Below are 72,089 nucleotides of genomic sequence, written 5' to 3' on the forward strand. Positions count from 1 at the left end.
CAGAACACATGGCAAAATATTTTTACTTGGGTAAGTTTTTCTGAATTTTTAGATTGTTTGGTTTTGCTTTGAATTTTACTTTACAGTCCTCAAGATGGTAGATTGGGAATCATTATTTTCTAACAGGATTATTTAGTATTACCCACCATGGGAAGTTTTCTATGTAATTTATCAGTTGTTTTTATAAATGTGCACTGTAGTGCCTGAATGAACAATGTTTTTATTTTCACTTTTATTTTGCCATTTTCTAATCTGGGATACTGGAATTACTTTGACTGAAACAGGAAAAACTCTTGAAGACGGAAGTTTGTTCCTTGCATATCTTCTCCTTTGTGGAAGGGGTGACTGTGCAGGTGGACAGACAGTGGGATGGCTTATCAGCTGTGTGGACTCATGGCTTTGTTCTGGGCAATTCTGCAGCTGCGTACACCTTGGTACATGTTCAAACATCCCCCCAAAGCGCCTCTCTGCAGTAAGTACTGCTTTATTGCTTATAAGACCAAAACTGCCAGAGTATCCAGAAGGTTTAAGGCTTTCTACCCCAAAATGCAGTCTCTCAATAAAGTCTATTGCAATGATTACAAATGGATGATTGTAAGTAGTCTAAAGTATTTGATTATAAATGTTAATATATATGGCTTGATTGTCTAATTGTTTACCTTAGTTTTAAACATTTATGCTGGTAATTTCAATAGAAAGGGTCCTCATTTGCACCAATCTGAGAAGACAGAAGGGCCTGCAAATACTTGACATGCTTTGAGAATAATATGAAAGGATCTTTAGAGATGTGTATTTTAAAATTACATCTTTGGTGTATGACAAAGACTTTTTTTTCTCTATTGTAAGATTAGCTCTTGCCCTTTGTCTAAATATATGGTAGCAATAAGAACTGTTCAGGTTCCCACAGTAACAATACTGTTGGGGATAACAGAACCCAAGGCCAGGAACAAAAGGGTGTCATAAAATACCTGATAGTCACCCGCTTCCCAAAATATCCTGGGACAGGTTCTCTCTTGGTGTAAAATAGACCAGCTCCTGAGGATGTGGCCAGGTATCTCTGTAGAGTGGGTAGTCCCTACTGGAGAGGTCAGTACATGCATCAGCCAGGTGATGTATAGATCAGATCTTTGCACGGCAGGCTCTTAGGAGATGTTTCCAGTTAACTTTCAGAGCAGCTGCTCCTCGGGACAATGTGGTGTTATATTTAGAAGTGCAGATTGGTCACCTGATAATGTCCTGATTTAAGAACGATCAGGTCTGTGCTCACCATTCATCTCTTTGAAATGAAAAGGGGAAGAGCTGAAGAGTTGGCTTGGCTCTGACACCACCAAAAAAATTCTTGTTTTGGTATAAACCACTCTTAATGAGATTGCATTTTCCTCTACCATGTCTAACTTCAGTCTGAGAAGGAAGATAACACAAAGAATAGAACAGTTCAGAGTGCACTGCGGTCACAACTGATTTAGAAGCTTACACGCGATTTTTTTTTTTTCTTCTATCTATGTTGATAAAATCGGAGAGCCGGTGGCTAGTACTGATTTAGATTTCCAGCCTGGATTTGTTCCTGTTTTTCTCCTTACTCCAGTACTCCTTGTGCAGTGCTGCGTGGCGCTGGCAGCCTGAGAGAGAGGGAGCTCCAGTCACACGCATAGACTCAGACCGCGGAGAGGAGATTAACATCAAGGAGCCCACATTTGCAATAGCGGGTGGTGCTGGGGGGAGAGACGAGGGGAAAATAAAATAAAAGCAACAATCGGGTAAATGCTCGTCTCTTCTCGCCACCAGCACCTTGCACAGGTCTGAAATCGCTTGTTTTGCTTTGCTGTATTGCGCTTGCCTGGGCTGTGGAGAGGGGAGGGGGAGGGGAAGAAGGGGGAGGTTTAACTTTTACTTGACATTACCGGGTTATTGTCACTTCCCCCGTGTTAAACCTCGGTGGTTTCCCCTCGCCCCCACCCCCTCCCCGGGCTGGGCTCTCTCCAGTTAACTTTGTTCAAACGGCTGCAGCCAGGAGGGCTTGTCCGGGCCTGGGACACAGATAGCGTAAAGTAAATAACCACCACAATTAGGCTGGGGCCGGGAGTTGATCTTCGTGGCGAGAGATCTGCTTAGTTACCGTTTGCTTTTTCGGGGCGATTGAAGGCCGCCGTGCCAAGGACACACACACACACACACACACACACACACAGTCACTCTTACACACGCACGCTGGATACAAAAGTCTGGAGGATCTAGGGGAGAATTGCAGCCGCCGGATCGGTGCAGCAGCCGCGGCCAGAGCCATGCGTGTCACGGCCTCCTGAGGGGGGAAAAGGAAGGAAGGAAGGAAGGAGGAAAACAAAAAGAGAGAAAGAAAGAAGGAAAAAAGAAAAGAGGGAGAAAGGAAAGCCGAAGAAAGACGCGGGGTGGTGGAAAGTGTTTGCCTGCTTTTGTCTCGCAATACAGTGAACTGGAAGATGGAGATGGATGTTAAGGGAGTTTCTCCGTGCCCGGAGCCCATCCCCCCGGCGGCGGGGTCTGGCGGCTGCCCGCACCAGCGCCCGCACCACCGCGATGGGCAGCCCGCGGAGCCGGCCCCCGCCGCCGACAGCGGCCACCCGGAGCGGAGGCACGGCAGCGAGAAAGAGGACAAAAAGGTAGGTCCGCTCGGCCGCCGGCCGGCCGGCGCCGCGCCCGCCGGAGGGGCCGGCTGCCCGGGGCCGCGCTCGGCGGGGCGGGCGGGGCCGCTCCCGGGGCCGCTCCCGGTCCCGCTCCCGCCGGCCCCGGCCGCGGGCAGCCCCGCGCCGCCCTTTGTCAGCGCGGCGGCGGGAGGCGGGGGGCCGGCGGCGGAGGTTGTCTGAGGACACGGGGGTGGCGGGGCGGGGAGCACGGGACCGCCGCCGCCGGGCCCGGGGCGCCGGGCATTGTTCCGCCCGCCCGCCCGGCGGGAGCGGCCCAGGTGCCGCCGCCAAAGTTTAACCTCACTTCGAGGGGCCGCGGCCGGCGGGGCCGCCGCTCCCCTTCCCTGCCCGCGCCTCGCCTCGACTTCCAGCCGGCGGCGAGGGGCGAGTCACTTGGGGAAGGAGCTCGGGTGCTGTGTCCCTCCAGCCCTGCTGTGTCATTGCGGACCGGGGGACGGCTGCTCGCTGCCGAGTGAGAACCTGCGGGTGACGGAGTTGAGCGAGAAATGGGTCAGATCGCACCCTTTGGTGCGGATGTGTCTGCTGCTGGGAGAATCGGAAAGTAGGGAGGATGGGATGGGAAAAGGTTGCCATTAAGATAATGTCAGCGGAGTGCATTGATCAGTGCTTTTGTCTGTGGGCACTGTCTTCACTTCCATTCATTTTTCTCGGCATGGGTTTGCTAAACTGAAGCCGATGAATTCTGCCGTGTCTGTAGGTCTGTGACAGGCAGAGACCGGTAAATGTGTAAGTTTCATCGTAATTCGGTGATGGTTGCAAGGTGTGATCCATGTGTGCTAGACTGTAAAACACATCCGTTTATATTTTATTGAAATCCTAGTAATTCTCTGAATGCACAGATACCCCCAAACAGATTATAATCCTAGAGTAATGTAAAAAAGAAATGTTGGCATGTACTGGATTTGAGCCTTGTTTCTTCAACTAGTTTTACTATAGTTTGGTTTTGTTACAAATGTGTAAGAGAACAGTAACACAATGAAGGAATGTAAACGAGCAATGCAATAAATCAATGCAACAATGTCACACCACATATTTACATGATTAGAGCTCCAATTATCATGAGAAAGACTAGGTATTTTTTAAAAATTGTGTTTTTAACTGTAGACCCCGAGTTTTCAGCATTTGCCTCCTACACTTTTACGTTTGTTACTGTTCAGTAAAATCTGTGCTATTGTTTTAATTAAAAGAGAGTATCGATGCTGGATCATTTAAACAGGGCCTGTACAGTTTAAGAGGGTGGATACAAGGGCTTTATTTTTAAAATGGTAACTGGTGGTTTACATCTTGTGATAGATGCACACAGAATTTCATCTCCTCTGAGTTTATGAATATTTAATTCTGTCGTGACTGCATGTTACTGTACATAGCTGAATGATTTGTGTGTGTGTGTTTGTTTCTAGGATCCCTTCCCTTGTATTGTGCTACTTACTAAACTTAAAATTATTTTATTTAAAAAAATTAAGGTGTAGAGCCAAGGTTGCCATTTACACATGACTTCGTTGTGCCACTGCCTCGAGCATTTTAAAACCCTGCCATCAGCAGAAATCCATGCTCAATAATTACTTTCTGATGTGCCACACAGTCTGTCTAATGTTTTACCCATCATGGACATGAGGAAGGCAAAGAAGGTGTGACTCAAGGTGAATGAGCACCAAAGAAGGCCTGATTCTCTGTGGTGTGGCTAATTAATGTATTTAGATGACTCAGGATTGCACTATTTTATTCTGTATCTGCCAGCATTTTCTGGACATAGAAACAAAAGTACTACTTTTTTTTTTTTTTTTTTTTGTCCTATCTATAGCCATGCTAAAGTACTGTGTTATATTCCTCTTTTTAAAATCCATTATTAGTTTTTCCAAGCTTGCCATTGCCAAGGTTGTTGCAATGACTAGCTTGTATTTTTGGGATGTGCTGTGATATTTCAAACCTCCCCTAAATGTATGTATCTTTTCTGGATGCTGTCCCAGGACAACCAGTACTTCTTATTAGTGCAGAACTATTTCAGATATCTGGTAAAGTACTGGCACTAGAAATATGGTGAGAAGGGAAAAACCCATTAAAATGATAGTAAAATCCAACACTATTGTGGAAAAAACCCAGGTCAACTACAAAACTAAATTCAAGCATTTCTGGAAACATCACCTAAGAACTTTCTAAATTGATTGAAATAACTGTACCATTGTTTATTTGGCCCTTATACAAACATCAGAGGCACCCTGATGCATCTTAGAAGTGTAAGAGCTCTATGTGGAAATTGTAAAGGACATTAGAACCTGGATTCCTGACATGTGTATAATTATGACTAACTAAATATTAAGATCTTACAATGTCTCATGATTTCACTGTCAGATTTGCTTTTTGGGATCATGCTTCAATTATAAAAAAATCTTATATTTAATCATTGAACTCCATTTCCAGTGGAGATAAAAAGAGTTTTACTTCCATCTAAATGGAGCTGGGTCAAATTTATGTTCTAATAAAGGTATTTTTTGTCACTGCCTCCAAAAGGAACATTGCTGAATTAACCAAAACAAGTATTTTCCTAAGCCTATGGAATTTCAGTAGAAGATGCTACCATAGCCTCACCTATATGGATATTGAAGGGTTTTTTCCTGCTGTATATTAGCTTTTTTATTATTTGTTGTTGAACTTCAATAAAATTTTGAAACATGTGTAGCTTGAAATATATCCCACTGTCTTCAGCTGGGATGCTGACATGATGAAATGTGTGCTTAAGTGCTTTGTTGGAGGAAGACCTAGGTTAGTTCTCATATATCTTTCTGTTGAAACTATCTCTGACTGATGTATGAGAATAGAAATTATGAAGGTTGACTTTATAATTTATTAAATATACAGTGCTTCGTGCTTTAAAGCATAGTTGCCATTTGGGTGGGAGAAAATGAAGCACAAATAGTAGAGTACTTCTCTACTGACTCTATATAGGCTGACTCTATATGGATGCTATGTTTTTCTCTTAAAGCAAAACACATCAGAAAATATTTTTCAACACTCCTACAATGTTTTCTGTTATTTTAGTTAAAAGCATATAGGTCTAACCCTATATACAGAAGCATGTTGACATTCTCCAGTATGGCAAAGTGAGTGACTGGGGGAGAGAACAACCTGCAATTCTGGCTGTTCATTGCTGGCTGGAGGTGCAGCTGATGCCTGTGACAGGTTGTGTGGGTGGATTGTCACACCATCTTGCCACTCCATGACTCAGTGCCAAAGGATGCAGGCCCCTAAATTGTACCAAGTATTCTTTCCAGCTTATCTTGGAATGATTGCATCTTTCCAAGGATCAGCGTAAGGAGCACTGGAGCACTTTGGGAGTAGAAGGCAGCTTTGCAATTCTTTTACAGACCAGTGACTATGGGTGAGGTTTATCACAGTTCACAGCTCAGGATGAGCAGAGTTTTCCCAGAGGTGGTACACTGAACCCTGAGTTAGGACTTGCAAGGCCTCAGCTACAGCCAGTCTATTACAGTGTTTCCATTTTCCAAAGCCCCCAGGTTTTCCCAAAGTTGGTCTGAGGTATAGATTTGGTAATGTCATGTTTTCATACTGAGGAGGACTTCTGTATCTCTGTGGTATGCACAAATCATTTAGCACAAATGACCTAGAAGCACACCCAGAGCTTTCACTTTATACCTACATTCCAGATATAAAACCATCTGTGAAATAGCTCCAAAGTGAAGAACTTTCTGTGTATTTACATGGAAATGAGTACACTGAGGTTATAGCAAAAGCAAGCAAAAGCAAGCTGGGTACATTGTATTCTGGTTCACAACCAATTTGCCAGTGCTTGATGCATGAGTTCTGAGATATTTGGTGGCCTTATTTGTTATTTCCTAGGATGCTCACCTCTGATAGTGCTGTGTGAGAATGGCACCCAAGCATGAGCTTCTAGAGGGGAAAAGCTGAGTGCTTTGGGGAAAGGCACTTGGTATTAACTTGGGAATTCTATTATGCTGTGCATGTGATCTGATCATCAGTCTCTGAAAGCCTTCTGCTAGCGTATTTACAAGAATACTGCTATCAACAAAACAATCAAGTGCTTGCTCACTCATCCTTCACAAGCAGTAGGTCAAGAATAGTGGAAGACACTGCAGGGGAATTATTTTTTAATAGTTTCTCTTAGGTATTTAGTTTAGTTTGATTTGGAAAGCCAAATGTTGCTATGCGTTTACATTTAGTGAGAGAAGGCTCAAGAGATGCAGTTTATGCTTAAAGCAGATGGTGGGGGTTCTTTCAGGGGGTAGATCATTCCAGTCTCAGATCAGATGTGCTTATCTTGTCTTAGGCAATTCCATTGTGAACAGAAGAGGACTTGTCAACCATTGTCTTGTTTCCTGGAGATTTGATTGAGTTTTCTTTTGCCAGATCCTGTGTTGAGCAATTAGAAATTAAGAACCAAAAGCTAAAACTGAAATCAGTAATGGATATGAGGAACCAGTATGGGATGTGTGGGATGAAGAAAGCAGAAATAGATGACACTATTGGTTGCTGATGGTAGCAGCTTCTCCTGATAATAGTGTAAAATGCACCACCTTGTATTAGCTGGAGTTTCCAAGCACTGAAGGCTTTTTGTCAAGTGTATCATGGGCTATGGTTCTGCCAAATGTAATGCAGGCATGAATAGTCAAGGTCAGGCCATTATCTGCATAGGTGGACAAATTCTTCACCACACAGACATGGCAGAAAATTATACATGTGGCTGTTTCTGTTCTGAGGGTTTGATGTCAGGCAGAAATTCCAGTGTATGCTTAAAGTGAGGACAGAGCTGAAGAATAATGTGTCTTTGTCTAAATCATTGCTAAGAAGATTTCAGAAATCATTCCCCAGCCCAGCAACATCAACTCTATATTTTTCAGGTCCACTCTTAAGAACCTGTTCTTCATTCTTAAGTTGTTCCTAACTGTGCTGTGGGCCATCGTGACATTGGTATTGAGCTGCATAGTTCAGTTTCTTCCTGATGAAGTGGCCTGAAAAATAGTCGGCACCCTTTTCTTCCAGAGTTCCCAGAGCCTGGTGGCAGCCTGGGTGGTGAGCCTGACCCAAAGCCACAGACCCAGGACATTCTGAGTCCCTCATCTTGAAGTGTTTGTCCTGCGCATTCCCAGATCCAAGCTCTGGGTGCAGGCTAACTCATGGGAATGTGGGGACACTCCTGGACATGTGTTCCTGGAATGGCTGCCCAAAGCCACAGCATCTGGCAGGTGCCTCTGGAAGGGAGGTTTTAGTCCTTTGTATTGCTGATGTGGGCAGCAAAGCTTTTAACTGTACCATTAACCTGTTTCAATGAGCAAGACCCAAGAGCCATCTGCTTTGAGTAAAAAATTCAGATTAAAAAAAAATCAAAAAGAGGAAATTCACTATGAACTGAAACCCTTGCTTTGCAGACATATCTGCTTCTGCATTTTGATGCATTTCATGTACTCTGCCTCACTTTTCTCTTGCTTTCTGCTGAGAGAATGAATCCTTAGATGAACCTAAGACTGTGCCTCTATTACAAAATTAAGCAGATGCGAAGAATAGAAAAAGAGAAACTGTTAGTATCTGAAGGCAAGAATAACAAACTCATGTTTTATTAGACATCAGAGACTCCAAAAGGAGAAAAGACATTGGGAACCAGACCTCATTATTTTCATATCTCCAAAATTTATTTTTGTCTCATATTGTGGGAATTCCCTTTACTGCATGACCAGGAGGTCAAGGGAGGTGATTCTCCCCCTCTGCTCCACTCTTGTGGACCCCACCTGGAGCACTGCATCCAGCTCTGGGACTCCAACATAAGGAGGACATGGAGCTGCTGGAGTGAGTCCGGAGGATGCCACGAAGATGATCAGAGGGCTGGAGCACCTCTCTGGTGGAGACAGGCTGAGAGAGCTGGGGTTGTTCAGCCTGGAGACGAGAAAGCTCTGGAGACTTTACAGCAGCCTTCCAGTGTGTAAAGGGGGCTTACAAGAAGACTGGAGAGGGACTTTTTACAAGGGCATGGAATGATAGGACAAGGAGAAAGGCTTTAAACTGGAAGAGATAATTCTTAATTATATATTAGGAATAAATTGTTTACCGTGTGAGTGGTGAGGCACCTGGAACAGGTTGCCCAGAGAAGTTGTGGATGCCCCGAGAAGTTGTGGATGCCCCATGCCTGGTTGGATGGGGTTTTAAGTAACCCAGTATAGTAGAAAGAGTCCCTACCCATGGCAAGTGGTTTGAAATGAAATGGGTTTTTTTTAAGGTCCCTTCCAGCACAAACCATTTTAAGATTCTATGATTTGATGATACGGGAAAAAATCTTACCTTAGGTAGATGTCAAGAGTAGGACAACATTATTGTTACACTAAATCCAAAGCACAGCACTGTACCAGCTACTGAGAAGAAAATTAACTGTATCTCAGAATCTGGAATGAGGAGAATATGAGGTTTATGGTAAAGCATAAAGTTGGAGAGTGAGGAGTTGACTTCTGTGCTTTGCCTGTGTCTGTGTTAAAACAACACACTTGATAGTGCATGTGAACTATTCTTTAAAATTTTACCCAATACTGAGATTTCTGCAAGAAGAATATCCTATTTAAAATTGTTGTCCCCTCAAATAAATTGTATGAGAAATGTTTTGGAGGAGATTAACAGTTGTACAGCTGTTTAAATTTTTCATCCAACTGATCAGTAAGTGGATGAAGCTTGTAAGGGTGATCACACCCTGACTGGTTCCTGGGGTAAATATAGAGATATTCATTGTAATAGGGAGATTTCGTGAAAAGTAAGTACTGCTTAGAGTTAATACAAAGTGAAATTAAGTGCATATGTAGTTGATTAGGTAGCAAATCCAGGGACATAAACAATGAACATCATGGGTGGGAGCTGAACAACGCTCTTGAGTCATTGGCAATACAACCACAAGTTTTGTATGCAGAAGACACAGAACTGACTCTCTGGCTAAAGGCAATTTTGTCTTGGCTGCAGAAGGGTTGTGAGGATTCCTACTTGGAGGAAGTTGCAGCACTGAAAAGGGCTTTGTTATCTCCTCTTGAGCAGTTGGGGCATTGCCTTGATTCGGATGTAGTGGTATGCGTTCATGCCTATGTGCCGAGACTGGAAAGCAGTCCTATTCAGAACTGCATATGACAGCTCAGAGCTTGGCCAGTGCATGGCATATCCTTCCCACTTAAGCAGAGCTTGTTCTCAAAAGCCCAGTATTCACAGGAATTCCTGGCCAAGGGTTGAGTGCCAGCTTGTAACAAATCTGAGGCTTCAGACAATGGATAATCAATGAAGCTAGAGATGAACAATACCCATGTTGTTACATGCTATTCCCAGTGTTTTCCTAGATGCTCACAGTGTTTTTAGACCATCTCTATCTGTGGTAAAAACTTACTGTGTTGTGCTGAACCTTATGGCACAGTAAGTTTTACTAGACTGAGGTTTCAGTTTACTTAATTGCCTAAGCTAAGAAAGACGTATAGTTATTGATGTGTGAAGTGGTTCAGTTTTTGTTTGATTCCATATTTGGTTGTTCTCTGCCTGGCTGTAGCCATGCTGCTCATATAGCGACTGGGATTATTTCCCAGCACCCTGTGCTAGGTGGATTTTTGTACTGACTAGCTGCCAGTAGTAATTGTCTGGTAAGGGTATAAAAAGTTGCAGAGTCTCAGTAGAGTTATTGTTTTCTAACATCTTGTCTCTGAAAATACCCAGCTAGTAAAGAAAATGGGACTACAGCTGTAAATGGGAAAAGTGACAACAGGACCACTGATAATAATTTCCATGAAAGTAGGGATCAGATCAGGTTTTAGTGTGATGTTTAAATGTGTAGAAGAAAAAAAAACAGATCTGAAAGGCAATGTAGATGTTATTATTCTACAGTAGTTTCTTTCCTTCCTCACTGTCATTCTTCCTGCATGGCTCTGAAATTCTCCTCTGCCTATAACAAAAATTTGTGTTTTATTTCAATTCTCCACATTGCATTCTGAGATATAGGGGCAATATTAACTGTTCCAGGAACTCTAGTAACCAGTGCATCTTAGCTGGGATAAAACAAGACACAATTTGGCTCATAGTATGGACAAGGACAGTCATGTATAAAATTCATTAGACAGCCATAATTTACTAGAAAAAGAGTGATTCTTCCATGCCTAATGTCTTCTGCCATGTGTTTAAATGCAGCTGTTATTTTCATTGTACATTATATGAAGTGAAGACCAATCTTGTTACAGAAGCAGAAAAGAAACAGTTTCCTTGACTGAAAAGCAAGTGTTGGTTGAATAAAAATTACAGACTCAAGCCACAAAGCTTGGTTAATACACTTACTGTTCCTGGGCTTTGGAGTTCATTCCATTGAACACCTTGTCCTATGGTTACAGAGTTCATTCTCTCCAAAAAGCTATTCTGCACAAGTTGTTCAAAGTGATAATGTGATCAGCAAGTGTGGGGAAAATAAAGGTAATATTTCCCCCTTCCGTTCTAGACCATCTGCAAAGGATTCTTATAATTGATTGGAGAATGAAAATAAAATGCTGTGGAGCTCATGCCTGTTCCGTCAGCACAGAGTCTGTGTTAATTGATTTCAACGAGTGCCTCAAGCACCACTGACACCTCTTTTTCTCTATTACCTAGTGGTGGTTGTCTCACTGAGGTTATTACCTAGTCTGTACTGATTTTTAGGTGGCCATAGCAGAAACTACGGTTTTGGATCCAAACTAACGTACTCAAGGTAAGTGTTTGTGGGAAGGGAGTTAAGGGCTAGTATCTACCAAAGATAATTTTTATGGCTGTTATATTTAGTAGCAATTTTGTGTTCAATATAGTATAGTATAAATAAATGGCTTTGTGCTTTTCTGAGGATTCAAGAAGAGTACATTATTGCCTTGGGGTAGTTACTGTGTGAATCAGACATGACACAGGAAGGGTGACTACAAGTCCTCACAGATGGGCAGGTAAGCATGATGTGTGGGGGTAGGTTGTAGGTAACTTCTGCTCTTCAGGTGAATTAAGAGTGAGAGGGAGTGACATGGAGGGGCAGAGAGGCAGTAGCTGGAAAGCTAATTGAAAGCAGCAACTTTTGAGTAGGGCTAGAAGAGAGAAGTTTGTAAGGTTCACGTTTTGAGGCAAAGGAACTTTATGAAGTGTGCACTGGGTCCATGTGGAGTTAAGGAAGCACACAGCAGAATTCCGCAGTGTTCGCAAAACGCCCACTGAGGCTTCACAGACATTATACAGTGCCCCGGTTAGCCTTGTTAACTTTATTGAGTGTGCTTCGAGGACATGCAGACTTTCAAAGTATCTGAAAACCCTTTTAATAATTAATTGGCTTACTCTCTCCCACCTATTGTTTCATATCTAATAAAAGGCAACAAGTCCTTGCCAAAGAAAACAGATACAATAGTATTTAGGTTAGTTGGGTTTGAGATATGGCAGGGAAAAAGGATATCCCCAAAGATCTTGAAACTTTAAAAATCCCCATTTTTTGTCCTGTCTTATTTCTCCCATGACTATCATAGGATGTGCTCTTAAACTAAATTTTCCCTGATCTAGTAAGTGGTTTTGGGAAGATCAGTCCATTTTTAGAGTGCTCCTATATGAACTAATTTATAACTGGAAGCATGTTTCAACTTTACTGTGTCAGGGACATGCTGAAATTCCCAAATGATAAAATGACTTTTTCCTGAAGCAGAGCAGCCATCATCCACATTATCATCTACATCCCTGCACACATGGTGTGGCACAGGAAATGATGCACCATTATCAGATGGCTGTTAAGATGGATGCAGGGAAATGGCGAGGTTGCTGGCGTGGCCTCAAAGACAGACACCCACAGATGTTCTGTAGTCACTTCAGTGCATGTAGTTGAAGTATGCCTGTTGTGCGCTTGGGGAAATTTTTGCTTTAACAGAGAACACTTAAGTTTGGAGGAGGTCATGAATATGTTTCCAGAGGGAGAAGGAAGGAGCAGCAAGCTCAGAGGGAAGGAAAGCCATGCAGGTTTTCAAGAGACCAAGAGGAGCAAGGCAGCAACAAAGAGTCAGACTTCATTTGCGTCCTGCAGTAGGGAGGTGGCTAATACAGTGTCACCCACAATTGTAGTCTTACGCAAAGCATAGCCTTATTAGACCTTAAAATGGGATCCAAGGGTGCCACTTCTTGAACTTGTCAAGAGGACACACCCTGTGCAGAAGATAAATAATTGATGAATCAATTCAGAGAGAGGCCATGTGGACGTTAGAGCATCAGAAGTGATCAAGGTCAATGTGGTTCAGGGAATCTTTACAAGAAGTGTTAAACCACAGGACTGTCATGAGATAATCAGCCAGATCAACATCAAAACTGGAATCATCCTGTGCTGGGAAGTGCTGCTCAGGGCAGGAAGAAGGCTCTGGGCTCTCTGGTCTGCTCTCTGCTGTGCATGCTCTGCCTGTTGGTAAGACTTGAACACTTTCTCGCTTTAGGCAGTGTTTCACGGTCATGGTTTTGCATGCTGCTGCACACAGAACAGTCAGTGAGGTCTTCCTAACTGATCAGGTGATGCAGTCACACTTGTACTTAACTGCTGTTGTTTTAGACCTAGACTTAGCTCCTCACAGCAGGTTATCTGTTTGGTCACACTATCCTATTGACTGTGGCATTATGCCCGATAGCCAGAACTATCCATACTGCCCATGTTTGTCTGCAGGTTCAAGCAAAGCCTATGGAAAGGTGTCATTCTGCAATGTCAGTCTGTATGTTGCAAGTGACTGCGCACGTTACCTATGATCATATCATGACACCCTTAGTCATACATCCACATCTGATGGTAGTAACTGGAAGAGACTAGAGACAGTAAAATCAGAAAACCATAGATAACAAGTGCTTATGTATTATGTACTGTGTGTTGTTACTGTTAAGAACTAGGAGCAGGAAGACACAGTGACACAACAGTTAACAGGGGCCTAAAGCATAACTCTCTTATTTGCTGATAGAGGTGACTTGTTTCTCACCTACACAAAGGAAAATTATAGATGAATCTGTCATAGGTAGAACTTTTGCCATTTTTAAGACGCAGGTCAGAGCAGTTGCACCTGTTGACACACAGTTCTGTGGTATCAATAGTCTCAGCATGCAGTGTGGTCCTTGTTTTGTTGTACATCTGTGGCAGAGACTGTCACAGCTACCCAGAACACTGTGAGCAGTACAGAAGTTCAGCAGCCGGGGTTAGGACCTCTGAAAGGTGGTGTGGACATCACTGCAGAGAATTTAAAAGGTGAGCTACCAAATGATAAGTACAGTAATGTTCTGTGCACGAAGCTACTCCGTGCACAAACAGAAGTGTATGTGTTGTGCAGAGTGAAGGCAGAAAATGTTGTGTTCTTCCAGCCAACACCTGTTGTGTTATAGTGGTGCATAAAATAATGAGGGAAAAGCATATGTACAGAAGTGAGGCAAAAATAATAAAATCCATATTTAAAAGCCAAACCAATGTAAAATGCATAAATACAATGATGGGATCTAGTGATAAATTTTAAATGCTGAGTTACAGAAAAGAAGAATAAGGCAGTTCATCCTTTTCCCTCAGTTAGCAATAATAAGGGAGTGGGACCTGCTTGTATGGCAGGCCACTGCTTGATCTGTAGTATGTGGAGGCACATTCACCACAGGTAAAATACTATTTCAATACTCCATCTGTCCAGCTGGTACTGGATGCCAATGCAATACTGGCCAGAGAGAGCGACAAAGTCTTACCTCACATCTGTAGTCTGTTACTATCCTCTTTTCTGACCTTCCAAACCAGTGCCAGGGTGTGCTGGTAGTGCTCCTGTGGACTTGGCAATAGAGAACAGAGACCACACCCTTGCCATGAGTATTACTGTACTTCTCTGACAGCAGCTTTAACACTTTAGCATCAGCCCAGATCTGTAAGGATCAAAAGATTAGTAAATTAATAAATTTTAAAAGCACAGAGTTTGGAAAAGTGCATCTAACATGCTAACACCATCGTTAAAGCTGACTTAGTTAAGTATTTGACTTCATAGTAGGCTAAAGACAAATTTTGTGTCCTACTAGAAAAAAAGGAATTTCATCACGTTTTTCACAGGCATGTCATATTTTACTGACTTAAAATGATTTATGACCAAGTAAAACTTGTTACGAGTAGAAACTATGCAGGAGGGAGTGGAGAGGTACAGATTGTTAAAAAATAATCCAGAGGAAGGTGTATTAATAGGTTCAGATGAGGTCACATGTGCATTGTCAGTGCTCTAACAGCTTACAGAATTCTTACATTTACACACCTAGGAGAATGACATTCTGTAGTATCAATGGGAAATTGAAACTCACTTGTGTTCTTCAGAGCTGTAAGAGAACAGTTCTGAGCAGTATAATTTTTGGAGTAATTTTCACATTTGGGGAAAAAGGAAGGAACATGGACAGGTCTTGTTTTGAAATAAATCTAAAGGTTTAAAGTTTACTAAAATAACAATTTTACTGAACATGCATAGTCCAAATCTTACTCTATTTCACACAAAACCGTCTAGAAAGTCCCTTGATGAGATTTTGTTTGGGATTAGGAATTATCCTTCCTTGGAGCAGGAGAATGCTGTAAATCTTCCACTTCGTTCTTGTATGATTCTGTGCTGGAAAATGCTTTGATGCTTTTTAAAATGAAATGGCATCTACAGAGAGTTTTCAGATGCACTCAAACTCCAAAAGTTGATATGCATTAGCTGACAATTGTATAAAATGAATGTAACTATAAATAAAATTACTCACTACAGTCTCGCATGTTTGCAGATCAGATCTTGGAATTCTGAGGTTTTGAGTGAGAAGTACCATCTTCCTTTTTGTAATTAAACATTGCTGCTACAATGAAACCTGTACACTTACATGTTCATGTAGCACTAAGGATAATATTTCAACAGTATAAGATTGCATACCCTGCTGTATCAAAAACAGTCTTTGAGCTCCGGAACACCAGTGTGCTGGGGATGTGATGCCTAATCTGAATCTATTTTTGGTAGTAGATAGTTGATATAAAGTGTTAGTGTAACAACTGAACAGTGGTTTGAAGCACCTTAAAAAGGAAATATATTTTGAAGTTGAAACTGTTGGCTAACTTGCATTTTCCAAGGTTGATATATTTAAAGAGGTATTTCATTATAATGCAGTATTTCAAATTCTAAGTAGTCTTTTTTAGAAGGGATGTGTAACCATGTCAAATGTTGCAGTTGATAGTGTAGCCTTAGCCTGCACAACAGATTTATAAGAGCAGAATTCTTTGTCCTCTTGCTCTTGCTGGAGCGTCAGTTTGAAAAGTAACACATCTGTAATAGAGTCAGGTTGCTTTTTTATCAGCAGCTGATGGTGACACTCTTAAGAAAGGGCCGAATTCATACCTACAAATACATTTGTCAACAAAATATGAGCATGCAAGACAACAGTTCAGTCACATTTCACTTTCATTTTTTCTCTTTTGTGGTAGGGAGTAACTTTCAAGTGTCAGCTCTTTCAGCGGAGTGTCAGCTTTTTTATAATTTGCTGCAGCATGTCAACCCCCTTAGAATTACCATATGTTAGCTGTTTACCATGTCAACTGAAAGCATGCGCATTGAGCTGCTCCCCTTTGCCCTACCTGTGTTGCTCCTGGTGACAGCCAGGTGATTATTTTAGCTGACAATTCAGCCACTGTCAGGAATGCCCCAGGTGTATTTGCTGTGGCTGTGCAGAGTCTGGGAAGGTCAGTCAGTCACAGAGCCAGGCAGCAGGAGGAATGAGGCTGGGTGGTGGATGTGCCTGGCAGGCTGGCCAGTGAGCAGGAAGATTTACAGGCCTAATCCCTTCCTTCCTTGTCTGAATATTTAGGCAACCAGGAGACAGTTACACTGTAGGTTGTTTGATCTCCGTGGGAATTTGCTTCTGAGAAGTCCTGGCTATGGAAGCAGGAGAATCTGTTTATCCTAATGTCTGCCTGAGTTTTTGACTAATGGTACCGCTCTAGGATGTTATCACCCAGCAGATATTTGAAATACTGCAATAACCCTAATTTTCCCTGTTCTCACTTCAAAAAGAAGAATGACAAAGGGCTTTACTCATGACAGACCTTGTGTTAATAATGGTAATGTGCCAATGTGTATCTGGTTTTGGACTGTATCCTGTGGTTGGTTCCTGACTGTGAACCGGAGCTTTTGCTGGCATTTTCCTGTGTCTGACGTTCAATTTGGACCTGTACTGCAGAGGGAAACAGTAGTAAGCTAGTAATGGAGTGCCAGATAGTAATAGGATGACAAGTCTTTTCCAGTCTTGAATGAATGCTATTGAATGAGCAGTCAGTGTGCTAGGGGCCAGTGAGCCAACAAATATGTTCAGCGTTCCCAGAAAATAGTCTTCAGAATAGTAGGAGGTGTGATTATGCAGGGGAAGCATTTGAAAGCTATAGATAGTGGAGTTAGGCAGGAGAAGTGAGCTGGAAGGAAGGCGTTTTGGAACGAAGTGGGGCTCTGTGAAAGCCTTTCCCATAGCAGCTCTGCCCTTCCAGCCTGCACATCGCACTAGTGTGGAGCCGATGGGGGCAGGAGACTGCCAGCACATTTCCCTGTGGGAGAAGAGGAATAAAGGTTATAGGGAAGTGTCAAGGACACACACACATGTCATGGACGCAAAGAAGTCTGAGCAGGGGACATCTCTGCCAGAACTGCAGCTGTAGCAGCGACCAGGACAGAATGTGTGTATTTCAGCTGCTTTTACCAATTTTCTGCATACAGTGAAAGTGAGTTCTCTAAAGCTGAATTGTCTGACAATCTCTCCTTTTATACTTAGCTGTATTATTTACCCATTTTGAAAATGATTCAGTAGGGGATAACTCGTGTTCTGAGATCATGATGGGTCTAGTCAGCTTTCCAGAGTACAGCAATTACTGTGTGAATAGAGGTGAACATGACAGACAGGCTGGGTGGCTGCTCCCTCTAACCTGAGCATGAGTTTTCTCATGTTTATGTGCACACTTCTTCTCTGTGATTAGCCTCAATGGAAATGCCCTCACCAGGGTCCTGCTGGCAACAGCAACTTAATAGGCAAAATGGAGGGGGTTAGGTGTTCTTCCGTCTTTTTCATTTTTCATTAAATAAGGCAAAATACACAATAAGTGAAGTCTGATTTGCATGGAAATATGTATGCATGTATAACAGATCTGAATGTTAATGTGGGAAATTACTTTCTTTCAACTCAGTGGCCTGTATGTTTGATTTTTAGAATTATTGGCTTCTTTGTAATTTTCAGAAAGTTTCTATTGCAAAATAGTGCATCTAAATTCCTTGAGAAATACTCAAGCACTTGTGGCCTAGTAGATAAGGATGTTGTTGCCTTCTATTGGGAAGTATTTTTTATTAAAAAATCCATTGGCAGCTTTTCGATAAATTCCTCTTTTCTTCCTCTGTCAAATGTATTATTACAGGGATAACAATGAATGCTGTCATTAAGAAATACCATGCATTTAATAGCCATAATTTAAAACTTTTATTCCATAGGCAAATGTCTCTGTGTGTCTGTATATGTAAAAGCCAGTTTTCATTGGATTTTGAATGCAGCTAAGTCTTGGAACGAACTAGCAAATATCCTTTGTTTAAACTTAACAATGATTGTATTTGATATTTTCAGAATTAATTTTTATAGCAGTTTTCATTATATCTCTGTTGTGTTCTGGGTACAATGGGCAGCTTACTTGCAGCTGAATTAAAATCTGTGGTTTAATAGCAGTTTGACTTGCCTAGGAAATAAACTATCTCCCACAAATGGAGGTACTATCAAGGTAAAACATGTTAAGTTAATTCCATAACAAGTCCCTGTGTTGCTGATGGAAAATATTTCAGAAGAACTACTCCCTGCTATGCGTGGAGGCTTCATGAATTTCAGGATAATGGACATAACTCTCTCTAAGGGGTCTGCTGAAATAGACTCTTTCCTGAAGCACTGTCTGAATTCTTCTTGGATGTATTTGTGGATCAGAAACTGGCTATGGCCTAACTACACTTTCATTTGCTCGGCTTTAACAAAAGGTATAATTTTAAATTGACTTCAGGAATTTGGTAAAAAATCCTGTGTGGATACACTTAATTCAGTTAAAGCTAGCTAATATAATTTTAATATGCATGGCTAATTTATAGATACAAGCTAAGCTAACAGAGTAAGTTTTTAACTGTTTACATAAATCAGTTTTTAAATAGACAAGGAAAAACTTTCATGTAGTACAAGATTGAGAAGATTGGGACTGTTTACCTTGGAGAGGAAATTAATCAGAAGTGAGATGATAAAAGGTTACAGACAACGAGGGTGTAGGCTTTACAAAGCAAGAAGTGCTGTTTTACCATCAGGGAAGAACAAGGAGCATTCAGTGAAGGTTAAAAGTGTCAAAGTCAAAAGGAAGTCAGAAGAAATTCTCTGCCGTGCCAGGAACTTGTTGCTGATGGAAGTTGAAGTCACTGGATAACTCTGAGGGCAAGAATTTTACAGTGTAGGCTTAGGGACATGGTTTAAGGGTCGATTTGGCAGTGTTAACTGTTGGACTCCATGATCTTAGATGTTTTTTCCAACCTAAATGATTCTATGATTCTATCCAATTCGAATGGTAGGGATTAAAAAAATAAAAAGAATGGTGGAAAAGGTAAATGCCTGTTTGTTTGAAGCAGCTCTGTTATTGACGAAGTCAGTTTTTCCCCATATGTAGCTGCTTGTGGAATCTCTTGGTTGCAGTATTGTGTCTGGGTAGATCTCCAGTAGCAATTTCTTGTTACTATACAGATTACCACAATTGTGCCCATTTCCTTCTATAATCTCATCATGTCTGCTTATTCCTTAAAAGCCACAGCAGACGCTTTTGTGGTCTCATTAGGAATTTGAATCACTACATTTCAGTGTTTCTAAGGAGCAAATGCCACAAATTTGTCTCTAAAGGTGACTGTCTCTCCCCCACATGTGGATAATAGCAAGTACCTTTATCTGGTTACCAGAGTATGACATAGGACAGACCTGGAAAACTTACAGTGTTGCGTAATGCTTGGTTCTTGGGAATGGAAATACATCATAAGACAAGGTGGTTTTGCTCATGGTTGTAGCTGCTAATCAAATGAACTGGGATGACAGAGCTCTCCTGAGAACTGGCTAGTATCACAGTCTAATGGAAGGGCCCCTGTAAATTGCCACAGATAAGCAACACAGAAGGAGCAGGAAAATGAAGATGACCTGTTCTCACCTGCTGCCACACCCTGGTGACTCTGGTCTCTTAGACAGATCATGGCACCTCTTGAACACACTTCCTAAAGGGAACTGTATTTTGCTGAGCAAACAGAAGAGCCTAGAATCAGGCTTTTGGGTTGGATTTGTGGAGATCATGCAGTGCAGAGTTAACCAGCATTTCTGGACTGGTCCCTGTTCAGCCTGGTGAGCTGTGTGCTACATGCATGAGAGGTCTTGAAAGTGACATCTTTTTCACATGGGTTTCCAGTCTTTTTGTTGCTTACTGCTCTGCAGCAGACACTGAGAGTGTTTTGCTGCCTCTTGGCTCTCCTTAATCAGCAGCTGCTGCTTTTTATCTTTGGAAGCAGCTTAATCATTTCCCCTGATAGTTAGCAAGGTTGTTCTGGGACCCAGATGCTACCTGAGTCTTCTGGTCGCTGGTGCAGACTGAACATCATGGCAGCCCAAGAACGAGTGCGCTGTGCTACTTCTTTTGTCTCACGTGCTCAGCTAACCCTGCCAGGTTTTTTGATCCGCACACGAGTTCTCTCACTTTTTGCTGTTTATGATAGAATGAGGTCACAAGTTAGGTCTGAGGCCATTTAATCATTCACTTTGTCTCTATCACTTACCCTCATATCCCGCCATCCTTAGTCATGTCTACAGTATCAGTAGACTAATTCTACTATGGTGGAAAGACCTGACATGCAAATCTGCCATTGCTCATTATTGTGGCCTGCTTTGTGCACCAAGTCTTCTGACTGTCTCTCAAACTATGTACTCTACAGAGTCACAGGCAGATGACAATGACCCAGTTATACTCAAAGTCTGAGAAGTTCCCTCTGCTTTTCTAAAATCCTGCCCTTTTTTTTTTCTTGGTTTCGTTTGGGAATTTTGTTATTATTCTACTTTTCTTCATTAATGTAAGTGAGGGCTAGACACTGGGCAAGAGAGACCCAATATTAACTTTTTGCCTACTACTTTCTTCTCCTCCTCTCCATTTCTTCTAGTCCCTCTTTGTGGATCTCTGAGGATGCAGCTTCATCAGATCCAGCAGACTGGAGGGAGAGTTAATGGGTCAGTGGGGGAGGTGAGCTGGTTAAAAGAATTTTTCAAAAATATTTAATTGGAAGAATTTCAGATTTGATCTTATTTCAGTAACTTGGAGACGGGTTCTCACAGTCAGATATGGATTCATGGCAAGCTGAACAGGAGGCTTTTACATGAAGATATTCCTTGCAGGAATGTTTGATACCCTTGCTCTTTGGCACTTGGTGTGGAGCCAAGACTTTCAGAACTGTGTAAGTCCTAGCAGTAAATGGTGCTTACCTCTTAGGTCCTCAGGAAAAAGCCTAGAGATTTCAAAAGGTCAGATAGCTCTGGAGAGGTAACAGAACCAAAGGTGTGAAAGCTCTGGTTTCACAGTCCATGGCAGCGTGGCTGCCAGGAGGGTACTCAGTCCTCCTGGAGCACTGGCCCTGGGAGGCGTGACAGCTGCTTGGAGTAAATGACACGCTCCTCAGGCTCATGGCTACTGCTGACATCAATACCAGTTTCCCTCAGGCTCCGAGAAGTGGTGGGGATCACCTCCCTCCCAAAGCAGAAGCCTGCATACTGTCCCAGTCATATGGCAGTGGCAGCTTTAAATATTTTAATCCATTCGCAAAAATACTGCTTCAATCTAAAGGAAGATGAAAGCAAATAGAAAGTAATTCCTGGTGAACATGAACTGCTGTCTTCTGGCTGGCACCAAAGGGGAGCCTGAGAACAGCTTGCCAGCTGCACTGGGGAGCAACTTCTCCCATTAAAGGGATGCAGCAATGCATTTCTCTTCCCAGCTGGCATTCGCTGCAGCTCATGTTTATGGCACTTCCCGGTGGAAGCAGAGCTCTCCAGAGGAGTCCTGGCTAATGACACAGTCTAATAGAAGGGCCCCTGCACTGAGTGATGCTGAGGACGGAAGCATGAGCCTTACAGCTTGTACTGAGAAGTCAGGCCCTGTAAGTAAAAGCTGTAATGATTTGTTTCCTTCGTGGATGGACTGTAGAGAGGCATGTGTAACATACAGTTACAGCTAGGACGATAGTAAAACCAATATAAAACAAAACCCTGCCCGTAAAAGGAACACTAAAAAAATGTCAGTGAAGAAGTAATGCAAAGGTGATACATGACTTACTCTACAACCAGGAGGTGTTTGTCAGTCTTTCTCATGGGAATATCAGGTTGTAATTCTGAGATAAGTAACATTAATACTAAAATAGAGTTTTTTGCCTGTATACAAATACTGGGTTTAGGAGGGTGGTAGTTTTAGAAAAGCTCTTTTCTGGTGCTTACCTATGGCTCTTTTTGAAATATTGTTTGCACACTAAAATATACTGCAAGTATGAGTCTGTGTCTTGTATTTAGATCTAACGCTACAATGACTGTAAAATAACCCATTTAGAATAATATGCAATCGAACTCCATTAATATTGTGTTGTAGCCTAAAATTTCTGCCGTAGTGAGGTTATTTTTATGTAAATAGAGAAGTTTGGATTATAAAGTAAACAATTTGCATTCTGTATTCAGCAACTGAACTATATTTCTTTTTGACACTTTTGCAAAATGTGTTACACGGGATTAGTAAAAAAATCACTCACTGGAGCTTTTCTATTTAATTTCACATGTCTGTGCTAACTGAAAGAGGCACTGCTATGTTAGAAATACAATATTTTCTTTGTTTGGAGAGAGGGATGTTACCTATGATTTGCTTACTTGTAGTTATTGGTTATTACTGGGAATGCCAACATTTTGGAGCTGAAATTAATAAAGTTGAGATACATTAGGCAGAAAAAAATATAAAAAATGTGCATTCCTATGAAAATCCTGTTGTAGGTCATAGTATAGCTATGTGTCATTCTTAAGCTACTGCAATGTAAAGTAGGTAATTGGACAATATTCATAATAATAATCATACTTCTGTTACAAACATTGCATGTCATGGTCTCACCAACTCAGCCTGCTGCTGATGTGATACTGGTACCATCAAATCTGAGGCCATACCAAATGTGGTTAGGTGCTGTCACAGTAAATTTAACCCTCATCCATTAGGGAGACAGTCCAGGTGAAAGGTCACTTCCAGCATCAAAGCGGCCATTTAATACTTTTATTTCCTCTAATTGGAAATGGTAATTAATGAGAATAATTTATAAAACTTGTCCAGAGTAGTGGTTCTCTACTTAAAATGACATCTTCTGCCTAGGGCACTGTAATTGCATTCAGGTTGATGTCATATGATCATAATGGGATTCAGAACTTAATGATGTGTATGGTTAACCTGTTTGTAGTACTTGGCAAACAGACCTAAGCAGGTTTTTTTTCTGATAGGAACTTCACTGCGTTTGACCTTTTGTCATCCAAGGATTTGACTAAAGTGTTCCCTTCTCTGGAATTAGGTGCATGAGTGAAACATTTCATGGGCCTGCGTAACTATTCATCTATGCTACAATAGCAATTAATGTCTGTGTAAGTAAACCTTCTATTTTAAAGGTCATTAATTTTCTTTACATGATACAGCTCAGGGATCGTGCTACTAAAATAATTGGGACCTAGAGATACTGATTGATGAGGGAGGATTAGAAGTACTAAAAATGTAAAGATTAGCTAAGTGATGACTAGGAAAGGTTGTGATACAAGTCTTCCTCTTGGTGGTTTTGTTTATGTTGTATATTTGGCTGAAGACTTTTGGCTTTTGTTTCAAGAAAGTCAAACTAGTTGTTCTAGTCACCCTTTCTCATTTTAAAGTCCATACATCCTATTTGCCTATTTGTTTAAAACCTGACGAGAAACATGGTTTTTCTTTTTGTGGAGAAATATTTTACCCTACAGACAAACCAATGGGGCCAATTGTGCTGTAGACTTGAGGGTGTAAAGAACTTTGGGGTGGTGATGCAGCTCCAGTATGACAGCTGTGCCAGTACATTGTTTTTCCGGGTCAGAGTGGAATCTCTGCCAGGCAGTGCTTGTTCCACACAGAGGCTGCTTTGTGGTGGTGTCATGTCACTGTGTTAAGAGATCACTTTTTGCTCTGATGGAAAATATTCTTAGTCCTGGCTCTCCTTTACATCAGTTCCAAATCACCTATATGGGAGTTACTTTGGGTTTACAGCTGTAATAGGGGTAGGCTGCATTTCATTAACTTTTTGAAGATTATGCTGAGGTGAAAAAAGGTTTGTATGGCAGAAGCTTTTCTCACTGATGAGGTTGATTCAACAGTAATTCCTCATATGGATCTGTTTTGGATTTGGCTGCTTCAGCTGGCAGCACAATTAGTTCTGTAGCATCTGGAAAATGGCCGTGCATCATACATTACCATTATAAGAATACTTATTGCAGTATATTATTTATCTGTAGCAGTGCCCACTCTTTATTGGGACTTTCCAAAATGTAAGAATGTATTTACTCTGAAGTAATCGCAACCTAAATAATCACTAACTTACCAAAATTTAGAAATTACCCGTTATTGCCAACTAGATCCATAGAGAACATTTGATGGCATGGCTTAGAGTACATCAATTAAGAATTGCTGATGAGAATCCGACACAGTAAGTAACAAATTAATGGAAGGGCAAGCAGTGGAGCTTCTTGCAATATTTCAGTGTTATAAAGCTCCATTTCTAAATTAGGAGAGTGCGCATTACCAGACTTTCAACTTGTTACTGATCCAAAACTGAATGTTGCCCATTAAACACTATGGGACAGTGTCATCTTTGTGAGGAAACCATGTGATGAACTGTGCAGGAGAAAGCAATGTTGTCTTTGGCAATTAAAAATAGGTATCTGTTTGAACCTTGTGCAGAAGCTGAAATGCAAGGAAAGCAGGGGGAAACTGGTCAAAAGCAAAGGAGAATAAATGGAGCTGGACCTCAATGCAAATAGGGTGAAGACTTCCATGCCTGGCTTCTATGCCACAGTAGTTAATAATTTTGCATCATGTTTTCCTAAAAACTGATCAGCACTCTGAAGTGTGATAAACAAGTTCATGAAGAAAATGGAGCTGAAGAATTCTGTTAAGCAATATTCTGCAGTATACAGACTGCATTTAGCAAAGAGGAGTTTAAAGCATCACGTGAAGCACATCTCCTGTTGGATTTTAGTTTTCTGTCAGATATTTCTGTGAATGAGTGTAAGTTCTCTTCCCCTTAAGACTTCTGTTGACTTGCAGAAACCATCTGGTTAGATATTTTTATGCCTGTTTAATTGATAATCAAGACTGAATCCTGTTGAGAAAATCTGACTTCCCTGTTAGTAAACTCTATTTTCCCATTAAACTCTGGAGTCTAGAGTACAGAGAGAAACACATTCCTGACCTGTAATAAAACTGACAACCTTTACCTTCTGCTGCTATCTGTAAGTACATCCTCTTTAATCATGGTCTAATTGAGGCTTTGGTATTAGAAGGGAAGAGGAGACTGTAAGAGCCTGAAGGGACAGTTTATCTTAAAATGCCAAGAAAAATTCCAGGGCTTCCTAGCACACAAAGCAAAATGAGTTATGTTCACCTGTTGGGAAGGGAAATTCAGCAGTTAGGGTAGACTTGGCAGTTCAAGTCATGAAACAGGATCCCAGTGATGAGTGTGGCTTAGGACTGATGAATGATTTATGAATGACTTTTGCTTTTTAGCTTCTGGAAGGATCTTCTTTTCAAGACTTTTCTGATGCTCTTCCCACCACCTTCCTGTAAAGGGAAATTTGCAAGCATGACAAAATACCTTGGTTATTAGAACTAAAGGTTTAGGGAAAAAAAACCCCAAACCCTAAATACTGTAAAAGTAGGAGTTTAATCATGGGAGTTAGGAGGAATGTGCCTAAGGCTTTTCTTTTTCCCCCCCTTACATCTGCATATCTCTAAAGGGTGTGTACAATGGAAAACTTGCTGCTCCCTCCTATATGCCTTGTGTTCTTGTCGTCTTCCTAGCCTGCTCCAGGTCTAACTGATGATAGCAGTAGTACTTTCTTCTGGATAAATACCACTCTTCAAATCTTGTTCATAGTATGTTGGGCAGTAATTAAATTCAGAATGAAAAGTAGAGGAAAGACAAGTTTTTATTCTGCAGTGGACATGCTCCAGGAGTTGTAGATTGTGAGGTGTCAGGGATTTGAACACACCAGTGGCTGGTCACAGCTGTCTATTGCTGTGATGCTAGTAAAGCAGTAACTTTTAGTTTGCAGACTCCAACCATATAAAAGGCCATAAAGTTATCAGGGAGCCTGCATCTAACCTGGAAAAGTTGTAGGAATCTGAAAGAGAGGGAAGAATAGGTGGTGCATGGCTGGGCGGTTGAATAAACTTGACCCAGGAAATTGCCAAGTAATTAAAAGAAGGATCTGTGATCAAGGCCACGGTCAGTGCAATTGCCCTGGAAATGCATCTGTACACAGAAGTGTCCATGACGAAATCCTTGCAATTGTAAGCAAAATCCAAATGATTCCCTGTGTTCTTTTGTTTGAGACAAGGAGTTCCTTGTACCTGTATGTGAGCTGTGTGGCAGATTTTCCTCTCCCTGACTGGGAGCTGCAATAAGTAATCACACAGTTTCTGGTTGTTCTGCTGCAATCACCAAGGTTTAGATTGCAGCTAAGCATTATCCTCGCAAGGCTTAATGTTGAAAGACAGGTATTTCCCACAGCTGCAGCATAAGCACCAACATTCCTGTTTGAAATGGATTATGTTTGTGCATGTAAGAATTTTATTTATGGCTGTTGTCTGAAGTGTTGCATCTTCTGCTCTGTCTTCACAAACGTGGCATTTGTGTTTGTTTCAGGGCTGAGAGATATATTTGTAAGGATGAGAATGGCTTCGGTTGGCTTTGGTTGTATGGATGTTTTTGTAAAGCACAGCTAAGGGTTGAATTTAGAGTGTAGTAGCCCTGTGCCAAATGGGTTATCCTGCCCCCAGAGTGACTCTGTAGTTCAGATTAGGTGGAAAACAGGGTCTTAGGTCAGAGTAAAAAAGCCCAGGTGAGAATTAATGTAGAATATCTATAACTTGCTCCTTTCCCAACTAGGCAAACCCTAGAAAAATCTACTCTTTAGCCATCAGGCAAACAGACACTCTCTTTCCTTGGATTCCTCCTTATATTACAAACTTTTTGTAAATATTTCCTTTGGCTTTAAATACAACATTTAATCATCTTAGTATTTTTTTTTTTTAAATGTAAACGGACACTTTCTTGTTGCTTAAATTGAACCAATCATGATGCTGGCTTGTTTCTTGCTTTGTATAGGGAATTTGGTATGAAACTTTTTCCTCATTGTGGTTTCTTTCTTTCCTTAGTATTGGAATTTATTTTATTTTATTTTAAAGTCAGTGAGCATGGAGCAGAATATGTTCTCTTGAAACCCTGCTGGACTTGATGAGCAGTTTTTAGAGTTAATCCTCAAAGCTCTAGTGCCACTTTTTCCCCCGCCTTCATTTTTTCAGTCCCAGTTTGGCCCACTGCATAACAAAAACAAGCTCGAAGGATGTTGTAAATTATATTGGCATGTGTGCTCCCTTGAGAGATAATGTGCTGCTTCATCCAAGTCCCAGGGTACCCTGACACCCATCTGCCAGGGAACTCCTCATCTGCCTAATGTGGGATTAGATGCTGTATGAAGCACTTGCTTTTTTTCCGTTTTAAATACATTTTCTGAATACTAAATATGCCTTTCTACACCCACATAGCTTACCTCTTTCATGTTGTTTTATAATAAGTATCAGTTATTAGCATAATAACTGCTCAAAGTGACATCTTACATTGTATTGTCAAAGATCCATGTATTAATATTTCCATAGTTCTGATGCTGTGATACACTGTAGTACTGTAATTTTACCAGAGATTATTATTTTTATGTCAAAGATCTGCCTATTCCAATTACATACCATACAGTGACACCAAAGCTACTGATAGTGGGCTGTTGTGAAGGTTCTGTAAAGCAATGTGTCAAAAAAAGTATGTAAAAGCATAGCAAACCTCAGAGTTCTTTGATTGCTTCTTGAATTGCTTGAAAAAGGAGAATGAGGAAATTCATTCATGCAACATTCCCCTGTTGTGTATGGATTTGTTTATTTTAAAATTGTTTAGGCCTGTCTTACATTCTTATTTCTAAGCAATGTGTGTTGGCAAAGGCCAGCATGCCACTCTATTTTACTACTTATCAAAAAGCCTTTGTGCAAAGATTAACTGTGTTTGCTCTCTATTTGCTATTATTGCCCCCCCCACTGTTCAGTAAGTACCCCAAGCAGTTTTTGATAAGATGACAGAAAGGTTGTCTGGTTTCATTGTTGCTCCTCTTAGAATCTCTTGTATCCTCTGGCAAAATGTTATCTTGTACTTTGTTACAGTAATAGTCCTCAGTGATTCAAAACAGGTATTCTTTTGTCTCCTGCCCTAACAATGCACTTATGAGAGAGCGTTTGTTCTCTTTCACCAGCTCTGCTGCTGCTAACAAAAGCCACGCAGGATCAGAAGAGCAGCTGTCTTTACACCCAGTATCAATAGATCGCCCTCCTCCTCCTGCATGATGATAAGCGGAGGGGGGGCAGCGAATGAGCAAAATCATTTTGACTCTTTCCTTGCTCTGTAAGCTACAGACTTCTTTTTCCCTCTCTGCTGCAAGGCATGTTTCAGTGAGTGGTTAGAGACAAAAACAGTGGTGCTTGAGCATCTGTGTGCTATTTGTGAGGTGTCCTTCTTGAGCTGCCCCAGTTCTCAGGCAGCATCTATAAAATAATTTTAAAAATACTTGAGATGAGGATTGCCTTTGACAATAGTGTACTTATAAGGTGGGTAGAACTGCTAAATTCATACACTCTGTTTACACATAAAATTTTGGATCTAAGGGAAGTTTTTCACCAAGCTACTCCTTTTTTTACCATTGACAGCTTCTTGAAAATGATCTGAATGTGTTTCAATGTATAATGAATGCTGAATCAGTGGAGAATGCTGTTTTAGCCCTCTGCTTCTTTTGGGATAGCAAGAAAGGGGGTTTGGGAGAGGAGTTTCTTCTGTGTTTTTTTTTTTTATTTTATGGGAAACTTGGAAGAGAGCATTTTACAGATACCATATGTAGGTAACAGATGATCTCATCCCGAAGTAACCCCACTTCATCTTGAGGTTTTCTAAAGCAACTCAAAGGTTTGAAGTTCCAGATGGGAAGGGGAGAGAAAAAAGAAGGAAACAGTGCTTGTTGAGACCCCACCACTGGATATCCCTGAGACTTTATCTGGGTTGTGTTTGGCACTGACTCAGATCTTCACATCAGGCAAAACCATCTCTCGCCCTGCTTTGGGAATGCTCACAAAAGAGCTATAGGTTTTCCTGGGATTCTCTGTTATCCTGAAGCTTTTCTGTCATGAAAACCATAATGCTAATAGTCATAAAGCCAGAAAGATAGTGAGAGTGACTTGGAAGGGTTCTTATTTTGGCTCCTGTGATTGTTCTGTATAAAGTGATACAAACCCAGTTAGAAATGCTGAAGAAAAATCTGCTTCAGAATAGCTTTCAGCTTAATGATTGCGTCTGTCTCCTCAGAAATGAAAGTGCTGGGTTAATGTTACTTCCCTACTTAATATCTTAAAATGAGGACTCTGTTTGTTGTAAGTTTGTTGTAAGTACTAACATCCCATAAACATGTGATTTGCCACTGTAGAAATAACTTGTGAAGGTCTTTTAATACTTGAGTGGGTGTTGGTTGTTTCACTGAGCCATAGTTATTTGCCAAATACTACTTGAATTTCTCATGAGCAATATTAAGATCACAGTGAATACAAAAGGCATGCAGTAAAACCAATGTCCCCATCCTCTAAGCAGACTTTGACCCAGCCCTGATTGCAGTCTTTGCTAAAAGAGAAAAAAATTAGAAATGATATTTTGGTGCCCTGCAGCACCTACACAAGAGTTTGTCTTTTCATCCTCTGATCCACCAGGGATGGCAGGTTCTTATTTTAAGGAGTACACAATTCAAAGAAATGAAACCCTAAGTAAAAGAGAGGTATCAGTACATTCTGTAGTTACTGGAATGTATTTAGAGCTTGTTCAATTAAATTATTTACAGCTTTAGATATTTGGGCATGGTTTCCATCTATATGGTGTTATTCATTTCAAAGGGTCAATGAAAAGTACAATGCTTTCTGTACTTATTTCCATTTGACTAACGAGACTTCTTGTGATATTTAGCTGTGCTAAATATCTACACTACAAGATAGGAAGAGACTGTGTTCATGAAGATGTGGAGGGACTCCCCATACAGGCAGTTTCTCTAATATGCCTATTGGTCCTTTCATTTCTCTGATGAGAACATAATGTGCATTTATGATGAAAATTATAACTTCTGTACATCTGCACTAACTCTAGCAAACTGCCCTGTTGAGAGTGGCTTGTTCCGCAGAATTAAAATGTAAATGAGATCATTTATTTCTAATAGAATAGGTGTTGTGCACCGTAATTCTCACAGTACCTGGCAGAACTCTTTCTTACACAGACACAACTTTTAACTGATTTGTGCAGAAAGCTTGCTGGAACCTCATGGAGGAGGACCATGCGTGGAAGTGTCCTTATCCTTACTTATCTGTTGATGAATACTGACTCACCAATTAATTTCAACGACAAACAACCAAGCACCTTCATATTTTGTTTCCCTGTTCAATATTAAATTCAAAGGGGGAGGCCAGAGCAGTGGTAGGTGGGCCAGGACTGTGATACTGATGCTGGTTGTGCTTATTAAGATGACATTATGGTGTCAATTTATGTTTTGCCTTTAACATTCTAAAGTGGCTAGAAACAGTGGGTTACTGTGTTCTGTTGATGTAAATCTGAGCAGCTTCAGGGAAAACTGCTTCCCTCTTTCTCATCTGTTTGGGTAACCGATTTATTTGTTTGGGATTCTGGACTTGGAATTGATTTTGTTTATGTGCTTTAAGCTCCTGTGAGGCAGTGACAAACACTGCTGATGTCTCAGTAACTCTGCCGGTCTGATTATCTGAAGTAATTGCATTATGTGACCTCTCACTTTCCAAACCTTGAATGTTGTTACCTGTTTTAAGACAGTCTCTAAAAGCAGCTCTGAAAGGAGGCTGAATTGCCCCTAAAGTGAAGCTCTGTAAGAATTTAAGGAGGGGGGAAAATCCTAGTTTTCTTTTCTGCTAAATGTTTTTATCTTCATTATGCTAACTAAAAGGAGAACAAGTTTAAAAGACTCTGCAAACTCTTTCCAGCTAGCTTTGTGAAACGCTGTATTTGGTGTGCTGCTGAAGACTGTACCAGAACATTCTAAAAAGCTGTGGAGATCAGCTAGTCCCAGTTTACTGAAAAATACAGTTTAATGAGAATTTTTGCTTTAATAAAAAATAAGGCTCTTCTCCTTGAGTCACAGACTAATCAAGTGGCATTTCCAATAGTACTGCTCCTTTGGGCTTCTGATGAGTAGGAGCTTCAGTTAATATGAAAGGGTGTGCTGCATCCTCAGATACTAGACTGCTGTGAAGTACAGAAGTGGGATGTCTGGCTTTTGGCAGTGTTAATCTGCCAATCTGTGCTTGAAGGCCATTTGTGCGTGGATTAATGAAGTAAGAGCCAGGGCAGAACTGGATCATGAAAATACTTAGATCTAATAATCTATTTATTAATTCATGCTTTTGTTGACTGTTACAAGACTTGATTACACATGCAGCTAGGATCAGAACCTAAACTTGCTGGGGGACTACATTTGGGGGTACAGAGGAGAGGAACAGTATGGAGGAATGGAGCTAAGTTTTCCTCTTGAGATTGTTGCTTAGAAAAAATGAGTAATGTTGAAAGCTACCTCTAGTGAGTTACTGCTGTCTCCCCTGCTCCTGCCCCCTTGGAAGCATCAGAATTATCACAGCCAGTTCCCAGCTGGCTCTCGGGTGCGACTCTAGAACAACACTGTTAGAGAGCTTTTTGCTAATATTTAACACACTGTTTTTTCAGTAGCTTATTATAGCTAATATTTAATATTTTATTAAAACCAATTTTATTTAAGAAAAAATGCTATGACAGGCTATAAAACCATATCTTTTCAACAGTTCTTCCAGATTTTTTCCTATCTCATTAGCTCCTAACGATTCTTATGCAAAACTTGAAGGGTAAATAACCCCAACTAAGTTAATTTACTACCTTATCCCTTGTAGTTTAGATATATGGGGAGTGGTTTTTTGACTCCTCCTCCCTGCCCCCCCGCTGGTTTTTTACTCGCAATCTGCTCAGAGGATTGTGTCCATGTCCTTCTAGAATTTGGGCTGAAGGAAGCCTGAGCAGGATGGCAGCAACACTTCTGCAAATGCTTGCTCACACCTGAACATGCTCTTTGGGAAAGACTAAGATAAAATGGGAAAGCACTGGCCTCTGTCTGGTAAGTTCCCATGCTGTTCCCTGTGAAGTTGTGAGGACTAAGCCCAAGGCAGTCTAATGCTGTTTGCTTGGGAACGTGGCTGTAATGGTTTTCAACTGTTTCAGATGCTGGCTCATGGCACTAGACAGCTCTTTTCCAGCCAGAATCCAAGCCCCTTTTTCTTCCTATGTACTCCTATATAGTCAGCACATCTTCCATATGTGCCCCACCTTGCAGGTGTTTTCAATTTTGCACAATCCTTTTACTTGACCTGCTCTGTATTCTCAACCTTTTCCCTTCTCTGGTAAATACTAGTTATATTGAATTTGGAGTAAACCGCTTGCTTCAACACTGTCTGTATCTCAGGCTGAAATCCAGAGCTTGCTGCTTTTAAAACAGAGCCTCTAACATGGCTTGCTTAAGGTGAAGGTGATTTTCCAGCTTGGTGTTTACATTTTTCCCCATTTTTCTTTTTTGGCTAGTTTTTTTTGGTTTTTTGTTTATTTGTTTTCTCAGTTCCTTGAGGTGTTGGTAATCTTGAGTAACTTGTAGCTGCATAAAACATGCTGTATTATGATACGGATAATTTGTGGCAGTAAAGTTCAGCAGCTGCCTAATAGATGCGAAAGGGGTGGAAATCTTTGGAGTGGTCTGTGTAGTCTCAAGAGACAGCAGCACAGAATCACTTCCAGCAGTCCTTTGCCAGAGCAGTGCTGTGTGTTTTAGAGGCAGGATATCTTCAGCCCTACGAATCCTCACAGTGTGAGCACTGCTGAGTAACCTGGCGTCATCATGTAAGCAATGCCCCCATCCCCTCAGCCCCGAGCGAGCCAGAAGGTGGGTGTGAATCTTGGTGGTGGCTGCTCGTTGTGTCCTTAGCAGAAAGGAGGAGGAAATGGAAAGGCCTGGGACTGGAAGAGGTAACCCCAGCATGAGGATCACAGCTGACAGTTTAGACAAGGAGCCTGATCTTTGTTGACCTGGACTTTTGTAATGATTCGTGAGAGCCGAGTGAGCCTGTTTTATACCCACACTGCTGTAAAATGGCAGGATAAACGGCACACACCAGAAATTCTCTGTCTTTCCACTGGCAGCATTTTTCTGTCTGTTTTACGGAGGTACATGACTGCAAAGCAGTGGAAAAATTGACTTTACTACACATCATTATAAATGTCTCCTGTCTCTTCCCAGGTTATAGAAGTGGGGAGAAGGAGAGGACTTTAAGTTTGGACTTTTTTGTCCATCAGAACGCCTAAAAGATCAATGTGTTTTACTGTTTATATTTAGCCCAACAAAACTTCTCACACTCTTGTTGGTTATTTTAAAAACCTTTCTGATTTTCAGTACAATCAGTAGAGAACTTACAGCTATTTTTAATAATTGTTTTATTGTAGTTTGTTCCTATGTGGGAACCGAATGCCATGTTTCAAGGTGATTTCTGTCTGAACTTCTGCCTAGCATAAACATGGGTCCGGTGGTTAAACTAGTGTTCAGTATATTGAAGAATTCAGTTTGTACTCCTTTGCACATCCCTTAATTAATACTTACCCAAAATTTTCATATTTTGTTACTCAGTATGTGGAGCTGTCAGACAGTGAATTTCAAGGATGCAACAGTCACTGGATTTGTGTGTTGAAGACCTGATGTCTTGGTGGTTTCTGTGTAGTGATTTGGTAGTATTGAATATTATACTAGAGACATTTTTCTTGTTGGTTCTGAACGTCCATTTCAAAGGTGGGAATCAGCAAGTAATATCTTCTAGTCCTGTCTTCAGTGGAATTTTGCATGCTGAAGGCACTCCCTTAGTTGTTGCTGGGGTTGAGGTGGGATTGCTGGGCCCTCCTGAGAAGCAGGCTGCTCCTCCTTCCTTATTTAAAAAAATACATGGTAGAAGAAAAAGTGTGTAATATGATGACTTTAGGAAAAAATATGTAATATCTCAAATAATCTCACTGCTGTTTATATTCCTCAAACCCTAGGCACGGACTAGCAGTGGGAGGCAGGCACTCCTTGGATCTCCTTCTGCAGAGGGTTAAGTGCTGGCTGGCTGAACCTCTCTACCCTGGCTTTGCAGTAATGCTCCTTGACATCAGTTTCATGCTCCATGTGCGTCAGAAACAATCCAAGGAAAACAGTTTGTCCTTGTGGCAGAAATCATTCTCGAGAGGGTCTTCACTGCATAGGCCCTCACACTTATGTTTTGACAGTATCTCTTCTCACACTGTCATGTTCTCAAGTCTTTCTCGCTTGAAGACTCTTATGTAAGAAGTATGGAACTGAAATAAATGCTGAGGGCCAAACAGGTCCCGGCTTGATCAGTCACAGAAACACATTGTCTTGCTTGTCTGAGAATGGCCTTTTCTGCTTCCCTGGCTGAATAAATGATGCATCTTCCTCCAGCGGGGGTACAAGGTTGAATATGTCCACACCTTTTGTAAGCATACTGTCTGGCAGTGCTGGCTGGCAGCAATAAAAGGCCCTTGGCATATCATCTTTGATGGTGAAGTGTCCTGGAGAAGCAGGAAGAGGGATTATTTTACACAGGTACAAGCTATTCTGCCCCTCTTGGCCCTTTGTGACTTCCCACTGCACTTTCCTTGGAGATGTGGTAAAATGCCATAGTCTAGCCCACATGCTTCTGCTTGGAAATCTGAACCTCCAGGCATGAATAACTTACTGGAATTAATCTTCAGCTGTTGTCATCCAGTATGCATGTGGCTGATCAGAGTGAGGCAGTGCAACCATGGTGGTCTTGCAAAATAGCGCATCTCACAAGTGACATTTCCTAACATGAGTCAATGTTTGTTCTTCTGTAAAAGGCATTCTAACATTTTTATTCAAAGTGCCAGGCTAAATGGCTTGTGCTGGTCCAACCCCTGAGCAAAAACAGTGCATCTGTGCTGAACAGCAGATATCAAGGAGCAGTATTTGAAGGGGGAAGGAGTAGTAATGGAAACACAAGAAGATCCCTTGGAGATGATGAAACTTCTGAGATGCTGCAAGTTCAGCAAGAACTGTTCTTTCCTTTGTCAGCCATGCAACCAGTGTTGCACTGGGAAGGAAATGGCACCAGGATCTGACGGAAGTGGTCCTTCCAGGAAACAAATGACCTGGTAGTTCTCAGAGTGGCGGGTGAGACAGGCCATATGCCAGATTTATTGTGTGCTTTGAACTGGAAAGTTTTGTGTAAGTTCATGAACTATGGCAGTGATCAAGATTTTTTTTTTCAGCCTTTTTACTGATAGGCAAGTGTCACCACGAGCTAAATAATCTTGGATCTGTTTTTTTTTTCGGGTTGCCATAGAGGAGGCTTGTGCTGTAGAAGGTTACATCTTCTCTTCCAGATCACTTCCTGGGTTGCATAGGGAGTTGTGGCAAATGCTCTTCCTTCATGGAGCTCTATTTTTCCCATCTGTAGTGATGCTTACAGATTTTATTTAGCAAAGTTTCTCTGAGTACCTGACAGAAAGGGGCATGCAAAACTTGAAATCACCATGTTTTAAATAAATTAATGAAAAAATCCCAGAATGATACTGTCTGTGCTTGTTCACGAGAAGGAATGCTGTCCTAAGTCAATGAGGCTGCTCAGATCGGATTTTACCGTAGTGTGAAAGTTATCCTCTTGTATGATATTAGGATTAAAACACTCTTTGAGGGGAAGGAGGCTGTACTCTTCAATATGGCCATAACTGTTTCTCAAGTATGGAAAATACCTGTTTTCTCGCCTCCTCCACAATATAAGGTCTTTATACAATGACAAGGTGCACATTTCAAAACACGATTTCCTAACTCTCATTGAGCTTCAAGAGATAAAGGTGTGTACATAAGTACAGGCTGAGGCACCACAGGAATGGGTTCAGCTATAGGTAACAGAATCAAGTATTTAAAAATAAACCTACATGAACAGACCAGGGGATATGAGAGGCACAGGGGAAGAAGTTGGTCCCTGCCAACTCTTTGCAAACCCCAAATTAATGATAGGGTGTGAAATGTGCACCTCTGTGAGTTACTGGACAGACCAGAGCTCTTCCTGTCTCCCACATCAAGCAGGGCCACTAGCGGAATAACTGGTGGCCACCAATCATGTTTCCCACAGGTGCACATGAAGCAGCACCAATCCCCTTCATGATTGACTTCACAGATATTTGACAGAAATCTCAGTTTTTGGCTCAGCCACAACAATTACCCTGATCAAGGATCTTCCTCTGGTCTGTCTCCGTTTGGTATTTTCTGCCATGTTGGTTTGTTCCCACTGAACCTCCTGGACTGAAGGCCTGGACTCCTTTCCAAAGGTACTTCAGACAATTGGTACCTCTTGGACATAGTCTCAACATTTCTTCTGCATCCAAGATCATCAGAGCTGAGACTCACACCCATGTTGCCACACCTCCTTGCCATGCTTTTTTAGCCAGATTTCAGTACCAGACTTGTGAATGATCTCAGTTTCCATGACTTTCAGATCCCATTTCTCATCTGTTCTAATTTCAGCCTCTCCAGGCCAGTCATTAGGGGTTTAGGGAGAGAGATTTCTCTACCAACATACTTTGTCCCCCTCTATTTCTCCCTAATTGTTGCAAGCCTGACTCTTGTCCCTACTGTGTTTGGTTCTGAAAACTTTCTCTTCCATGTTCACTGGAACAAATGGGGTGTTGGCTGGGGAAACACTGGTAGGGGAAGAGGGTATCCATGCTTTTATACAGAACGGCATTCAGCACACTGGAATTGCAGTTTCAGGGAAAGTCCTGCTCAGCCCCAGCCTGGAGCAAACCCGCTGGCTTGGGAGCCTTGAGGGAATGGCTGAAATTGCCTAAGCAGCTTATTGGCTAAAGCAGCTAAAAATTGAATATATATTTATTGACTGTTTTTTAACTGGTGTTTTTCTTTTCCATTCTGTTTGAGGACTTATACTTGTCCAAATTCAGGTCAGTTTTTGTTTAGACACATTCTTGACACAAACAGTAAATTTTTGATGTGTCATACTTATTGTCAGACCCAAAGCAGGGACATAGTAGCAAGTCTTCATTGGAAAAGAGCTTTCCCCATCCACACCTTTCCCTGTAAACTCTTTCTCAAAACTGCCTACAATGTTATGTCTGGAAACCTTTTCCTCCCCCCCAAATCAGGCTGCAGCACATACTTAATGCATTTCAAGCCCAGTTTCCCACTCAAGGGGGTCAAACTTTTGTAGATTTATTGGTGATTGAAAATGAAATCTTATGTGGGGAAGTAACAAGTAACCTTGGTAACAAGCGAGAGCTGTGCCCCACAGCACTCCGAGCTGACACCCCCCACCTCCCTCCTGTGCCTTTTCTTGCTGCTTTATTTAGCTCAAGGTTTCTTATGACTGAGCCGGTTCCTGTTCTCAGCTGAAGTCAGTGACAAACTTCTTGCTGGCTTTGGGGCTGGAGTGTTCATTGCGTGATAAAATGGGAACACACTCAAGGGATCAGTCTAGGGGTCACAGAGCCCAGCTGGCTGAGGCCACCGCAGGATACTGTGCTGCTGAAAAGCACAGAACAGAGTCGGGTGTGCTGTTCTGTTTTGTTTTAACTTCATAAACATCAGTCCATTTTAAATAGTCTGCTTTTTTTGTCTTTTTTTTTTTTTTTAACTTTGAAAAGAGAGCTATTGCTGGAGGTGTTGTAAGCAGGAAGAAGATAAGTTGTTTGATGCTGCACATGACACAAAGCTTGAGGTAATGAAGGAATGGGTATGTTTCAGGTCAGCATGAGTTCAGGCAGTGAGGTCTAAATAGCTGCTGGAATGGCACAATTTATCATTGTGTGAGAGAGAAGATTTTGGTTGCTAGACCCATTTATTTATGATCTATGTGCCTTTTGAAATCACACGGCTTTATTTACCATAACAGAAGTTTTAATACAAACTTAAATATATTTTTTAACTTAGTGAGAATTTGGTAGCATCCAGATACTATGATAACATTATCTTAAAGTGTGAAGATCTGGAAACACTATAAACCAAGGTAAAGTATCTGAGACTAAAGCGATGCTTTAACACGTAAATCTTTTCTGTGGCAATTTCCTTGTGGCGTTGAAGTGGCATAGAACCGTATGGTGTTCTTTCCACGAGGCAAGACTTTTTTTAAGCTAATAAGAGTTACCCTGCATTTGCCGTAAGTCAGAGAAAAACATACATGTGACTGGTTGATGTGAATCAAAGATGTGCAGCAACTATTTGTACGTCTAAGCGCTTACTAAAGTCACATGCCATGTCACTGGCTACTGGCCATGGGCTGATATGGAGGGTTTTGATGAATACAGTCAAAGATGAATACAGTAACTCATTGAATGTACAAAAATGTGGTGAGTTGGGGTACTTCAAGATACAGACTAGGTGGGCCTTTTGGCATATTTAACTAGTGATATAGTTCTACCTCTGCAAAGAAGAAGGGAGAAAGTATAGAGCTAGACTCTAGGCTTCTTTTTTGATGATGGCTTATGCTATGTGAAATCATCATAAGGGAAAATTGAAGCACTTTCTATACCACATTGATTAGCAGAGGAATGAAAGAGGTGATGGGGACTGTTATTGATTAACATAGCAGAATAAAGGAGGATTTAAACATACAGAATAGTTAACAGAAGAAAATATACTTGTATAAACAGTGATGAAAGAGGTGTGGTGCAGGGCAGAAGGTAGGAGTTGGAGTTGTATGGCTGCAGAGACAGCTGGTCATGAAGAAAAGCTGGAGGAGAATGTCACTGGCATTCCCAAGTGGTTCTCAGGTCTGGTCTTGTTTTTAAAAGATGCTTTCAAAATAAGCTTTTAGCAATGCCACAGGATTATCTTATTGCTGTTATTTGTATGCACTATTCAGCTGCAGCTTTCCATATGTGCTGGAACTGTGAGGTGGGACTGGGGCTGGCACATGGGAGATTCCTGCAGCATTCAAAAGGAGAGGGGACTAGAGGATTGAGTGACTACTATGGCTAAGAAGAAGGAAAATGTATCAGTACCTTTGGGAAGTATTCCAGATGGGGGGGAAAAGTTTTCCTTATGTATCAATATCTACCCGGCTTGAGGCTGAAAGAGGGGAGAGGGTACACTGGTATGTAACTGTGGGTGTTTCTCTGAGAAATTTCTGGAAAGTTTAGGGGGTATGCCAGGTTTATTTAGGAAAAAAGACATGAGTAATATGGAAAGAACCCTGCAACACAAAATTTTTTTCCAAAAGTCCATAATTTTGATTACTGATTGCCTGTCCTGAAATCCTACTAGGAGCAATATTTTGTATTGGATAAGGAAGTGTGTCAAGGTTTTTTTGGGGAGAAAAGATATTCTTACACGACTGTAAAGGTAAATCAGTAAAAATACACGACATAGCAGAAATTCTAAGTTAAATCAATAACTCCGCACACTAAAGTAGTGCTTTGTAAGCTAAAACTGCTCCACACATCATACTAATCCATTGAGAGGGTTGAGAGTTTAGGAGATTGGTTATACCGACTGCAGTATCAGTAAAATACAGTATTAGGTTACATATGCCTACTAGGGCAGGCGTCAGTAAATAAGTATGTGATATTAAAAATGTGATACTTCTAAGTCATTCTTTGATAGCAGAATGTGTGTATCGGCATGTTGCATTTACCTTTCTGTGTATGTGAGCCGGGTGAAAATCAGTCCTTTGGTAGAGTTAACAGGCTGCTTTAAGCATGTACCGGTGTGTGGATGAACCTGAAGATTAGTGCTGTAATAGGAACAGGAGTTGGAGGGCTGACATTAGTTTTCAGAGGTCTCTGGGGTGCCTTACCCGCGGCTAGAGAGGCTGCATTTGCCATTAATTTTTAAATGGTGAATGAGCTGGGCTGAATCCACTCCTTGCTCCCTGCTGCACTGGGTCTTACGGAAGCAATGTGTGCTGCAGGAGGTGCATCCTGGCCAGGATGGCAGGGACTGACTGTTCTGTTCCCACAGTGTTTATGTCCTTGAAAAGGGTAGGCTGGGGTTTCCACTGGTTGCCTTGGGGAAATCTAGAGGCTCTGTGTAAAGAATAAGTGCATCCTTTAATTGCAGTGTTGACCAGTCTCTGGAGTAGTACCAGCTGCTTCTGTGCTTTAAGGTTGCAATGAGCAGAACTCTGCTGGAGAGGCAGAATCAGAATAACACCAGTATCTATTTTCTTCAAGTTTTATTTTTTCGACTTTTGATTGCTTAGGAGAAATTATTTACTGCTTCTGGTGCAGTAAAGGTCAATGCAAGGCCTGAGCAGACACCTTTCCATCCACAACACTGCTCTGTGAGGACCACCAGCCACTTCAGAGGTGGTGTGTGCCAGGGGCCTGTACTTACTATGGTGAAAGTCCTGTTCCTAAAGAAGCTACATACTGTAGCATAGTATTCACCTGGTGTGTTGTCCTAGCAATCCTGGAGTTGTGCTTAGCTGAGGTTGGATTGCTGTCTGGAAGTTGCAGTTCTTTTAGTTTTGTACTTCACCATTCCTGTTGTGCTTTGCTTGCTGATTCAGGGCAGTGAGCTTTATCCAAATCATTGGAATTAAAATTCTCATACTGTGTTTTTGTTCTTAAAGTGTATGCACGCAGTAAGAATTGCCTCTTCTATTATTCTCAATGGTACTCACCAGCTCAAGTCCCTGAAGGGTTATTGGCATTATATTTGAGCCAATTATTTTTATTTAGAAAATTATACTTATTCATCTCGTGTAATATTAAGTTACCAGGTTTGGTGTTTTCTCTTCCTCTAGCCTACATTTGCTGAGCTAGAACTGGGAACATATGCATCACATTCCTTTTTATTCCTTTTTATTTGGTGGGCCTCAGAGTCTAAATTGGGACTTCTGAACTGCTCTTGAACACTGGGAAACCATATGTGGCATTGCGTTGTTCGAACAACATTCAAAACCAGAGGGTTTGTGTGAGCATGGAATGTACACCATTGTTCAACCTATGCATGTGTACAAGAAGGCTGGGAATGGGAGAGAAGAGCTACAGCTTTTCTAAAATACAAAGGAACAGGAGAAAAGTCTTTCCAGATGGACTATATAGGAAAAAATCTCCAGAGCTGGTGTCTCCTATGACATGCCTTGCTTACAGCTCCTGGAAGGAATGGGACAATTACAGCCCATAACTGGGTCTGGAACTGGCCCTCCTGTTAGCAGCTCTCTGTGATTCAAGAAAGCACATTGAGAAAAGCTCTCTTCGAGGTGAGTGACACATTCCCCACAGATGGGGTAACTCCTGTGGCTGGGGAGGAGTTATTCCAGGGTGTAGGTAATGCACACTGTGGTTTCAAGAAGAAGCTAAAAGCTTGGTGTGTGAAGGATAAGGGTTACTTTAAAGAAGGGTTGGACAGAAGATTTTTGAGCTTTGGGATATTTGTGCTTCTGTTATAATCACATAAACAAATTTTCTAAGTTTTGTTTGTTTGCTTTTGTTATTTATACCTCTTCAAAAACTCTCAATGAAATCAAGCTGCCATGGGGTAAGGAGCAAAGTCCTTAATTATTAATAATAACTTCGGTTTAGGAAATAAAAGTGAGGGGAAAACTGGCCAACTTTTAGAGAAGGGATGGAAAGACCAGTGAGGTCATACTATTGAGTCTGGTGCTGTTCAGCACAGTCCTGAAAGAGGTGGAGAATGAGGCAAAAAAGCCTCCTGATGATACCAGATCAGACAGGATAGTTGAGGCATGGATGTAGTTGAGGCTATGGGACTGCAGAACAGCCTCACCACAGAGAGTGACCAGAGGACGACCCGGCAGTTGAAATTCAATGTTGATGAACATAGAATAGTGCAGACGAGGATAAACAATTCTAATTTGAAATACACAGTGATGGAATCTAAATTACCATTTGGAAAGAAACCTTGGTTTATAATAATTGTATAAAAATGTCTGCTGAATGTGCAGTAGGAATGAGAAAAAGAAAAAAAAAAATAGAACTGAATACTGGGACTGATTGGTAAAGAAATTGTGAACAAAAAGAAAGGTCTTTATGCTACCACATAAATGCATGGCACACTTGGATATTGCGTCCTTGCTCCCTCATTTTAGAAAGGATGCAGAAGAAGGGGAGATGATACAGGAAATATTGATAAAAATGTGGAGTGACTCCCATGCAGAAAACAACACTTGGGCATCTATCTGAGCAGGAAGAAACAAAGGTCTGTGAACTCTCAAGTGGCATGGAGAAAGCAAATAGAAAATACCCATTCACTCTCCCATGCCATGGGAGCCAAGCAGCCTCAAGAGAATGGTTAGGTGACAGTTTTAAAGCTGGCAAAAAGGACTTCCTGTAGCTGTGAAATCACCCTGGGATATTGTAGATGCCAAGAGTTCCCATGCCAACAGGGGTGTTTGGACATACCCCTTAAAGAAAACTCTCCCAAAAGCTATTGTACACAAAAATGCAGTTCTGGTTCAGGGAATCCCCTCACCAGAGATTGCTGAGAGCTGGGAAGGCCCAGAGGTTGGGAGAGTGGGGCTGGGGAAGGTGCTTGAGGCTATTAGCACTTGCCTGAGGAGGAAAAAGTGAAAGTCGTGAGTGTGATAGGATGCTCGACTTCCTCAGTCTCTGAGCCGATGCCATCTGTCTCTTCCCATGTAATTACACCCACCCCGTGCCAGGGTATTGTTTAAATGCATGACAAACAAACTCCTGCCCTTAAAAATCAATTTGAGTTTTTGTGAAAGGATTCCAGTGAGTGTTCTTGCAGAAGAGAAAGGCAGAAGGATTTTAAAAAAGAGAAGTCTGAGATGGACAAAACTAGGTTCTGAGTGAAGTCCTAATTTTCAAAGGTATTTTAATAATTCTGAAGGGTCTTTTTGTCTTAATAGCTCTATACATAGTGCATTAGTGTCTCACCCACATGTGAATAACAGTGATGTTGATGTCTGGCAATAATCTCCAAATCGTGAAAGTCTTTCTATCCAGGCACTTGCTGTAGCTTTTCAGAGAGACTGAAATGCAGCTGACCTGAATAAAACCTGTGTACTGAAACACCTGATTTTCTTTTCTTTGAGGGTATTGTAATGTGTGCAGTGTATGTGCTAAATACGTTGCTTTCTAGTTGGCTCTCCATGTAATGTTGGATTCCAACAGACTGCTCTCTGTCACACCTGATGACTAAACCTGTCTCACCCACGCCATGGGAAAGTACTGGTGCATTGAGCCTTCTTAGAATCAAGCTTTAGGTTGTCCTCAGATTTCAAATCTCCTGTGCACTTTTTTTAATATGGCCTCTAACTCAAGAGATACAAGCACAAATGGATTCCAGGCAACAATTAATCAGATAAGTATTTATTTATTTAACTCAACCTATAGTATTATGCTGGCAATAGTTTTTTTTTTATTTGGAGTTAAACTTTCATTGAGCAAAAGACTGTCTTTTAAACATCCTTCTCTCTTTTTCAGGTATCTGCACTGAAGCATTCTGGATTTCATTGGCCACGGTAAGAAACTCCCATTTAATTACAGAAAAAAGAATCAGTTAAGAGCTGGCTGCTTTGTTTACCTCCTGATATGTTCAAAGTGGAAATACAGCTGAGGAAACTAGATGCATTTGATTGATGTTGTGCAATTTAAAATAGGATGGAGACACAACTAAAGCAAACATACATTTCGACTGTGTGGTACAGCATTTACTACCACGATACCAAGAAGTGGGTCAGAACTGGCTGTAAGGTGGGGATGAGGGTTCATCAAAAATTGCAGAATGTCTGCGTGATGGAGGGAAATTTTTTTAAACAATCAAAAATAAACTCCTTTTAAATGGCCCTAGGTCAGCATGCAGTTGCATTTGTGATGCTGTAAATGTTGTCTGAGGAGATCCATGTTTACCAGAGTATGGGCAGGAAGTAAAGCAAAGCCAGGTGATTTGGGAGGATGCACTGTGCTGTGAGGGGAAAAACTTGTACTACAAATCTGGCTGAAATAGGAAGTACTTCAACCTAATTGAGGTGAAGGCTTTAGTCTTGCTGGCATAGCTGTGTCAGGGTGGGATTTATTATAGTTTTGTCATCATTGCTATGCTAGCAAAAGCCCTAGAATGTATGAAGTTAGACCTGGGGGAAAAAAGAAAAGGATTTTTTTCTTGGACAATTCCATTTGCTGATGGAAATGTTGTTAAACTATACCTGCAAACGGTCTTTTTGTAAGTGTAAGTTGTCTATGCTTTTATAACTATACCAATACCCTGTTACAAGGGTCTACAAGGACTTGTTGAAAAGAAATCATCTGTATGAAGCTAAAGACAACAAATAATCCTTAGTATAAATTGACTAATTCATACTACTGGACATGCTATATAAAAGGGAAATCCAGTGATACCCCAGGTTTTTTGGGATTGTTTTTGGTTGGGTTTGGGGTTTTTTAGCCATTCCTCTCGACATGCAGTCATTTTTCTCCTAAACTTCAAGCTAAGGAAAATTCAAGACAGCATCATGCAGATGTTTTTACCTCCTTGGGCATTTATTACCTCTGAGGACCTAGGCAGTACTGGTGGGGCTCGAGCCAGTGAGTCCCAGAAAGCCTCGCTTGTGGACCGTGAGAAGCACGGCTTTCTTGGGCAGCGCTGAGGGAGCCTCTCTTTGAAGACTCCCTCCCACATATGTATACTGGGCTTGAAGCCAAGCCTCTCTTCTGTAAAGAAACCTTGCTAAAATTTCTCATTTCATGCCCCTTTATGGAGAGAGAGGGAGTGTGAGGGGGAGAGAGAAGGAGGTACGTGCCAAGAGTATTGAGAGAGCAGAGCAGAGTAGACTCTTCATTTTGTGTGTTTGGGGACAGCGGGGCAGCAAGGAAGGAGAAGGTTTTATATTAATTAGTACCATATTTGCCATCTCTTCCTCCCACCTCGAAAGTGATAAATTGTACTCCTTCTCCTCTCTAAACCACATTTTTTTTAGACAACAGTTTTTGTTTGAGCCCTTTGAACTAGCAGAGACACTTGAAATAAATGCACTTGTAAATGTGCCTCCTGCCAGCCTCCGTCTAGTCTGCATATGGACACTTAAAAGAGTTGAAGAATATGTCTTACGTATCTTAGAAAAATGCTAAGTTCACAGTGGTGGCACCTGAAATGGCTTTATTCTTGCCTCCCTCTTAGAGCACAGTGGAATTGTTAGTGTATTATTTGATAAACAATCACCAATTAGTTGTTCCAATCCTCACTAATTCAGCAACTGCTCTCCAGGGCCTCCAGGCAGCTTGTATGCCAGTTCATGTGCTCGCCCCAGGTAGCTCTGAACTGAAGGAGTTCCCTTAATTGCTTTTGCTGTTATGTCTGTTTTAAAGGTTTTACTGCTCCTGTTGATGAGCTGGCTGGTGTATTACAAATGTGTGTTTGCTGTCTTACCTTTCCCCAGCGTGCTGTTAACAACATAAGTGACATAAACCATAATGCTGCCTGGTGGGTAGAAACACCCACTTTGTGCACCAAATGGAGGGTGGTCTTGCTGATTGGAGGCTGACAGGTGTGATTCTGCTTCACTTCCTCCATCTTTTATAGGCTTGGGTATTTCTGGGTGTCTCCATGGACAGCCCTGCTGCCACTGCTGTACACCTAGATCACAGATAAATCAGATACCAGTTAACCTGCTGATCACAGAATGGTGCAGGACTGGAAGATGAATTAGTTACCCTTGATGTTAAAGATTCTCCCAAATTCTAATGAGCAACAAGCTGTGGATGGGAGAAGTGTCTCTCTGCTAACACTTGTTCCTTATTCTTTTGTCTTACAGGTGCCTGTTACTGATTACAAAATCTGCTGCTGAAGCAACTTCTAGAGGTGGTGGAAGACCTACGGTTGTGGATCCTTTGCACATATAATTGTTATTGTGTGTGTCTGTTTGACCATGGTAGGATATTTAATGGATCATAGAAACAAGTTTTGTATCTCCAGTTTCAGTGTCCCTCTAACCATAGATCCTTCCTTTCAAACATATTTTCCCTTGTTTGAGCCTTTAAAAAAAGAAGAAGAAAAAACCCTAAACCTTAAAAAATTGTAACTCTCTATGAAAAATATACACTGTTGTCATCTTCTGGGGAAAAGGGGAACTTTACTGTGTCCATTGTTGTTGTAAGTGAAATGTGGTGTACAGCATGCTAAGTAACTGCTCAGTCAAATGTCAGTGTGAATTCAGAAATCCTCAGTAGAGGAAAGAAATAAATATTTTTATTTTCTCTAAAAGCTTCCCTGTAAAATTCTTCTAAAGATTTTCTTCATGAGACAACACAAAAGAAGCATTTGGGTGCCCTTTCACTTCTCAGCCTGATGGCAGGCTTGCTGGGACTTTTGGCCCAGTGCTCTGAAGCTATTGTAAGCCTCCACATAGATGAAGCCCACGTTGTTACCCAGGGATATGCCTCATCTGTGATGAGCAGGAGACTTGAGTATTAGATGTTTCTGTTTTAAGTGACGCTTACCCCTTTATCAGTACCTTGAAAGAAACTGCAGGCAACTGATGTGAAACTCTGCTCACAGTATCTGGGCAGAAAGTTGGGCAAAGCTGTTCAGCTAAAGTTGTTCAGCTAAAGACTTGTTGCCTCCCCTCCCCTCCCCTCCCCTCCCCTCCCCTCCCCTCCCCTCCCCTCCCCTCCCCTCTCCTCTCCTCTCCTCTCCTCTCCTCTCCTCTCCTCTCCTCTCCTCTCCTCTCCTCTCCTCTCCTCTCCTCTCCTCTCCTCTCCTCTCCTCTGTTTTGAGGTATGTAATTTTTTTCACATTACACAGTCTGTACTTCAGCATTTTCAGTCTGATTTCTACAATTTTTTTTAAGTCTTAATTTTTAAACATACTTGCTTTTCTTTCCATTCTCCAAATGGGTTCTTTGGCCTCTACTTACATAATCCTCCAGACCTGTGTTAAAGATTGTATAGAAAAGCTGATACCACAGCATAGTATTTGCAGTATGGTGCATCTGTAACCAGACTAAATAGCAGGCATTATTCACAAGGAGGTGAGGTTATATTTGCTGCTGCTAAGCTCTTAGCTGTTCAGTTTTAACACTGGATGCCTGGGTTTCTTTTTCTGGAGTGCCTGTTTACTCTTGTATATTTTTATAGAGTGAAAGGGTGGTGGGGAGAATGAGGGTGTTATGTGCAGTAAAGTTATAAATAACACTGGCTCTCAGGTTATTGGCATTATATCTACTTGCCTGAATGCATAAAGTTAAACAAAAAAGTCTTAAAAAAGACCAAAAAAAGGGCAGAACAATGTCATGGGTAAGAGGTCTAAAGGCAATGCTACAGAATGTATTTATTGGGGAATATTCCCTACCTAGCTAATAAGCCAGACAGAAAATTGCTTACTCCTCCCACAGCCTCAAACAGATCAAACAGAATATTAAAGCCTCAAAGATGCTGATGTAAGGAAGAAGGAGGGTTACTCAGCATCCACCACACTAAACTTACAGGCAAATGGGGAGCATGCTGGAAACAGAGCTACAGTCCCAACCCAGCCACAGTGATCCTAGGCTGGATGTCATGATGAAATGCAGCTGTCGTGGAGCAGGGGAAGCACACACGTAGGGTTTTTTGTTGTCTTTTTGCTCTGTGTGCTGTAGACTTGGGGGCAAATAGACAAGAAGTGCCCACTTTGGGGCTGTGTTTCAGCCACTGTGGTGGCATTTGGTTCAATAATGAGACATTGATAACATTGCAGACTCCTGAACAAACGAGGTGTGGGACAGGGATCCAAGGGAGAGTGGGTGCAGTTTCTTCACTGACCTGTGTGGATGCTTACACGGAACAAAGATGCCAAGGTTTAGTCTTGCAGTGCTGAAACTGGAAAGGAGGCAGACTCTTAATTTCAGGCAAGGCAGGACTGAACCCTGAGGAAGCAATGCTGTCATTCTGAGGGCTGTCTGAAATTTCAGAGTATGTCTATGCCTGTGAGTTTTTCAGTGCTGGAATTTAATTTCTAAAGTGTAATAACACCAGTGCATCCTTGTAATTTTATTGCATTTTTTATTACGGATATCATTTACAATAATCCTGCTGTCATATTGGCCTCTGCTATGGTTTCAGCAGTCTCTGTCTCTCCATCTAAGATGATGAAAGTGAAGTTGGACCACATCATACACGCTATGTTTTCTTTCTTCCTTTGTTTTCTTTTCCCAAAATGCTGGTTGAGTCAGTGGAAGTCTTCTGGCTTATTCTTTCCTAGTGTTCGTCCTCAAAGGTACACAGCATCCAGTTGACCTTTTCTTGGAGCAGAAGGATTAAAAAAACATCCTTGATAGAGCTGCTTCCTTGATGCAGCAGAGATCATGGAAGACATTGTGTCCTACTAATTTTTCCTGTCCTTCCTGGTTTGCTTATTTGTGTCCCATATCAAAATCTTGAATTCCTGCATGGCAGATGAGCCTTTGAAGCTGAGAATTCAAAATCTGGAGGGCTTTGAGGCAAGAAGAACCCTTGACAGGCTTCTGGAATAGCAGAGCATGTTCTGGTTTCCAGAAGTCATACAGAAACACCCATGAATCTGCATGGGTGCCTGGCAAATCTGCAAAGGAGAGTGGTGCAATCTTGAAGATAGCAAAGCACTGTGAGCAGAAACGGTGTGGCTGAGGGCTGGGATTCAAGCATGAACTGCTGAGTGCTCCATCAGCAAACCTCTTCTAGACCAATTGGTCCCATATGCCAGAGGACTTTGATTTGTGGCTGGGTTTCCCAGTGATTTGAGGCTTGTGTCTCCTATAAATTCTACTGGAAACAGAGCTTCGGCTGTGAATCAGTTACAGGCATAGTTAGTTAATTCAGTGATATATTTAAGTAACACTTTACATCTGGACTTGGCAACCAACTTGAAATACTCATTTAAAAACAATAGTAAAGTAGCAGAGAGGCATGATGTAGTTCAGTGGGGTTTTTTTTGTTTTGTTTTGTTTTTTTTTCAGTGACCGCCAACATTTCAGTGATCTTCTAGCATGAAGGATGTATCAGAAAAGTAATGAGTAATTGGAAACAAAATGCTGTGAGTGACAGAACTCTGGACAAAAACACTGCAAAAACTCCAATGTCATGGAGTAACAGACAAAATACTGTTACGAATAAAAGCTGGGGAGGAGAGGAAAAGCAGAGGGTTAGGCTAATCTGTAGGGGTAGAAAGAGACCAAAGTTGGGATTTGGACATCTGCAAATTAACAAAGATTTCTGTTGTTAACCTATTTATTGAGAGAGATCTGGAGCCACCATGTTGGAAAATCTGTGTGGAAATACTTACATAGTCTGTTCAGGAGAAACAAGAACTATTAATTCTAAAGTTTTCCACCAAGTGAGCAGAACAGTGCTGGATAAAGATCAGTGGTGAATCAAGAAAGACTAAGTGTGAACAGTCAGTCCTGACAGATCCAGAAGAGATGGGCATGAGAGATCAGTGGGGATCCTTGCTCAAATTACAACAGTCAAAACCCAGCTGTGATATTGGGTTGCAGATCATTCAAGGCTCCTAAGAAGTTGAGTAACTGAGAGGATATTGTACAGCCTTTTGCATAAAGCTGTGCCTGTGGTCTCAGCTAGAACACAGTGCACAATTTTGGCCTCCCGAGCTCAAAAAGGATGTGACTGAGATAGGGGGATTGGAAAAAGATTGAACAAGAACACTCAAGAGCCTGAGAAAGCTCCTGCCAGAAGAAGGACCAAAAATTTAGCCCTAGGAGATAGAGGAGAAATGATACAAGTATGGAGGATACTGCTTATGTTGGAGGTGAGAGGTCAGGAACTTAGTCTCTTCTCATCCCATAGCATAGGCCCACAGGGATTTGGGATGAAACCCTGCAGTGGTTCAAAAAGATAGTAATTATGACTAATTTGGGAGGTGATAATAACAGTTCAGTCTTAATGTCATGAACTCAACTTTAAGATTTTAAGAGGGGTAAAGGATAGGTGACAGCTGTAGTCCTACAGAAGCCTAACTCCCAACAAATGTGCCTTTTCAGAGGGTTTGTTACTTAGTTTCTTCATGCTCCAGTTTTCAAACTGTTATTTGAATTTTTTGTGATTAATTCCTCTTCTGAAATCCTGTTTACATTCTATAAGGGAAGTTAATAATACAGTGTACTGTGCTCATTTAAAAAAAAAAAAAGCCTTTGATAAAGATGTCTAGTGCTTGTGCTGATACAGTGTAATTCAGCTACTGTGCAACTTTAAAATCTCTTTTATAACATATAGTATCTCATTAGTCTAGTTTGAATTAGTCTAGTTGCATGCTTTGGAAAAAAACAGTGGCCTAAAGCCACTTAGGTGTACATGAAACAAATGTGTGTGTATGGGTGTGTGCAGGCACAAATGAATTTATAGTGAAGTGTGATGGGGATTGCTCAATAGGATGCAAACAAGAATAACATGGTGTGATTCTTTTTCTAGTGGCTTTCATGACTTCCTTTTTTCAGGGTTGTACACAGATGGGTCTTTCACAGTAGGTCCTAGTTCACTTCACAGTGTCAGAAAGTTGACTTTTGCTTTGAGAGATTGTTCCTTGAAGCAGAGGCATAATTTTTAACTTCCTTTCACTTTCCCAAATACTCTTTCCCAGATGCATTTCCCAAATGCTGCTCGGGGTCCACACACTCCTTGTGCCGTAGCTGTGTATGAGTTAAATTTTCCTGAAGGCATGATGCAGCTTTAAAGTAACGTGTCTCTTGATGATAAAATTACTGGTGAGCATAGAATTCATGGCCTAAGATATTTTTTGCACTTCTTGGAGCACAGAAATTAATCTAAACATCCATCTGCCTGTTGTATTGATTTGAAGCATATGGAGACATTGAACAGCTGATCTCCAAAACGATCTGTTATACAAAGCCATCCTTTTGTTTAGCTTGCCCTGAACAACTCTCAAGGAATTAGGTATTTTTTAAAAATAAGATGAACAAATATTCTGGAGCCTGAGTCTTCCCTCTGACAGCAAGATTTTTCTTTTTTTTTTGTTATTTTTTTCTTAAAGAAACATGAATAAATTGGTTAGAATTTTTAATGTAAATATTGTTAAGGACTCTATCAGGCTTATAAAGACAGAAGTTATTTTATTTTAGAATGGTATATTTTTCCAGATAGAGATCAAGTAATAAATTACTAATTCTTCCCCTTTCTCCATTTTATTACAGCTTTCATTTCTAGGTGGCTGGAATGATTAATGGGATGTGCTGGGCTAATGCCTTGTGTTTGGGTACACAAATGATAGAAGCAGCTTCCTGAAAAGCTTTTAGTGTTGGTGAAGATTGGAAGATATTTTGAAGGCAGTGGATTGGCCATGGCACTTCCCCTTCCCTCAATTTAGCCATAAATCAATTGTGAATGATTCTCCCACAGTAATTTTTCATACAGTTTGAACCTGGGTAATGAACATCCCTGTCCTGGAGTGAAATTGTGATTTTTCTAGGTCTTGTTGAAGACATGATCAAGATTTATGAAGGGTGGCGATATAAACCCATTACATTTGCCTCTCTCTCATTTGCTTCTCCACCTCATTCCTTCCTTTTCCTTCCTTCCTTTTCCTTCCTTCCTTTTCCTTCCTTCCTTTTCCTTCCTTCCTTTTCCTTCCTTTTCCTTCCTTCCTTTTCCTTCCTTCCTTTTCCTTCCTTCCTTCCTTCCTTCCTTCCTTCCTTCCTTCCTTCCTTCCTTCCTTCCTTCCTTCCTTCCTTCCTTCCTTCCTTCCTTCCTTCCTTCCTTCCTTCCTTCCTTCCTTCCTTCCTTCCTTCCTTCCTTCCTTCCTTCCTTCCTTCCTTCCTTCCTTCCTTCCTTCCTTCCTTCCTTCCTTCCTTCCTTCCTTCCTTCCTTCCTTCCTTCCTTCCTCTCTTCCTCTCTTCCTCTCTTCCTCTCTTCCTCTCTTCCTCTCTTCCTCTCTTCCTCTCTTCCTCTCTTCCTCTCTTCCTCTCTTCCTCTCTTCCTCTCTTCCTCTCTTCTTCCCCTCCTCCCTTCCTTCCTTCCTTTCTTCCTCTCTTCTTCCCCTCCTCCCTTCCTTCCTCCCTCCCTCCCTTCCTCTCTTTTTCCCCTCCTCCCTTCCTTCCTTCCTTGCATCTGCCAACCCAAGGAGCTTTAAAATGTCCATTAGAGCACAGCTGTTGCATAGCAGTGGCTCTTACTGCATGAACAGTCATTTATCTGTGACAGATAGAGAAACAGCAATAACCTAGATGGATATAAGTTGGTTCAGATCAAGTAACAGGAAGATGTGAGCAACTTCCTCAGTTCTGAACTCTTTTTTCCCTCTGAATCTACTGCATTCTCTTTTAATGTTGCTTGATATAAAAGTACAGTTCTGCTTAAAAAGGAACCTTGCAGAAATTACGCTGTCTCTTCCTCACTTTCTGTTTCAAATGCTCAAAAAAGTTTGAAAGCAAAAAGATGCTTTTTTGTTTGTTTGTTTTCCTGGCAGTCCCCAAATCTGCTCTGAACTCTGAAGCTCAAGGTATAGTAATTTCTTTCTTGTCTCCTCCTCCCTCTCCATCTTTGCCATTTACTGATTTGAATGTACCAGCACTGAGCAGCCTCACTAATGCCTTGCTAATGGTGCCCTTTGCACCAGCCTGGCAAACCTACGTGATAATCACATTGGAATACTGCATTTATGTACTGTGGAATAATCTGCAATATTATGTTTCTGTGTTGCTTGGTTGGTAGCTGTAATGTTAAGTTGCAGTTTATTAATCATGGATTAGAGGTCCTTTCCTTGAGAAGGACCAGCTAGGTCTCTCAGAGGCATTTGGCAAGTCGTATGTCAATAAGCACTTTTGTTTTTCAGCCAAGGATAAATACACACACATGCAAACTCATTTGCCTGCAATCTGCCTGATACTAAGTTGCAGGTTGTATCTGGCCCTTGGTCCAGGAATTCCTTGTTCCTGTATTAGACAGTGTCTAATAGTAGTTAAAAGAGAGAATTTTTAGAAATCATTTTGCAAGTGACTCTGGAGAGACAATGAATGTAAATCCTTGCAGACTCACAAAGACTGCAGTCAGAATACTGAGTGAAACTCAAAGTGCTACATAGCGGTTCCTCCCTCATCACAGGCTTCAAAGATTTAGTATTCAAAAGAATGTGGGAAATTGGGTCATTTCTGTACAGTTTAGAAGAGATCTGAGGTTACCAACTTTCTTGCTTTAGTTGTGTAGAAACTCTGAGTCTGGATTAGCAGGAATCCTGAACAGGATTTTCCTCTGCATTTAAAATGAAAATCTAATAAATGTCATTTAACTCAGTGAGTGAAATTCTGTCACCATTGTAATGGATGTCAAAATTTCCACTGGCTTTTGTGGGAATAGGATATCACCCTATAAGCATAAAACCAAAGTAAAATCTCTAGGTTTTTGATGCAGTTATTTCTGTCAGGACACACTTGTAAGACTTTTTGAATGTTGTTTTAAGAAAAGCAATTTAGCTTACTTACTCAGACGTAATTTTCCTGCCTTTTAGAAATGGCTAAAAGTTACTTTTCATGAAGAGCGTAATTTAGAGTGACACCTTAAAAGATCTGAAGGTAACAAGGAGGTGGTGTTGATTACCATGAAAGAAAAACATATTCACTATCCTTCCTTCAAGAAGTTTGGATTTCTTTAACTTGTCCCCCCTGCCCTTGTTTTTGGTGAGAGTTTATGTGACAATTTTATAGTCCCTGAATAGTTTTCGGAGTTTATGGGGTAGTATTTTGTAACTGCATTCTGTAAGCAGTGGTGTCTTTTGGAATGGGCATGAAATGTTATAGTAGAGATTTCAAAATGACAGGGTCTTGGCATAGGTTTCTGTAGGGAGGAAAGATGACTTTAGAGTGCTTTAGAGTATGTCTTATGTCAGGGATGGCCCCAGAACTGCCTGGCTTTGTAGGCTGATGGGTCTGTTTCATCAGGTGGGAATTAGTAAATGTAAGAAGCGTCAGAAACAGGCTCAGTGTGAAAGTCCAGGTAGTATCTCCAGCACAAGGAAGTAGCAGATGTCTCAGTGAGCTTATGGAGATAAAATTGTGTTATACTTTCTTAGATTTGGGACCTTCCTAAGCCAAAAAGTCCAATAATAGAGGGGGGCTGAGGAGGGGAAGCAACATCTGGTTTCTCTTTCTCTGTGACAAGGCTCCGAAAGAAGGCTTCCTCTATCTATTTTTTCACAACACCTGTGATTGCCCTGCTAGAAAACTAGAACAACCTGACACTATTTTTACACAGAGCACGAAAGTAGTTTATATGTAAGTTGTATGCAAGAAGATCTGACTGGGAGGAAGCTGAAGGAAAAGCAGGAAGTTAAAGAGGGTGTAAGATAAAAGGGATACATGGCTTTTTACTATATTTTATTCTTAATTACTTTTTCAGATACTTCTCCCTTCAGCATTTCAACATGCTAGCTAAATCTATTTTACCCTGTGTGCATGCTCACTAAGTTTGATGTACATTTCTTTTCTATATACACCTGTTTCTCCAAACAACCCCAGGCCAGCATTTTGTGTTAGTGTAGAATTTGCCCAAGAAAATAAAGTAAGCTTTGGCAAAGAAAAAATAGGAATTTAATGGTGTAATAGCAGTGTAAGTTTAAAGGCATAAATTGATGGTTCACATAAAGATTATAAGACATTTTGGTTGCAGGCTGTTAGCCATGCTACCACTACATTAGAGAAGCCTAGCTTGCAGTTGTCAGCATTCCAGAGTTTCACCCACTAAGTCATTAATTTGTTCTCATGTCTGGAAGATTTAGCATGCCACTGTAGTTTCTTGCATACTCATTTTATTTTGTTAAAAAAAAAAGTATCTCCAATGGGTTCTGATAATAGAATTCCCAAATACATGAGACTCTATTTCTTCTGTTGAATGCCAAAATCAATTATAGTTTTGTTTGTATGTTCAGATGGTTTAAAGGCAAAAATTGCATGCAGATTTGAAAGCCCAATGAAAAATCAAAGTGAAAAATATCATAAATTGAAAAAGACAGGCACCTTGTTTTCTGTGCATGTCTGAAACTGAACATAAAAGAAAGTATTGCTGATTATCATATGGAAAGATGGACCCTACTGTATTATCTCATAAAATATATTTTTCCAGTTTCCAGGAGGAACAGACTAAGACTTTTGAACACCTCAGATAGACTTCTTAGAGGTTGGCTTGAAGTTACTGAACATGTGGTGTTTTGGGTAAACAGAGAGCCACTAAAAAGATATTTGAAATCTTTTAGAATATATACGCCAATCAAATTCCCACTGGGATCTGACACTGTTGCATGGAGTTAGATCATGTAACCACTGCTAAACCAGATCTAAAAAAGGAAGCAACTAGCCAGAGCTAATTCTCTGGGTTCCTTCTACAGTCAAGGAGTTAAGGAGGTAAATTCATTGCACTTAATTTAGAAGCCTGGGTTGGAATTAAATGAATCTTCAGCTGCCTGAAGATTCTGATTATGATGGGAATTAGCTGGCTAGCCTAGGATATATTCTCGAACTCTGAAATAAAGTGAGTTAGGTGAGATGAATCCTCTCCCAGAGATATTACTTTCCTGCAGTATGGTCTGGGTGGAATTGTAGTCAAGGCAGCATTTGTGATGATTGACAGTTGTGACCCAGTGTGAACTGCGAAGAAAAATCTTCAGGAAAAGTGGGAAAAATACAAGAGAGGGAATAGTTTCTGATGGTTTTGCAGGGAGCCACGCTGGAGAAGTTTGTGTGTTGGAACTGCCAGACAGCAATTAAGCCCAGCAGCATGGGCTGTTTGTTGTCAAGACTGGAGCATATGAGTTGAGTACTCCCTGTTCTAGAGGGAGTTCATGGGCCGGCTGTTTTGCTTTTGTTGAAAAAAAGTCCCAAGATGAAGAAAATACCCAGAGTTTGTGCTTTCCTTTCTCCTTTGTGATCTTTTCTAAGGGTTTGGAAGAGCTGGGATTCCACTCAAAGTGGTTTAAGGGCAGGCTGATCTGTGCTATAAGGCTGCATTGGCAGCAGTGGCTGACATTAGTCCTGTTAAAGAAGTGTTCTCACCAACTACAGTGGCAGAAGATTTAGGCCTGTATTGAAGTAGACAGAAATTAAGACAACAGTAATGGATGTTCTGTTTTCCAGAGTGTTCAGGAAGACATGATTTGGGGAGGAGAAGGAAACCCAAAATATTATCAATATTTAGCATGTCTTGCCCTTTTCCCCCTTCAAAACCAGCTGTTTCTCATAGTGACCTGCACATAGGAGTTCTTCAGATAGAGGGATGAATGCTTGTGGGTTTTAAAACCTTCTCTTATCATCAGGCTTACAGAAAACAAATTCTCATTTAAGACAATTCCTATGCTCTGCATCCATACAGGCACAATGGCAATGTATCAAATTAGATTATTTTTCTATGCCCCTCTCTTTCAAGTCTTCAGAATCTGATGCATATCAGCACTTTGAAGAGGATTTATGAGAGAGGAAGAACCTGAGGAAAAAAATAGTTGATGTGCCTCCGATTATGAAGAGTGTCTAAAAAGTATTTCCATTACGTACATAATGTAAAATATTTTTCCTTTTCATTTATCACCTTCCTTAAAAAAACAATAATCCAATCAGGACTAATAGGGTTTTTTTTATGTCACTGGTTTGGCAAGCTAAAACACTGCCTAATTCCTTGTTTCTTTCTGGGATGACTGAGAAAATGGCACAAAGCCAAGCTCAGAAGCAACCGATCTCGGCAAGTGTGTTAGACCCTCTCAATTGGACTTTGGACTAGAATACAGCAGAGATTACTTTTGTGTTGCTGATGGATGATTTCTTAGTAATAGCTCATAGACAGATTTATTTCTGGCCTGTCTAGAATATTTGACATTGTGAATAACGCATTGCAGCTGATATGGCTTGAAGATCTTGTGAAGATGTAAGCAAATCATATGGATTGTATCCAGCTGCAGTGACTGAACTGTAATGCATAACTACAACTCTTCTGGTATTCTTCTTTGTACAAAGCCTGCAAAATGCTATCCTCACTCCTGTCTTGGTATGAACACTAAGAGAAAATTAACTGTCCCTTAGTACATATAAGCATCTGTCCTTTGCATTCAAGTCAGAAAATATGAAACTTCTGACTATTCCTGTAACTAAGTTGAAAACAAACAAACAAACAAACTTCACTGAAAAGCTTCGGGCTAAAACCAGACTCTGGCAAAATAAAAGGAGAGAGGAAAAGCTAAGACTTGAAGACTAGATAATGTATAACATCATCAGTTGCCCATGAAACTATTCCAAATGCCAGGTACTCTTCAAATAGGGTCTTCACTTTTTTCCCTTAGATTATGGATGATCAAGTAGTGGTGACTTCCAAAATGTTTCCTCCCTCCTCTTAGCAGATGGTCCGTGGACCAATATATTTTGATAGTGTTCCAACATATCTTAGCTCAGGTTATATTCTGTTTTCTAATTGAAAATCTGGTCTCCAGAATGTCAAACTACCTTTTTAAGTTCTCTGAGTAAAGGTTGGTCATCACTATTATGGTTTGCTCACCTTCTTGGTTTCTCTTAAGTATGGGATTAGGTGGTAAATCAAGCTAAGGGGAGGAGTCTTTCGTTCTTTTCATTCTTTCATTTCCATAAGGGGAGGAATCTTTCATTCTTTTTGTTACTAAAACCTACCATGGCATTAAGCATTCACCCGTGGGGAGAAATGAATTTGGAGACAAAATACTCAGATGTCCAACTCCTTGTTTCATAATTGTCTCTTAGAGATTGTGCTTATTATAAATTGTTTTGAAACTGATTTGAATAATCCACCTATCCTTAACAATAATTTGCCTAGGAAGAGGCCAAAGTCGTCCTTAGCCAGGGAATAGTGGAAGAGAGACTCATGAAACTGCAAATGTGGGCTGATATGCAGATTTATAGTACAGGTGATAGACATTATTTGGGCCAGTGTATTTCCCAGACTCTGGGTGCCATCACTTTGTTATCCCATGTGGGCTGTAAGGCTTATTGTCCTGTGCTCATCCTCCTCTTTACAAACTAGGTGCTTAGCTGCATGCAATTTATTGTCTTCAGAGAAAATAGCTAGATAGGTCATAACAATGTTTATAACAGTATCTGGATAGGATAAAATGCCCCAAACATCAAAAAAATTCCTGTTGGCTTCATCAGAACTAAGGTTGCGTGTGAAATTGCAATTTTATCCAATGGATCACTGTTTCTCCGTTCCTTCCTAACATTTCAGAAGATTATATACTCCAAGGAACTTTTTTTTACCTGTTGCCTAAATGCATTTTTCACAGTAAAGATCAGAAGATCATGTAAAGGTGTGGTTGTAGTTTACAATGACAATTTAATAGTGCTATCATTCATATTATATTTCCTTGCCATACCCTTATGGCATGGAGCGATGCTATCAAAGCATTACAGATTCAACTAAGCAAACATTTTGAATACATTTGGGTAATTTTAAAAGCTAACTGCATGGTTATACTGTAAATCCTAAGTGAGTCTGAGCCTGAAACCCTTGCCTGAGATTAATGAAAGGGGCTTGCCTTCCTCCCTCCCCTCTGCCCAGTTTTGGCCCCTGTAGTTTAGTCTTTGGTCTGGTATAAAAAGGCAAATGTTGAAGAGCATGAAAAACCAATAAACTAGGTTATATTAATTCTAAACTGTAATGGAATGAAAGCAAACAAGGGATGGTTCAAAATTGTGTTGATTTTGTGAATGAGTTTAACTGGAAGGTAGCTTATTTTTTTACCCTTCTGGCATGATTCGCTGTAAAAAAAGAAGGTATTTACTAGGGGACTAAAATGAGATGTCCCTCACGTAGCAGTGTAGCAGCTATATTTTTTTTCACTCTTGCATGATCTTTGCCCTACATTGTTCCTCTTGTTGAAACACAGATTTCCCAGGAGCAATGTGCGAAGTTTCCCTCCTCTTGCACAAAACCTAAGCCTTTTTTCAATAATCTTGAGGTTTTACCCACTGATATATAAGGAATGATTTTTATTACCACCAAATCCTCGAAGAGAACCATTGTGAAAAACTTCAAAGCCCAGGGTGAGCTTTTCAAAGGTATGTGCTTTTATAGGGAGTTGGATTCATATCATCTCATGATGCGTCTTTGAAACTGTCCCCCATATGATTAAGACCATGTGTGAGACTGTGTGCCTAATTTGTGAGTAGTCATAATGATGGTACAGTAATAGGCATGCAACTGAGCCTGCGTTTTGTTCATAACTCCAAGTGCCTTTAGCTGAATTTTCAAAGGGGCTGAATTCTCACATCTCCTACTACTTCAGTGGAGCTGTAGGTGCTCCGGGACTGAAAATCAAGCTACTGACATACTGAAAAATTAAAGCTGAGGTATGAATGAGTCAATCAAATATCTACTGTTCATTCGTAAGTCAGACTTACGAACTGAGTCTTTCTGAATTTAATGGAGGCTGCTGCCTTCATCTTTCAGGAGACTTTCAGTTCAAGAATTCCCTCTTTTTGTCACCTCACCACCCAAACTTTAGCCTTACATAAGTGGTATTTTCTATTCACAGGCCACTGCCCCATTTTATTTATTGGTTTGGGTATCTGGTAACTACAGAGCTTGGTTGATGTGCTGTTTTTTTATCTTCATACTGTATATCTGCATGCAACACTTTTGATTTAGAGGGTTTTTTTGGATATTCTGTTGACTGAGCCATGATAAATCGCATCCTCAAGGCTGATATTCACTTTTAATACACAGAAACAAAAATGAATAAAACTTTGTATCATATATTGTGAATATTCATACATGTTCACACTTATGCATATGAATAACTCCATTAACTTACTTGCCATACAGGCATGTATGGTTAAACAGGTATTTTCATGCTTGCAGGGAAAGGCATTTTCTTTGGGTTTTTTTTCTCCAGTTGCAACCTTTATAAATCATGTTATACTTCAAAAACATCATGATGTTGGCTGAAAAAAAATGGGGCTTTAAAAAAAATGTGCATTCTTTTTACTTGCCTTCTGGTTTTTGATCTTTTATCTTCAGCTTGGAGATGTTTTCAAAATTCCTGTTTTCGACAATGAAGGCTAAGAGCATCTGGGTTTTTATTTTAAAGGAAAAATGAAATCCTTACATAAACATATCATTGAAAGAGCTGGGCTTTAAAAAACCCACCAAATCAAAAGACACGAAATATAATTATGAACCAGAGGTAGAGGAGCCTTAGAGAGTGCGACCTATAAACATAAAAGAATATCTTTTTGTCAGTTCAAAGCTTAGAGGCACTGAAGTAAAGACCCTTGAAAGCATGTGAGTTTTTGAGACAATGGAGTTCTAGGAGTCTCTCTCTGCCTTGCAATGCTTAATTTAGGCCCACTATCGAACAAGTCTGAACTTCACTTGGCCAAGAACTTAATGTCTGGATTCTTGCAGGCACTTAAGGGTTATTGATGAGTAGGTGGAGGAATTTTGTGTTGCTTGGTTATATATGTTGGCATTTTTCACTGCAATAGCTGTAGCTGTTTGCAACGCTGTCTGTAACCACCTCACTCGAGGATGAATTTTCCTGCCCTGCCATTGCCTTTGATTGTTGTAAAGCACCCATCGACTGTGAAGAAAACAGCAGTGCTTAAGTGTAGTCTATTCAAGTATATTCAAAATACGTTATTTTTAGCATTATTGTTAATATTAAATGTTCCACCAACCAGCTGGAATTATACAAATCCTAGCACATGCGTTCCTCACTAATCTGCACTCTTGGATGTACTCTTTACATTCATTTCATTTTATGAATGTCTTTCCAGCATACTTCTCTACAATAGGAGATTGAAAAGCCTGCAATTTTCTTCTCGCCTGATTCTCCCATTGGGTGTTGTTAGTATTCGAAAAAAGAAATTGATGTCTTTTTTTTTTTTTTCAGTCCAGATTGAGGAAAAAATCGACCTGCCAGCACAGATGAGTGGGGAAAAAAGGGAAGGCTCACAAACTGCAAAATCTGAGTTCTTTAAGTGGTTCTTTGGTGACTCACTGTTTGCAGTGGAGACACAAATTAGGGTAGTCTTGGAAGGAGCTCTGAAAGTCTGAGAAATTTTTCAATAATTTGACTTCAAGCCAAAAGGCTCATAACCTCTCTCACCTTCACTGGTGTAATCACCAAAATATCATGTGTTTTGGGACAGTTTCTAGATAGGAAGGAAAGGAAGAAGTGATGGGTCTGCAGTGTTGGTCTGTTTTATATGTGCCGTGTTTGTGGATCAGGAGTACATGGCCATAGCCTTTGCCATCCTCATCATCCCAGCCTCCTTGCCATAGAGGTAATGCACAACCTCTGTTACACATTTCTCCTTCCTGCCTGGGGCACTTGGCCTGTTTTAGGAAGCTTGTGTGTGTGTGTGTCCTGGTCCTCATGTGCCTTTGCATCCCTGTTGATCTGTGGCCTTCAGTGACTTCTGTTGTTGTCATAAGCACAGCTGTCGGAAAGGTTTCTGTGGGGCCCTGGTCCACCTGCTGCTGGAACAGTTATCAGTTCCCAGCACTCTAGCAGACTTCTTGGGGAGCTGAAGGATTTGTCCCAGAGGTGAGCAGCCTTGTTCCCTGGTTTGAATTCCCATGGTTAAATGGCGTCCTAAATCTCTGTTACATCTTCACCTTGTAAGCTGTCTGTTTTAAAGCTTTCTTAGAAAACTCATTCAATTAAAAAAACTTATTTACACCTCTAGTTCACCTTGTCTTCCTATAAAGGTCTTTTCAAACCTGGTAACTTCAATAATTTGTTGTGTCTCTGCGTTTTTGCTGAACTTGTGATTTCCAAATTGAATTGGTACAAGGTTTATTTGCTGCTGCTGTTTTAGTTTTCTGCAATGGAAGATAAAACACACGGCAAGATAGGATTTTTCAAGTGTTTTTCTGATTAAAATAATAAACCAGCTCCAATTGCTCCTAATCAAAAGCTGGTGATGCACTTCATATTAGCCCTTCTGGGGCTAACATTAGCCCACCCTGTGTGCTTGCGGACTGCCTAGCACCTCTGGGTCCTACACATGAATTCTGATGGATACTGGGATTTTTCATTGCAAGATTCTTAACTTGCCTGAGGTCATGTCTTTTGTTAAGCAAGAAGGGACATTTAGAGTTGTCACTGTGCACAAGAGGTTTCTCACTTCTCTAAAAAAAAAACAACTTGCAGTTTTGGTGTCTTAGACACACAGTCTTCCATATTGACCTAGAGCTCCAAGGAGTGATAGGGGTTTATTTCTTAATTGCTTCAGTCAGTTGTGCTTCCCAAGTACTAGTTTACGCTACTTGTTTCGATCCATTTAGGACCTGACCCTGATCTGTGATTGCTAACACTGTTTTCTTAAACAAATGGAATCTTCATTGAGCTACTGTTCAAAGAAGGCAAAAAGGAAGGGAAGATCACTCTGTTAACTAGTTTGAAAACTTCCCTAAAACGGACCTTTATTTTGCTAGTTCAGTATTTATCAGTCTTTTGTAAATTATGTATGGGCTCAGTCTTACCTAATTCAAATGAGATTGTTTAATTGAGACTTACTGATAAGTTGACAAGAGCACATCTGAATGCTGATTTTAAGTATTCTGGCACTGGGACTATTTCCTCTGGTGCAATGGTTAACTGTAACTGTTAACCCCATAGGCTAATAATATAGTATCATGATTGCTTTACAACCACAGCTAATTTTTTTATTCATTCCTTCTACCCAGGAGTTTGCATTGTAAAACAATCTGTCCTCTTAATTTGATATGGTTCCTGGTTTCCTAATGTTTTGATAAAGTTGAAAAATGTTGTTCAGAATTATGGGTGTCCACATGACCTCTGTTTCATACTGAATAGCTCTTGATTTAAGTGATGTTGCTCTGAATAGCTTTCAGACTTTCCTAGACCCAGAGTTTAACTAATTGTGCCATAATTAAGAGTATCATATGAGCATAATTAGGTGTATCAAACTCCAAATGAGTCGTGTGAAAAAAAAAGGTGTATCGGATGATTTCTGAACTATAGGAACATAAGCATTTCAAACATAGTAAAGTGAATGAAAGAATGGCAATTGAGTTTAGACAGATTTCTAAAACACTTCTGTCTCCCTTAGGTCAGTCTTCTGCTTTGGATCCTTCATCATGGGAAATAAGTAATTTTTTGCCTGTATCCATTTAATGGCTGGTACCGTGGACTCCACGTCATTGATTAGAGCTTCTGTGTGGTATTGCTGTGCAAATGAGAAATACCTCACACAAGGCGGGGGCAAGATGTATTTGGAATAGTGTAAAACTGGCAGCAGTACCTCTTTGCTGGCACTGATGTAATATTATACACTGTTTTTTACAAAGACACCTTCTGATAGCTGTATTAAATAATTTTAATAGACAACTCAAAAATCTGCAAGATTATTACTTTAGCATTTACTGATCAGGGCTTTAACTTCTCACTCAACTGGTACCAGATTTCTGTTTTTTCTGGGTGCATTCCAGTGGTAGTGATTTCCTCTACGGGGTTTATATCATCCTTGTCATAAGGTAAATGCTGAGTGGCCAAAAGCATACACTTTTCAAAACAGGAGTACAGCTTGTCCAGCATAAGGCAAGATTCAGCAAGATTCCTGCCTGGTGTAATCCTTCTATATGGAGAAAATTTCTCCATGCAGGAAAAGCTTTTTTTGTAAGAATCTCCTACAGAATATAAATTTTTTTTATTGAGCAGGTGAAATAGGGGCATAGCTCTTTTAGGAAACTTCCCAATTCAAGGACCTGAGTTGCCACAGGTTAATCATATATGATAAAAGAAGATTTCCTATTGTCTTATTCCATCTGTAATATGTAAGCAGTCTTAAAAAGAAGCAACAGCACACGAGACTCTTTAGAAGTCAAGACAGATTCAGCAAATCTGACAGTAGGACTAGAGAGATGAAATATGTTTCTAAAATATATTTTACTGATGGCGAGAGATTTTCAGACAGTGGGGAGAGGTGGCTAAGAGTAAAATGATGAAAAGAAAAAGAGAGGAGGAAAGAAGGAGATTGAGGAGGCATCCTCTTTGAAACATCCCTCATTTCACTTTGCATAGTGTGCACACATCCCTTTTCCTCATCCTCTTTGCAGTGTCTGAAGCAGAGGAGACTTCCTAAAAAAGAAAGCAATGCCTTCACCTTACACACAGGCTGCGGCCTATAGGATCTAAGGGGCCGAGTGACCTCTGCACCCCTCTGGCCTGCACACCTTCCCCCGAAGAGCTGGCCCGTGCTCCCAGCGCAGGTCTTGTGCTGGTAGGGAGCTGGAGGGCACTGGGCAACTCAGGGCTCCAGGCCTCTCCACTGTATGCAACTTTTCTAAGGACTTGCTCTTTTCCCACACCATTTTTGTTGCTGCTGTTGTACATAGCCCAAGTATCAAAGGCTTTAGATGCCTTTAAAATGCAATTCAAATACTCTAAAAGAAAGTCTGGTACAGTCATGAATTAGAACTTAAATCCATTTCCATAGACAAGACTCTGGGTAATTACCAATTCAGTTTCAATACGAAGCAAAATGGATGCTAAGACATTTAGAGGCAGTGAAGGAAAGCAATACCATTTTGCCACGGGGTCAAATCGAAATAAAACTGTTTGCCTCTGTCTTAAGAAATGTTGACAGATTTCAACACCCCTAGGGAAGGGTGGTAGACGATGGATATAGCGCAAAGAAACTTGTCTTAAGCAATAAGTTGGAGCCTACCAAAAAGTGGTTGCCTAGTGATGGTGCTTTGTGAGATCCAACAAAATTATGCTGGGAACTTTAGAAGTGAATTGATGCAGTCTCCAAAGAGAGGAGGTTTTCAGTTGCAGGCAGTTTTTTACAATGTGTCTGCCTGTGACTGGACTGATGTTTGGAGATGGAGGGCCAACTTCATACCATCAAATACTCATCCAAATCCAGACAGCACCAGAAGAAGTGAATAACTTTGTTTTTAAGTGGATCTACTTTTCTATAGAAGGTTGTTTTGACACTCATGCTTTTGATGGATCCCTGGTCCCTAGCATTTGTTATCATCCTTTACCTGTACAATTTATTCTATCTTTTCATTGTCACAGCTGTGCTTGTTGGCACCAGTTTTTATTTAGAAAGTAGGAAAATTGAAGGGTCCATGGCTCAACCCGCTCCTTCTGTTCCTTTATTCCCCCACGTGGAAGCAGAGACAAAATTAAATTGCAGAGCATCAGAATTGCTGAAGAGCAAAGTGCTAAGGCAAGATTATAATTGATACAGAACAAAGTTACCGTATGGTGGAGTGATGTTATGCCAAATATTTTTGCAGCCTTTCTAAAAGTGGGAGCATAACTTTGCAAACAACTAGGAAGTGCTTACAGATTGCCTGATGTGAATTGTTTTCTTCATTTAGCAATTTTTAGGAGAACTCCTAGATTTTAGCAGTTAATTTGATATAATGCAATTGTTGTAAATCATGTAGTTAGCTTGATTTATGTCATTTGTACCAGCAAAAATTTGTTTATAACTCAAGCCCAAAGTGTCCTTCTTAACACCAAAAGTACTTTTCTGACAGCTGCTGCTGTGAAGTAGAATACATACTGCCAGGCAAACAACATTTCAATTGTATTTTTTATTTCTTTATGGGTTGAGGTAGGGAAAAGACTTGAATTATTAATTACAGAATGGTGACATTTTGTGGTAATTTCTCAACAGATCTGGGAATTTCATTTTCAGAAAAAAAGTGCTATTATGTTCAAAAGACATTTTGAGAAATAGAATGGTGTTTTCTCACTAATGTATTTCCAGTAAACATGGAGATTTAATGATTTTCAGAGATCTGTAATTGTATGCTGACAGTTCCTTCACTGAGGGAAGACCACTCTACTGAGGAACAATTGTCCCACATGTGGATGATTCAGAATTCCTTTTGCAAGAGATCTTGTGGCTTCTGTGGACATTTATTATGGCATTTTAAAGTATCATGTACCAGTCTTAAGGCAGTGACATTCACTGGATGGTTCTTCTCTCTCAAGTATTTTCTTCCATTGAATCTGTAACAATTTCTCCGGGATCAGTGAAATTACACTGGTATATATATAACTGCTGTAAGAGGAAAACCAGATTAGATGCATGCAGTTATTTTTACATTATGCCTCTCTATTGTCATCAGCAAAGGCACACTATATCTTTAAATGTTTTAAGTATTTAAAAAAGAATGTCTGGTTTTTTGATCCAGAATGCTTTGAATAACACATCTAGTAGGTGTTAATTCAAGAATCTCTGAAAACAAGTGTGCGAACAAACAGCTCAGGATTCCTGCTCCCTACTGCACATATATAGGTCTTTTGAGGGGCTCCAATAGCAACAACGTGCAGTATGCTCCCAGTCACACCTCTCCTTTCCGTATGCACAAAGCTGCCATATGTTTCTTCAGTTTCTCTGTCAGCTTCGCTGTTCTTGTTCCTGTTAACTGCAGAGCCTGGAAGCTAGATGAGATTTGCCTCTGGAGCAGGGCAGAAGTAGTAAATGTGACCCTCTGGGAGGGAAACTCATTATGTGAAAAGGCTGCCCAGTGGCATAAATCAGCCCCCGTGGAGTTTGGGAGGAGTGTTTCACACTCTTGAATCTCTGCCAATGCTGAGAGTCAGTTATAAGCATGTTACATACATGCTCTTCCTAAAGAAATGTTTGGGGATTTTTCCCCCCAAGATTCCTGTGTCCCTTCCCATTGAATAGACCAAATCCCATTCCACTATACGGACAAACTGAGTAATTTGGTTTCCTGCATTCTTGAGACACTGTCTTCTTGCTGTGCTGCCTCAGTGCTCTTCTCTGGGGAGCTGTCACACAACTCCAGCTAATGCAAGTTAGGAAAGCAAAGTTGCTGGCAGGGCTAGTTCCTAGGGTTGTTACTGTCCCCAAAATCTGACTCTGTCCAAAATCCTGATGATGCAGTTCATTTGGCTCAGGGCAAACACACATTTTGTTATACATAACACAGACATGATTACATTTTCCATTTGGTAAAGTCATAGTGTAGCTCCAAGTCCGCTAAAAATAGAGACATGATTCAAGTTGCAAGAAGATGGAAAGATTTCAAGTGGCTCCATTACACATAGAGCAAGCATAGTGAAATTAATAGGAAAAAGCTGGTTTGGGGGCAAGGGCTGCGCTCCCTTTTTCTAAGTAAATGCGTAGTCGTGAAGCTGTCCAAATCAAGAGTTCCACTGTTGCAAGTAGAAAGAGTCTGATTTACTTAAAATGCAGGCTGTTGCAGGCTTTACCTTCCTGAAATGACAGAGCAAAGAAACAATTTTTCTTAACTCACTGACCCATTTGTTTATCTGCCGAGTTGCCAAATATGCATTTACAACAGATGTTTGCATGCACAGTGTGTCTATCTACTGTATGCTTCTGCATCTTTTCTTAGGAGAGACTGAGGCTGTTTTAATTGCTAGTTTTGCTCTCTCTGTCCCATTACCCATAGCAGCCTCACTGACCTCTGCAAAAGCCAATGTACAATTTAATTGCAGTTATTACTCTTCAGGCTAGGAGCATGTGAATAGGGTGTACTTCTTGTCTCTTGGTGCAAGGGTCCAATATGCCAAACAGCATTTCATGGATAAATAGGAACTGCGTCTGTCAGGCCAGGATATCAAAGCCTTTTAAAATGATGCCAACATTAGTTTTACAGGGAGAAATACTGAGGGAGAGACATTGCAGTTTGTTTGACACTTCAAAACAAGGCCTGAAGAAGAACTGTGAGTGGCAAGTCCCAGGCTCATTAAAAGAGAAGAGATGCTCCTTAAAAGACACTCCTGGTTTGTATGGTCAGGATTTAGGGCAATAGACTCTTGGGTTTCTGAAATTACAACTCGCACTTGGGGATCTGTCTGGGCTATTTGTGTGATCTCAGCTGAGTGAGTCATTCTGGGTCTCATACCTCTAAAAGGAGGGTATTAGCTATTCCCTAGTCTAGAGATCTGAGGAGGTTAAATTCAGGTAAATGTCTAGGTCTTGTTATGGATGTGAAGCTAGAATACGGGCTTGGTGGGCTGTTTTTACCAGAAAAACCATAGAATCATAGAATTATTTGGGTTGGAAGGTACCTTAAACCAATCCCCTTGCCATGGACAGGGGCATCTTCAGCTAGATCAGGTATCTCAAAGCCCCATCAAACTTGGCCTTGAACACTTCCAGGGATGGAGCATTCACAACTTCTCTAGGCATGGTTTCAGTGCATTTCTAGACATTCTGTTTCAGTGTCTCACCACCCTCATAATGAACAACTGCTTTCCAATCCAAACATACGCTCAGTTTAAAGCCATCACCGCTTGTCTTACTGCTACATGCCCTTGTAAAAAGTCCCTCTCCAGATCTCTTGTAGGGCCCCTGTAGGTACTGTAAGGTGCTCTAAGGTCTCCCTTGGAGCATTCTCTTCTCCAGGCTGAAATGTAATTTTTACTTTCTGCATAAGGCTTTGGAAGTTTTAGAATGAACTGGACAGATATTTGGAATTTTTAGGATGAGAGGACATACCCTCCAGTTATATTGGGGAGATTCAGGTAGACATCAGAAGGAATTTCTTCATGGAAAGAGTTGTTAAACATTGGCATGAAGTGCTCAGGGAGGTAGGTGGTAGAGAGTCACCACCCCTGGATGTGTTTAAGAAACAACTGGATGTGGCACTTGGTCTAGTTGTGTGCCATGGTCTGGTTGACTGGTCGTGATCAGTCAAAGGTTGGACTAGATGATCTCAGAGGTCTGCTCCAACCTTAATGATTCTGTGATTTTCTAAGGACTGAGAGGAAGATTTCCTCCTCCTCTCACTGTCTCCAATGTGTTGGTCTCCATTGCTGTTGATATCCCCCTTTAGGAACTGCAGATCCCGGTGAGGGAAATGATAGACTTAAAGTAAAATGCACCTTAGATAAAGTAGCTTGTAAACCACCATATTTTTATAGAGGTAATTATTGTATCCCATAATTAAGAGCAAACATTATGCTCTCTGCATAATAAATATTTTAGTATTGGGTATGTATTTCTATAGTACCAAATATTTGAGTTTTCAGAAAGATAAAGTCCTGTGGTAAGATTTTAATACATCAAAATAATATTCATACATGCTGCTGTTCATAATCATTCAAGTGCAATCAGTGTGCTTTTAGAGGTGCTATGTATGTTAATTTCTTCACTCAGTTCACAGTAGTTTTAGTGTTGAAAGAAAACAATAAGAAAAGCAAAAATGTAAATATTCCAATGTAGATATCCATAATTTATTTCCTCACTGATGCACATGAATAAAAACTATATGAACAGAAAAAGAAAAAATAAAGCCTGAAAACATAGTGCAGTGTTCTGCAGCACACACAAGGTTTCTCACTGGAACTTTAATGAGGTGTATTGGTTTCTGATTTGTGCCAAGGCTCAGGTTATGACCAAGCCTGACTCCTCGCTGTTCCTGTGGCCCAGCAGTGCCTCACTCTGCCCATGTAATTATCCATTTTTTTCTATCCTATTCATGCTTGTGGCAACTTGGCTCCTGAGAGCCTCTGATCTACCTGGAGTGCAATGCCTTGTTCTTTCAGTCTCACCTGCTTGCACAGAGGATTTCCTGAGTGCTGCTGACACAGCAGACACCACCAGACATCCCAACACACTTGTAAAACACAGACTGGTGTCAAGCTATCAATTTGCTCAGAGGATAGACCTAGGTGTTAGTTGGTTGAGCACAAGGACGCCAGCCGGAGAGTGTTACTGTGGGGAGTCACACCAGTTTGAAACTGGACTTAAATGGATGCCAAAAGGTGGTGGTTTGCAGGGCTGCTTTTCCTCATTCTCAAAGAACCTGCAGGGAAGCACTGTCTGTCTGCTCTGCTGCCACAGAGCCTTTGCCTTACTGTGTGCTGCCTTTGGAGTTTGAATTGTTTGTTGACTTACAGGGACATTGCAAAATCCAGGTTAAAACAAACACCAAGTGTTGCTCCATTTGATCTTGTCATTTCCTGTTGCTAGCAGTAGATAATGATGGAATAATTTGTTACTATGTCTGAACTCTGCAGTATTGTGAATTCTCCTAATCTAGTTTAGCCCATAGGTCGTTCATGGGAAAAGAACAAGAAATTTTCCAATAATTCTCTCATTTCTCTTTTAAAGAATGTTGAACCTGGTTCTGTGCTTGAAAGCAATTAGTATTGAGGCTGTTAAGAATAAATTGCTGATACCCTGGAATCCTCTTAATTGCTATGCTGATCAATGACACGCCTGCTTAATTGGGATGATTGGCAGGCAACTAATCTTGTGCAATGCATTTCAATTACTTTAAACAATATATTAATGGCCTACCTCTGTTTAAATGACACATCTCCTGTTGTCTTCTGCTGCTGTAAGCTTTTCTTAAGAGCTATAGAGAGAGAGATGGAAGCTTGAGAGGAGACATGTCCTACTTATGCACCCCCCTGCTTTCTTGCTGTTGTTCTCCCACTTCTACATCACTCAACTTTATCCCGAATATTTAATACAAAATTATTGCACATACTTGAAACACAATTCATAAACCACAGTGAAGTATTTTCCCTCATCCCTGATACCCAGAAGAACCACTTAATTGGTTGTTTTCTGTTTACACTGGGTTCTTTGTGCTAACCGGGGTGTGCTGTTACATGTAGCTTCTCACTTTGTTTTCTAATGGTATAAAAATGTGTAATTGGACAAGCCGAGGTCTTAACTATTAGAAAAGAATACTAATCAGTTATATTAATGTTCTCTTGTTATTAGGGGAGCTCATTTAAAAAATGTCAGTGTTTTAATGATGAAAGAGAAAGTTATCTAAAAAAAAAAGTAAAAATGCATTTCATTTTAATTAGCTCTAATTAGAAGATTAATAGATTTTAAGGACTGAAGGAGTCATTGTGATCTTTACAGCTAGCTCCACAGGACACAGTGACATAAAAGAAACCAGATCCAGCCTCTGATGGTGCATCAGTGTGCATGCACCAGATATCCACTGCTTCCTGGTCATCTATACTCATTCTTCTGTCAAGAGGGAGGATGTGATTTTCATCTCTTAAGTAAGATATCTAAACCAGTTGAAATTGGCTGCATCCTAAAGAGACCTGGACTAAAAAGTGCCACAAACTAAAAAGGGGATTGAGAATCACTAGGTCAGTATGGTGGATATCAAACTATAGATTAGATTAATCCCACTGTATGCCATATAGCTCATGAATAGTGAAATAAGGAGTGCTTCAACAGCCAGTGCCATAGCTTGAAGGTGTCTGAAGTTAATTACAGAGTATTTTGTCCCTGAGGCTCCCCATGCTGCTGTTCTCTCTAGTGCAAGTGGCCAGGCTGCTTTTGTCTGACCGAACATTTTCATACTGAGACAGTGGAAAGCCTTCAATGAAGGAAAGCTCTCTGAGTGTGCAGGTATCATGCCTGCTGTTGTGGGTCCTTTGAAGGGAAGCTGAGTGACTTGGTGATATGAGAGTACATGCTGGTAGCTCCTCTGCTTGGGTAAACAGGAACTGGGATTATATGGCTTGCATTTATTCAGGTAAGAGTTCCTTGGATTTTACTTTATTCCTAAGCCATGTGCTCCTAAGCTTCTTGTTGGCCACCACTCTGTAGGTTTGCTGACTTCTCGCTGACGCAGGCTAGTAAAACCAGGTCCTTCTCAGAGTCATAGAATAGTTTGGGTTGGAAGGGACCTTTCAAGGTAACTCATCCAAATCCCCTGCAATGAGCAGGGGCATCTTCAACTACATCAGGTTGCTCGGAGTCCTGCCCAACCTGACCTTGGATGTTTCCAGGGATGAAGCACCCACCATACCTCTATTCTTCCCTATATCTAGTTCACCAAGAGGCAGATATGGCCATTATCTTTTTAACTCACTGGAGGAAGAAAGGGAGCTATTTTCCATACAAATACATAATGATCAGGAATACTTAATTTTTTCAGTAGGAAAAATGAAGTCAGTTGCTGTCCCAGTCTGGGTTCA

At 40.8% G+C, this 72,089-nt stretch overlaps 1 protein-coding gene across 1 annotated transcript; it reads left to right on the forward strand.

Annotated features, from left to right (window-relative positions):
* Positions 1 to 1,740: 1,740 nt before the first annotated feature.
* Positions 1,741 to 46,369, forward strand: LOC309577307 (uncharacterized protein). Its single transcript, XM_082289228.1, has 4 exons — positions 1,741 to 1,797; positions 2,446 to 2,636; positions 43,643 to 43,680; positions 45,970 to 46,369. Exons 2-4 carry the CDS (start codon positions 2,457 to 2,459, stop codon positions 46,055 to 46,057), a joined length of 306 nt encoding a protein of 101 aa, XP_082145354.1. The 5' UTR covers positions 1,741 to 1,797; positions 2,446 to 2,456; the 3' UTR covers positions 46,058 to 46,369.
* The last annotated feature ends 25,720 nt before the right edge of the window (positions 46,370 to 72,089 follow it).

The sequence above is a fragment of the Coloeus monedula genome (assembly GCF_965178545.1).
Source record: "Coloeus monedula genome assembly, chromosome: 1".
NCBI lineage: Eukaryota > Metazoa > Chordata > Aves > Passeriformes > Corvidae > Coloeus > Coloeus monedula.

What these genes read in the sequence shown, in the direction of transcription:
- LOC309577307 (XM_082289228.1), top strand. Translation starts at nt 2,457, where the DNA reads ATGGAGATGGATGTTAAGGGAGTTTCTCCGTGCCCGGAGCCCATCCCC. An exon ending in GCGAGAAAGAGGACAAAAAG is followed by an intron (nt 2,637 to 43,642) that starts GTAGGTCCGCTC and finishes TCTCTTTTTCAG; the next exon opens with GTATCTGCACTGAAGCATTC. An exon ending in TCTGGATTTCATTGGCCACG is followed by an intron (nt 43,681 to 45,969) that starts GTAAGAAACTCC and finishes TTTGTCTTACAG; the next exon opens with GTGCCTGTTACTGATTACAA.